Source organism: Castanea sativa, chromosome 2, assembly GCF_040712315.1.
Source record: "Castanea sativa cultivar Marrone di Chiusa Pesio chromosome 2, ASM4071231v1".
NCBI lineage: Eukaryota > Viridiplantae > Streptophyta > Magnoliopsida > Fagales > Fagaceae > Castanea > Castanea sativa.
Window position 1 is genome coordinate 3,226,558 of NC_134014.1, and position 72,089 is coordinate 3,298,646.

General features: G+C 35.4%; 2 protein-coding genes and 2 pseudogenes across 2 annotated transcripts; all 4 read right to left on the minus strand.

The window, feature by feature from the left end:
- Positions 1 to 21,280: 21,280 nt before the first annotated feature.
- LOC142623504 (amine oxidase [copper-containing] alpha 2, peroxisomal-like) lies at positions 21,281 to 28,057 on the minus strand (annotated as a pseudogene).
- Positions 28,058 to 30,606: 2,549 nt separating this feature from the next.
- On the minus strand, positions 30,607 to 39,600 carry LOC142626347 (amine oxidase [copper-containing] alpha 2, peroxisomal-like). The gene is made up of 5 exons (XM_075800169.1): positions 38,837 to 39,600; positions 37,956 to 38,340; positions 34,312 to 34,425; positions 33,429 to 33,961; positions 30,607 to 30,819 (listed from the first exon to the last, which is right to left on the minus strand). Exons 1-5 carry the CDS (start codon positions 39,598 to 39,600, stop codon positions 30,612 to 30,614), a joined length of 2,004 nt encoding a protein of 667 aa, XP_075656284.1. The 3' UTR covers positions 30,607 to 30,611.
- A 1,604-nt stretch (positions 39,601 to 41,204) lies between these two features.
- Positions 41,205 to 46,590, minus strand: LOC142623824 (amine oxidase [copper-containing] alpha 2, peroxisomal-like). Its single transcript, XM_075797286.1, has 5 exons — positions 45,806 to 46,590; positions 42,752 to 43,136; positions 42,560 to 42,673; positions 41,666 to 42,204; positions 41,205 to 41,517 (listed from the first exon to the last, which is right to left on the minus strand). The coding sequence occupies exons 1-5, from the start codon at positions 46,576 to 46,578 to the stop codon at positions 41,313 to 41,315; spliced, it is 2,016 nt and encodes a 671-aa protein (XP_075653401.1). The 5' UTR covers positions 46,579 to 46,590; the 3' UTR covers positions 41,205 to 41,312.
- Positions 46,591 to 67,234: 20,644 nt separating this feature from the next.
- Positions 67,235 to 72,011, minus strand: LOC142624321 (amine oxidase [copper-containing] alpha 2, peroxisomal-like; annotated as a pseudogene).
- Positions 72,012 to 72,089: the final 78 nt, after the last annotated feature.

The window sequence follows — 72,089 nt, forward strand, 5'->3', positions numbered from 1 at the left end:
CTAAAAATAAGGATTTAATTAAAAGAGGTGTGTATGTGTTCAATTTTTATTGGTAGAATATTCAGTGCAACATGAATCATGAAACAGAAGATTTGGACTCTCAATGAATAGCTCCGAACCCTTCATTTTGAGTAGTCTTTTATGGACAAAATTTTGCTACAACTTCACTCAATATCTTTATATTAAATATGAAATTTGACAAATCCACAATTAGATTACATGTTTTTCGTATATTTTTCATTCTTGCAAAATTTTCATTCTAGCTACACACAACATCAAAGTTGACAATTATTTAGAATATCTAATCACGCAACTGACAATTAGCTAGTTATTCCGATTATTTTCCCCTCCTCTAAGGAGTGGTGCCATTGTATGTGGATGCGGGTAAGTCAACAGGCTTAGGAGGCCATGTATTCAAAATTGGATGGCTTTCGAAGAATTTTGAAGGACGGAGCTCAAACCCGCTATGGTGGAAGCCTATATTGTGTGCCATAACACTATGTCCTTGTTGTCGATGTCCCTATTCTTGAAAAAATGAGCCAAATCAACCAGTTTGATTTTCTTCGTTGCTAACTGTTTTATTACAGGAAAAGATGCATACGGACAAAAATTCCATTTAATTAGTCATTAGGTCTGACAATAATATCGGAAAACTTCCAAGAATACGTACAAATGCATCAATGACTCACTAATACTTGTTAAAATCAATCAGCCCTAATAAGTCACTGGATGGAATTGGCTGACTAGCCAACGTGATAGCTTTAGAACTGTGTTTCTTGAATTACAAAACAAAACACAATAGGCGTATATATCATGTGGAAAATAGTAACATGTAATAATCAATTACAGTTCAAGACAAACATGGATATCAATTAACACAATTGCAGGCATATATTCAATATGCATAGTAATACTGTGTAAACAAACATGGATATCAATTAAGAATGCAATCATTAAACCATGATTGATATATAAAATAAAAAAATAATTAAAAAAAACACGGTTACAAAACCGAAAGAAGATAAACAAATGAAAATAGCTATATCAATTAGTAAATAAGCCAATAAAACTCAAACCCTCAAATTAATTCTTCCTTTAAGTTAGATACATGAAAAAATTATGCTCTCCTCCCATAATAAAAAATTCCTGTGCTCCCTACACTCTCACTCCCCTTTTTGTCATTGAGCATCATAAAAAAATGGGAATAGGGAGCACAATTTAATTATGGTTTTATCATTTTAAGGATAATTTAATAATTACAAAAATGAAAGTTTGGGAATTCGAGCTCTAATTCTACCTATAAAAGAGAATTGGCAATGCCAATAAACTACAGGTCCCTCAGCTAGGTTGCAATACTTTGAAATAGAAGGTAAATATCATTAAAGAATAATCTTGATAACTCCTATTTAGACGAAAAAAAATACCAATCAAATAGTCTCACTTGAACACCCAAATCAAATCTATATATAAAAAGTGTGAATAAGTAAAGCAACAATGCATTTGGCTTATTCAAGTGGCATTGTTCCCCTAGCCATTTCTTTTTTTTCTTTTTTGTTGAACTCTATCAAAACAACTTATTTCAATATTTTCACAATTTTTAGAGGTGTTAAGTCCTTATAGGTCAAAATAAAATAATAAAAATATCATACTGGGACCAACCACAACTAGAAATAAAGGTATTCTAAAAAATGAAGTGTTATATTTACAACATCTTTCACAATATTTTCATAATAAATCATAGTGGTAAATTGTTATTGATTCTTGTAGGGACACGTTTTTTAGACCAAGCCCAAAAATGTAAGGGATCTTGGCCCAGTGAACCCAGCACAATAAATTTGTAGAGAGTGGGTCAAAGAGCTAGGATTTAGTGCATGGATAACAGTTAATATGGTTTTGGATGATGAGCCAACAAGAATTGAACCCGGTTTGTGCGAGAAAGTTTGTCCTCGGCACAGTCCAAGGAGGTCTGTTCTAATATATATTGGATGACAATGGTTACAGGAGTTGTTGAGATTGCTACAGTTCTTTCTCTTCCCCTTTTTCCATCCCCCTTTTTCCTTGAAGGACCTCTTCTATTATATAGTTCATTTTGGATGATCTTAATCCTACACTTGTTGACCTTTTGAGCCACCACTTGAGTGCTTGTCCCATCAGACACCCTTTCTGGCGTTCTGTGAGTTGTGGTTGCCAAGGTAGCACTGTTCAGGGGTCTTTTCCACATAAATGCAGTTAGAAAGTTAGCTACAGGGCCTTCAATGCGATGTAGCAACTTTCCCTTAGATATTTTTGAGTCATTATCCCTCTTGTACGTTTATGATGCTCATCCCTATCATTAGAATTTCCTAGAAGGCCACTTTAATCATTAGGATCTATACTTGATCTGCGTTTAGTTTATCCGAGGAGATATTCCTCCTCGGCCTCGAACCACTCACGATCTCGACCAAAGCCCCACGCTCTCAGCCGAAGCCCAAGAGCCCACAATAGCCCCTTAAAACTCCAATTTTTTCCTCTCATCCGAGGAAAAAAGTTGGGTTTTGAATTCTTAAGAGTTAATTCCTCTTTGATCCTTTGATTTACCCCTGGAAGAGTGCCTTTCACGCGCCCCATATTTGTACTGTAAATTGCTCCTTTCAGAGCTACCAATCTGAGGATTTGGTTATAATCTTGGGCCTGTCTTGACACTTAGCGAGAAACAAATAGATATCATGGAATGTTTATTCCCCAAAGTATGTGATCCGATGAGCCATGCATAACTAAAGTTTCGTTTGAACACTTTGAAAGTTGTCACGGAGTGTTAACTTTCTCACATTATCTGGTCTAAGGACCGAGGCATGATCAAGTTATAGTTTAAACACTTTGAAAGTTGTCAAAGAGTGTTAACTTTCCCACATCATCTGGTCCGAGGACCAAGGCATGATCGAGTTATATTGTAATTATTTGAAGAGAGATGTCATGGAGTGTTAACTTTCCTATATCATCTGGTCCGAGGACCGAGGCATGATTGAGTTATAGCTTAAACACTTGAAGAAAGATGTCATGGAGTGTTAACTTTCCCACATCATCTGGTCCGAGGACCGAGGCATGATCGAGTTATAGTTTAAACACTTTGAAAGCTGTCAAGGAGTGTTAACCTTCCCACATCATCTGGTTCGAGGACCGAGGCATGATTGAGTTATAGTTTAAACACTTTGAAAGTTGTCAAGGAGTGTTAACTTTCCCACATCATCTGGTCCGAGGACCGAGGCATGATCGAGTTATAGTTTAAACACTTGAAGAGAGATGTCATGGAGTGTTAACTTTCCCACATTATCTGGTCCGAGGATCGAGGCATGATTGAGTTATAGTTTAAACACTTTGAAAGTTGCTAATGTGTGTTAATTTCCCCAAAGTAGGAGGTCTGAGGACCCGACATAGTTAAGGTTCTGTTTAACCACTTTTAAAGATGCCAGTGTATGTTAATTTTTCCAAAGTAGGAGGTCTGAGGACCCGGCATAGCTAAGGTTCTGTTTAACCACTTCAATAGATGCCAGTGTGTGTTAATTTCTCCAAAGCAGGAGGTCTAAGGACCCGACATAGCTAAGGTTCTGTTTAACCACTTTTAAAGATGTTAGTGTGTGTTAATTTCCCCAAAGTAGGAGGTCTGAGGACCCGACATAGCTAAGGTTCTGTTTAACCATTTCAATAGATGCGAGTGTGTGTTAATTTCCCCAAAGCAGGAGGTTTAAGGACCCGACATAACTAAGGTTTTGTTTAACCACTTTTAAAGATGCCAGTGTGTGTTAATTTCCCCAAAGCAGGAGGTTTGAGGACCCGACATAGCTAAGGTTCTGTTTAACCACTTTAATAGATTAGAAGCTATCAATATATACCTTCAAGAACTAGCCCCACCACAGAGCCCCTTTGAATTGCTCATATGTTGCTGCCACTTCCTCTAATGGAGGTTCAGCGGACTCGGCCACCAAATTCGCGAGGACCTGGCCCTTGACAGAGGCACGAGGCATGTACTTGATGTCGGAAGCCCCTAGAACTGTGCCCCATTTAGAAACCCTCCCCATATAATCCGTACTTCGTAGTATAGACCAAAGCAGAAGCTAAGTTAGGACAACAACTGTGTGTGCCTCATGTAGTGACTTGCTCACATAGTAAAATGGCAACCATAATGGCTTTCCCCAGGGATTCTTGCTGATGGGGGCCTGATCCTACCATATTTAACCGTTGCACTCACTATCACACAAGCTCTCCCCACAAACAGCGCCAATTGTAGGGACACGATTTTCAGACCAAGCCCAAAAATGTAACGGATCTTGGCCCAGTGAACCCAGCACAATAAATTTGTAGAAAGTGGGTCAAAGAGCTAGGCTTTAGTGCATGGATAACAGTTAATATGGTTTTGGATGATGAGCCAACAAGAATTGAACCCGGTTTGTTCGAGAAATTTTGTCCTCGGCATAGTCCGAGGAGCTCTGTTCTAGTATATATTGGATGATAATGGTTACAGGAGTTGTTGAGATTGCTACAGTGCTTTCTCTTCCCCTTTTTCCATCCCCCTTTTTCCATGAATGGCCTCTTCCATTATATAGTTCCTTTTGGATGATCTTAATCCGACACTTTTTGACCTTTTGAGCGACCACTTGAGTGCTTGTCCCATCAAACACCCTTTTTGGCCTTCTGTGAGTTGTGGTTGCCGAGGTAGCACTGTTCAGGGGTCTTTTCCACATAAATGCGGTCAGAAAGTTAGCTGCAGAGCCTTCAATGTGGCGTAGCAGCTTCCCTTAGATATTTTTGAGTCCTTATCCCTTTTGTACGTTTATGATGCTCGTTCCTATCATTAGAACTTCCTGGAAGGTCACTTTGATCATTAGAATCTATACCCGATCTGCGTTTAGCTTATCCGAGGAGATATTCCTCCTCGGCCTCGGACCACTCACGATCTCGCCCAAAGCCCCACGCTCTTGGCCGAAGCCCAACACCCCACAGTTCTAATTCAAACTTCTATATAAAAAAAGTGTAAAAAGTGTAAGTGAGGAAAGCAACAGTGCCACTTTGAACAAACGCTGACCTTTCTTTTTTTTTCTTTTTCTTTTTTTGTTAATATTTTCTGTTGAACTCTATTAAAACAAAAAAATGGTCATAATAGAGGTGTTTAAGTCCTTATAGGTCAAAATAAAATAATAAAAATATCATACTAGAACTAACTACAACTAAAAATAAAGGTATTGTGGAAAAAAAAGTATTACATCAACAACATTTTCATAATAAATCATAGGTGGTAAATTGTTGTTGGTTTTAATTTAAACTTCTATATATAAAAAGGGTCAATGCTCAAAGCTACAGTAGCTAGTTTGTTATATTCAATCTAAACTGTTTCATTGGTTTTCTTTTTATCTTTCTTTCTTTTTTTTTGGGTGAAAATATCGCCTATTCAACATGCTTTTTATTTTTTTATATACATATGAGCCGTTACCCAAATAGAATAAAATATTATCACAACAAATTGTCACAATATTTTCACAATTGTTGAGGTATTAATTCATTATAGGCTAAAATAAAATAAATAAAAATATTATACTGAAACCAACCACAACTAAAAATAAAGGTATTGTGAAAAAAAGTGCGACATTCACAATATTTTTCATAACACTTTTATAACAAATCATAGATGGTAAATTGTTATTATTTCTAATTTAAACGTACCAATGAAAATACTTTTTTGCCTACCAATAATAACCTATAACAACCTATTACTTTATGATTTGTACATTGTAAAAATATTATGAACATAGCATTTCTCTTGTGAAAACTAGCTTTCTTTTTTTTTTTCCTTTTTTTTTTGGGAAATATCGCCTATTGAACACGCTTTTTATTTTTTATTTTATCTACATATGATTTGTTTCCCTAAAAGAATAAAATAGTTTCACAACAAATTACTACAATATTTTCATAATTGTTGAGGTGTTATTCTTTATAGGCTAAAATAAAAAATATATATATCATACTAGAACCAACTAAAATTAAAAATAAAGGTTTTGTGAAAAAAAAGTGTAACATCCATAACATTTTTACAACGTTTTCATAACAAATTATAAGTGATAAATTGTTATTGGTTCTAATTTAAACTTACCAATAAAATTACGTTTTTGCCTACCAACAATAACTCGTAACAACCTACTACTCTATGATTTGTTATGAAAATATTGTGAAAATAACTGTAGACAGGGAAAATTCCCGACCTATCACAAGCTAACACATCATATTACCAAGTTCACAAAATATGATTTTATAACATAATTTTTTATAACATAGTTAATGTTTTTACTTTACGATTTTAATGTAGTATTGTTTTTATATTTGTGCAGATTTCTTATTGGTGGCTTTTAGAAAATTTACTTTTGGCATTACTTGAAGACATATGAGGACATCTTCCGTTAGTTCTAATTATATTATGCTACACTTTTTGTATTGTTATAAAACAACTTGAGTTATTGTATATGTTGCAAACAATTATTGTATGGAAGGAGTTTGAATTGGATACTTGTTTTATTTTTTACTTGTGAAATGTATGAATCCTTTTTTATAGATGTGTTGTTGAAATAAATGTATTATTCAAATGTGAGGTTTTAATATTGTATTTGTGGGGGATAAAAGCTCTTGAATGAACGTTTGGGCTTTGGGCCTGGTTGGTTGGTACCAATTTGTTTTGATCAGGGCCTCTAGGCCCACAAGTCAGTCTACACTGTAGAGGTCTGAGGAGTTTTCTGAGGAGGAATTTCTCCTCGGACAGGCTCGGCAATGACCTTGGGACTTACTAAAGGGGTTAGAGGCAAGCTTTTGAAAAAACTGATGGGTAAGAGGGTGATCCAAGCACCCTTTAGAAGCAAGAATGTGTGAGAAATATTTGAGGAAAAAGCTGCTACCACCACATTAAAGACCCTGCATCTACCTCTCTGGCCACATTAATGGGGAAATGACCTCTGAACAGTAGAATTTAGCATTTCTGCTATTACTTAAAGACTTCAAGGAGGTGGTAAATGGGACAAGTATCCAAGGGAAAGATTTGTGTGACACGTGGATGAACCGGCAGAGAAGAAATATATAAGGAAACGAAAGAGGAAAGAGAAGGGGATCAGCACTTTCTGCTAAAGAAAATAGGAACTAAGAATTGTAAATTTTGATATAGAAAGAGAATATACATACAATTCATCCTCGGCTTACATCTGAGGAGGTCTCTTTGTCATATTCGTTTATCATTCGCATCGATTGTGGCTCTCTGGCCTGCTAATCGAACTTCCAACATCCCGAACCTAGACTTCCAAATCCATACTCTACAAATTTTATTGTATTAGGCTCATTGGGCCTGAGCCTAACACTGGTTTTTTGGGTCCAAGTACAATTGTGCGCTTACAATTGGCGCCTACAATTGGCGTCATCTATGGGAAGTCTAGTGTTGAAGGAATTGGAACATCATGGCAGGCGTAGGTTCGTATCATGCAGAATCTCAAGGATCACAGCTCGAAGATCTTTTTGAGCGTCTTAAGCGCTGGAGGGATCGAGAGGGAAGTGTACATACCGTGTATCCTGACGCGAGTCATACGCGTGGTGGAGGCAGTGCCACCCATAAGGATGATGCTAGGGCCATGCAGAGGGAGATTGGCCACCTCAAGAAAAAGCTACGCCGTGTCAGAAAAAGGCGGGCTTCACCCTCATCCAGTCCTTCTTCAGGGGAATCCCGAGGAAGCAGTTATAGTTCAAGATCAGGCACTCCCCCTAGTGAAACCTTCTCTTGCAAAGGGGATGACCTACCAGGTCGTAAGCATAGGAAGCTTCCTTCTAGGGGCTTGGGGAACGATGCTATGAGCCGAGCGTTTCACCAACTCTCCAAATCGCCCTTCTCACGCAGGATTGAGAATGGAAGGCTCCCTAGACGGTTCACTTAGCCCACCTTTACCATTTACAATGGCAGGACAGATCTAGTGGAACATGTGAGCCATTTTAATTAGAGGATGGCGGTACATTCTCACAATGAAACCATGATGTGCAAAGTCTTTCCTTCTAGCCTGGGACCTGTTGCTATGAGGTGGTTCAATGGACTAAAGTCAGGGTCTGTCGGTTCGTTCAGGGAACTTACTAGGGCGTTCGCGTCTCGGTTCATCACATGCAGCAGGGTTCCTCGACCGTTGGACTCACTATTATCTATGGCCATGAGGGAAGGTGAGACATTGAAAGCATACTCCGACAAGTATTGGGAGATGTTCAACGAGATAGATGGAGATTTTGACGATGTAGCAATTAATACTTTTAAGGTGGGCCTTCCCACCGATCATGATTTGAGAAAATCCTTGACCAAAAAGCCTGTACGGAGTGTACATCGCCTTATGGACCGTATCGACGAGTACAAAAGGATTGAGGAAGATCAACAGCAGGGCAAGGGTAAGGTGAAGGTTATCCCACAAGAGAGAAGGGATTTTAGGTCGGACATGTACCATAATAATAAGCCAAGGAGAGATTACATTGGACAGACTGGCTCGGCCATTCCTCAAGCAGTTAATACTGTATTCCGAGAACTAGTGCACCAAACACTGGAGAAAGTCCGTAAGGAACCCTACTTCAAATGGCCCAGTAAGATAGCAGGGGACCCTACGAAACGGAATCAAAATCTTTTTTGCCAATATCATCAGGATGTGGGTCATACTACTGAGAATTGTCAGACCCTCTAGAACCATCTAGAACAGCTTGTTAGTGAGGGGAAGTTGAAGCAACACTTGTACCAACCTAACGGGCAAGGCAGTCGGTCAGGTTCAAATAATCAAAAGAATAACTCGTCTCGGCCACCCTTGGGAACGATTAGTGTCATCTTCGCTGCATCTGGCAGGACCGGTCCCTATCCTACCAGGGTGATGGCGGTATCACACTCCCACACTGAGGAGTCGGGCTCGAAGCCGAAGAGAATTAGGGGGAATGTGCCTATCTTGGGATTCTCGGACGAGGATAAGGTCGGGACCATCCAACCCCATGATGACACCCTGGTGGTCACTTTGAGGATAGGGAATTACGACGTCAAAAGGGTGATGATCGATCAAGGCAGCGGCGTGGATATTATGTACCCTGACTTATTCAAGGGGCTAAGGTTAAGACTGGAGAATCTCACTCCTTATGACTCCCCACTGATAAGCTTTGAAGGGAAGGCTGTCATACCAAAGGGACAGATTCGATTGCCTATACAGTCTGGCTCGGAAACGGTCAAAGTGGATTTTATTGTGGTTGACGCATAGTCCCCATACACGGCCATCTTTGCCAGGCCTTAGCTGCACGCTTTGGGTGCTCTTTCCTCGACTTTGCATGTTAAAGTAAAATTCCCTTCGGAATGGCTCATTGAAGAAATTCTAGGCAGCCAATCAGTGACAAGGCAATGCATATCGGCTGCAATACTGCATCAAGCCAAATCAGAATCCTCGGCCCCGGTCGTGAAGGACTTATAGCAATTAACAACTCTGGATGCGCCCGATGCGATGACAGCAGAGGAAGCCATGTGTGAAGATTTGGAGAGGTTTCTAATAGCCGATGATCCCGAGAGGTTCTTTCAAGTGGGAATACGGTTACCACACTAAGAGAAAATGGAATTAGTCAAGTTTTTGAAAGACAATATAGATGTCTTTGCCTGGGATCCTTATGAGACCCCGGGGGTTGACCCAAGCTTCATTTGTCATCATTTGAACATCAACCCTGCCACTGTTCCTAGGAGGCAACCATCTCGGTGATCCTCCAAAGAGCATTCCGAAGCTGTCAAGGAAGAGGTGCTTAAGCTCAAGAGGGCTGGTACTATTAAAGAAGTTTTCTACCCAGAGTGGTTGGCGCATACAGTCGTGGTAAAAAAGAAGAATGGGAAATGGAGAGTATGTGTGGACTTTACAGACCTAAACAAAGCCTACCCGAAGGACTCGTTCCCGATGCCACGCATTGATCAGCTTGTGGATGCTACAGTTGGGCATCCTCGGATGAGCTTTTTAGATGCCTTCTAGGGTTATCACCAAATACCATTGGCAACGGGTGATCAGGAGAAGACTGCTTTCATTACTCCAACAAGGAACTATCACTATAAAGTGATGCCGTTCGGGTTGAAAAACGCCGGGGCTACTTATCAAAGGATGATGACCAGAATGTTTAAGTCACAACTGGGAAAGACCATTGAGATATATGTGGATGATATGGTAGTAAAGAGTAAGGCAGTGCCTATGCATGTAAAAGATCTCGATGACACCTTTCAAATACTTAGGAAGTACAAGCTGTGCCTTAACGCCTCAAAATGTTCTTTTGGGGTCGGTTCTGGAAAGTTTCTGGGCTACATGATGACTCATAGAGGGATAGAGGTGAATCCGGCGTAGGTTAGAGCCATCCAAGGCTTACAACCACCTCGGAATCCAAAGGAAGTTCAGAAGTTGACTGGGATGACCGCTGCTCTTAGCAGGTTTATCTCTTGCTCAGCTGACAAGTGCCGACCTTGTTTCCAACTGTTGAATAAATGGAAAGGATTCCAGTGGACCGAGGAGTGTGCTTTAGCTTTCAAGCAACTCAAGGAATATCTTTCCCGGCCACCCATTATGTCTCGGCCGAAGGTTGATGAAATCCTGTTTGCATACCTAGTTGTGGCCGTCCATGTAGTTAGCCTGGTCCTTATAAGGGATGATGGTGGGGTACAGAGACCGGTCTATTATGTCAGCAAATCCTTGAATGAAGCTGAAGTGCGCTATTTGCCTTTAGAGAAAGCAATTCTGGCTGTAGTCCATGCCACGCAAAAGCTTCCTCACTATTTTCAGTCTCACACCGTAGTGGTTTTGACCCAACTGCCTCTCAAGTCAATATTGCGGAGTGCTAACTATTCGGGGAGGGTAGCCAAGTGGGAAACTATTCTGGGAGCCTTCAATATCAAATACATGGCACGCACCTCGGTGAAGGGCCAAGTCCTCACGGATCTGGTGGCAGAGTTCACCGAACCATCATTAGAAGAAATTACGAAGGAATCACACATGGATGAAAAATCAGTTGGCATGATCACAAGCAAAGGACCACCAATTTGGAATGTGTATGTTAATGGGGCAGCCAACCAAAGGGGGTCTGGAGTTGGACTTGTTTTGGTGTCTCCTGAAGGAATCGTCTTTGAAAAATCATTGAGATTGGCGTTCTCGGCCACTAATAACAAGGCCGAGTACGAAGCGGTCTTGGTTGGTATGAATATGGTACGAAAAATGGGGGGAAAATAGGTTCATATGTTCTCGGACTCTCAGTTAGTCGTGGGCCAAGTGGCAGGGATCATGGAGGCCAGGGATCCAAGAATGCAAGAGTACCTGACCCAGGTCAAGTGTTCACAATCCGAGTTCGATTCTTTTATCCTTTCTTACGTTTCTAGAAGTGGAAACACATATGCACACTCGTTGGCCACCTTGGCGACATCCTCGGCTTAGTGTTTGCCTAGGCTTATCCTCGTTGAAGACTTGCTAGAACCAACTCTGACCGCTGCAAGTGCCGTCCGTATCCATCTGATAAGGCCTGGGCCCAGCTGGATCGACCCTGTGGTGTCTTTTCTGAAAAGCGATATTCTTCCCGAGGACAAGTCTGAAATGGATAAGACTCGTCGAAAGGCGCCTCATTTCTGGCTGTCCGAGGATCAGAAATTGTATAAACGCTCCTTCTCCGGACCATACTTGCTATGTGTACATCCTGAAGCAACGGAGGCACTTTTGGAAGAATTGCATAAGGGAATTTGCGGAAGTCACACTGCGGGGAGGTCCTTAGCCCATAGGGCTCTGACTCAGGGATACTGGTGGCCCAATATGTAGAGGGAAGCTCAGGACTATGTGAGAAAGTGTGACCAGTGCCAAAGGTTTGCTCCCAACATTCATCAGCCTGGAGGTGTCCTTAATCCTCTGTCCAGTCCGTGGCCATTCGCTCAATGGGGATTGGATATAGTTGGGCCTTTTCTGAGGGCTGTGGGAAACAAAAGATGGTTACTCGTGGGAACCGATTACTTCACTAAATGGGTCGAAGCTGAGCCCATAGCAAATATTAGGGATGTCGACTCTAAGAAGTTTATATGGAAGAATATTATCACTAGATTTGGGGTACCTCGCACACTTATTTCAGACAATGGTGTTCAATTTGATAGTGGAGCTTTCAAGAAGTATTATAGTGACATGGGCATCACAAATAGGTACTCTACCCCAGCTTACCCTCAGGGAAATGGGCAGGCCGAGGCCGTAAACAAAGTCATAGTCAGTGGACTCAAGAAGAGGCTGGATGATGCAAAGGGCAGATGGGTAGATGGGTAGAGGAGCTACCACACGTTTTATGGACGTATCGGACTATGCCGCGTAGATCCACTAGAGAAACACCATTCTCTATGACCTATGGGGCCGAGGCAGTGATACCTTTGGAATTTGGTTTCCCCACGTTGAGGACAAGTTCTTTTAGTCCAGAAAATAACGATAGTCTCCTGGAGAAAAGCCTGGACCTGGTCGAGGAGCGGCGAGAGGCCACGATGGTCCAAATGACTTATTATCAGCAGAAGCTTAAACGAGGGTATGATGCTCATGTGAAACTAAGGCCATTAGCGCCTGGAGATCTAGTGTTGAGAAGAGTTGTGGGTACTGCCAAAAACTCAACATGGGGAAAGTTAGCGCCAAACTGGGAAGGACCTTATCGGATCATCTCTGTCGTTGGCATAGGATCATATCGATTAGCCGACCTAGATGAAAAAATTGTACAACGCCCTTGGAATGTAAACAACCTAAGAAGGTATTATTATTAATAAAAAGTACTTTTATCGTTGCTCAAATTATCAGTATGTACTTGTGTTTATCTCTTACAATTTCTAAGTATCAAACAGAAACTTGGTCATGTATGGTCCTCGGACCACATACCTTGTGGAAATTGATACTTTATCATTGTTAAACAGAACCTTAGTTATGTCGGGTCCTTAGGCCTTCTACTTTGGGAAAATTAACATTTCAAGTTACAATTTCTAAGTATCAAATAGAAACTTGGTCATGTATGGTTCTCGGACCACATACCTTGTGGAAATTGATATCTTATCATTTGTTAAACAGAACCTTAGTTATGTCGGGTCTGTAGGCCTTCTACTTTGGGGAAATTAACATTTCAAGTTACAATTTCTAAGTATCAAACAGAAACTTGGTCATGTATGGTCATCGGACCACATACCTTGTGAAAATTGATATCTTATCATTTGTTAAACAGAACCTTAGTTATGTCGGGTTCACAAATCCTGTACTTTGGGGAACTTAACATTTTTAGGTTACAATTTCTAAGTATTAGGTAAAAAATTTGGACATGCATGATCCTCGGACCACATGTTTTGAAAAAATTGACATCCTATTGGTTCTAGAAAGGAAGTCTGTTTATGTCGGGCCTTTGAACCCTTTACTTTGAGAACATTAGCAAAAACCATATCACATTGGGGGTCTTTGAACCCCAAGTTAAATTCTAAGTTAAGTTTTTGGTTGAACACTACTGTGTCACATATATTATGTTCTTGAGGCATGACTTGCAAAGTATAAGTTAAGTATATGTGCTTCAATTTAAAGTCGTGACAAGTTGAAATGTTCCAAGTATTGTTAATTGTTCCATTCATTCATTTTTATGCTAATGAGCATTGTTATATTAAGAAATTGGAAGGCAAATGAAAACTAAACTGAACAGTTTGTCATTAATTTTTGTCAATATACATTCAAAGAAAAAATTCAAAAATTTATTACATGACAAAAAAGAGAAGTCCTAACTAGCCTAGACCTTAAGCTTTTGAAGGGGGGTTCTGCTCCGAGGTGCTAGCAGCCTCTGTGCGTTTTAGCTCTACTTCAAATGAGGACTGTGTTTATTTTCCCTTGTCTATTGCCACAGGTGGAGGGACATTAGGCTCGTCGCTTTGGCTCGTAGCCTTCTCGGCACCTTCACCATGTTCCTTCTCTTTATTGAAACTTGTAGGTTCTGTGGGAGTAGGAATAGGCTCTGGGATCATGGGAGGGAGCATGGAAGGTGTTGTCTCAGGGGCAGGGGTGACAGGAGGAAGTTCGTCTATCTCCTGGATGTCTAGGGAAGCCAAATGTTTTCGGGCTTCCTCAGCTCGGAAGTTGAGGGAACCCCAGCCACATTTAAGGCTTCCTCCCAAACTTGCTGGCAAGCATAACCTGTCGAGCTCCTCAATTAGTTGGTTTTCTGTCGCCGCCACCCCTTCCTTGTAAGTGGCCTTCTTTGCGGCCTCCATGGACTCCTTGAAGGTACGAGCCTCGTCCTTCATCCTAGCAAGCTCCTTCTTCAAGTCGGAGTGTTCCTGTTGAGCTTCGGATAACTCTTCATCCTTTTGACGAAGAAGCTTGCGTTGCCCTTCCACCTAGGTCCTCATTGTCTTCAGGCTGGTCTCGGCACCGTCCCTTTCCCTCTTCAGCTCTACCAACTGAGTGGTTAGCTTCTCGTTTTGTGCAAGAGCTTGGCCTAAGGACTTCTCGGTCTCCTGCCTAAGCTCCAGTTCAAGTCCAGCTTTCTTCCGAGAATCCTCCACCCATTTCTCGACAGCAAAGACTTCCTAGATGGCCTGTGGTGAAATATCAAAATGAATGCACTATTAATGACACAAGTCTCAAGTACATAAAAACATTTCTTACGATAAGGTATAATAAAAAAAAAATAAGGTAAGGGTAAGACTCAAATACTTACCAGGGCCAAGTCCCTTTTTAGCAAAAGGAAAAGATGGGGCTAGTTCATCTTGTCCAGGGCTTCCATGTCCTTGGGCAGAAGAAGGGGACGTTCCAAGGCATCGGCCAGGTGGAGAGTATGGCCTTGTTGGAACGCCCTAATGTTGGACTGGCAGGAGATTGGTGCCCTGTCCAGCTTAAGCTCGGGAGACCAGTTAGCCGGTGCACGGCGCACCTCGGCAAGGTCCCTATTCTCCCCGCTTTCCACTGAGGAGGCACGGCCCTTTCCCTTGCCAGGTTTTGGTTGTTGTTGTTTAAACTTCTTCTGCCCCTCCGCATCTGTATCCTCAGCTTTGCTCTTCCTCTTCTTTTTAGGCTCCGCCACAAGAGGCTTAGGGTCGGAGGGAGGAGGGAGGAGGGGGTGGGGATAGTGACGAAGGGACTTGTGACCCACCTGCTCCCTTTTGGGAGACTCTCGTGCCCCTTTTATGCATCAATTGCTTTAAGGCGTCCATCTCTTCTTCTTCGGAGCCGGTATCAGGCTGGGCAATCACCAGACCTTGTATCCCCGAAGTCTCGGCGGGTGCGTGCTCATCGTCCGAGAGGATAACAAATGGATCTCCTCGAGGCCTTTCGACGTCCTTGAGTTGAAATTGGTCTATCTCTCCATCTAACTAGTGTTGTGAGGACGCTTGCTCTTCTCGAACGGCAGTTGTCAGGGAGTGCGCCGAGAGGGGAATCGCTGCGATAGGGCGTGTGTATAGAATGGTGATGGGATCGTCCGGAAGTTCACGATTGGAAAGGAAGCCTGGTCTCACCACGTCTATCCTCCTGCATCGCCTATCCCCCGCGATGATTGCGTTTTCAATATCTTGGAAATCCACTAATATGGGGTCGTATCCCAGTATCAGGTGGGCAGCCCTCACTTGCAGGTCCTCGCTGACAAATACTTCGGAGCGGAGGACACGGTTCAGGTCAGCAACGTTGCAAAGGCTAAGGTGTGGGCGTACGTGTTGTTTATTTGTGAGAAAAAAAGGCATTCGAGAAAACAAACATGGTCAAAATAGTGATAAACATTGAGACAAGAAGTAATAGTATGCAATATGAATTAAAACGGTAAAGGTAACGAGATTGAATCACGGGTTAAGAAATTTAACTCCTAAGGAATCACACCTGGTTCTCTCCATTCGACTGGACAACGAGGACCATCATACCAGTTTCTTGAGGCGATGAGGTAGTCGTCCTTCAAGACTTTGTTGGATTTAGGAAGACAGGAAATCGGTCTAACTATGCTAGACCGGGACTTAATGTAATATCCTACATTTTTGAGTTTGTGGCACTCGTACATATAGGCAACGTCATGCCATGTAAGGTTTAGGCCCATTTGCTCGTTCAGAGCGACGACACTACCTAAGACCCTAAACACGTTTGGCGTGCATTGGTCTGGGCATAACCTATGGTTGCGAAGGTATTCACTGGTCACATTTCTCATAGGGAGAGTCATCCCACCTTCTATGAAGGCAATCATGGGAATGATGACCTCTCCGTCTCTCCTAGCGCTACCTACGGCTTCTACTAGGCAGTATCTCAAGCCTACGTCATTGGGGATGTGGTACATGGCCCTAAAACCCTCCATACCGGCGTCAGAATCCACCAAACACTTAAATTTACCCATTTGGCGAGAGCAAAAATGAAAGTTAAAGGAAGGAAAGGAGTTTAAATGGTGGCCGAGGATAGAAGCCGAGAAGGAATGAATAAAGAGAAGCGAAAACTTATGGGAGTTGGTTATGCAATTCTTCACGAGCTTCTGGAGAGAAAAGGTGATGATTGACACTTAGATGCGATGGATTTCTGAAAGAATAAATGAAGGTACAGTTCCCAGGTGTTTTGACGTGCGGGAGGCGGCCTCGAAATTAGAGTTCTCCCGCTCAAAATTTTCAGAGTCAACTTGGACCGTTGGATGTGCATCTCACCGTTGAACGTGGGGAACAGGATGTAACTTGCAGTCATAAATGCGCGTGTTTCGGGTTTCGAAGTGTCAGGAGCGTTTTCAGGGAACGAAAGGACCCATACACGCGTGGCGGTTTACAAAGCGTGTGGAAGGTATTCTGCTCGGATCAAAACTCTATTTCTCTCCTTGGATGGGAGGGGCGAAATAAAGTTTTGAGGGGCTATTGTGGGGGATAAAAGCTCTTGAATGAACGTTTGGGCTTTGGGCCTGATTGGTTGGTACCAGTTTGTTTTGATCAGGGCCTCTAGGCCCACAAGTCAGTCCGCATTGCAGAGGTCCGAGGAGTTGTCCGAGGAGGAATGTCTCCTTGGACAGGCTCGGCAATGACCTTGGGACTTACTAAAGGGGTTAGAGGCAAGCTTCTGAAAAAACTGATGGGTAAGAGGGTGATCCAAGCACCCTTTAGAAGCAAGGATGTGTGAGAAATATCTGAGGAAAAAGCTGCTACCACCACATTAAAGACCTTGCATCTACCTCCCTGACCGCATTAATGGGGAAATGACCTCTGAACAGTAGAATTCAGCCTTTCTGCTATTACCTAAAGACTTCAAGGAGATGGCGAATGGGACAAGTATCCAAGGGAAAGATTTGTGTGACACGTGGATGAACCGACAGAGAAGAAGTATATAAGGAAACGAGAGAGGAAAGAGAAGGGGATCGGCACTTTCTGCTAAAGAAAATAGGAACTAAGAATTGTAAATTTTGATATAGAAAGAGAATATATATACAATTCGTCCTCGGTTTACGTCCGAGGAGGTCTCTTTGTCATATTCGTTTATCATTTGTATCGATTGTGGCTCTCTAGCTTGCTTATCGAACTTCCAACATCCCGAACCTAGACTTCCAAATCCATACTCTACAAATTTTATTGTATTAGGCTCATTGGACCTGAGCCTAACACTGGTTTTTTGGGTCTAGGTACAATTGTGCGCTTACAGTACTAACAGGTTACAGGTTAATATCAAAGTCATGAAAAAAATAAAAAACAGAAAATAAGTTTTAGCGACAAAATTTTTCGTCACAAATATAGCAACAAAAAATTGCTTTAGTGACGAAATATTTCATCACTAAATGTAGCAAAATTTTGTAAGAAATGGTTTTAGTGACGAAAATTTTCGTTGCTATATATGCCTGAATTTTCTTTAAAATAATTTTAGTGGCAAACTTTTTCGTCACTATATGTACCCGAAAATAGTTTTAGTGACGAAATTATTCGTCACTAAATATGATTTAATAAACTAAAGTGTTTTTAGTGACGAAATATTTTCGTCACTGAATGATGTTTTTAGCGAGGGAAACGTTTCGTCGCTAAAAGTTAAAAAAAAAAAAATTCAAATTAGACTTTTAGTGACGAAATTTTTCATCACCAGAACTTTTAGTGAGGGGGTTTCAATGACAAAATGAGTTTTGTCGCTAAAAGTCTGATTTCATCACTAAAGGTCCTTAGCAAAGAAAAACTGGACTTTTAGTGAAGAATTTTTTTGTCACTAAAAATACATTTTGTTATAGTGACAAAGCACCATGTACTACAACTAGTTTCTACCAACACCATTCAGGAACCAACAAAAATTTGTCAAGTGTCCTGAAATAAAAACATAAAAAAGCATGCAAAATGCCAATCATACATTAGTGCATGTAAGCAATGAGACACACCACACATCAGCACGTGTAAGTAATGACATCTAGCGCGTGTAAGCGACGACATAAGCGATCCAATCAATTACTAACATGTGTCACCTTGAAAATCAAGACATTTCAGCCAATCAAACGATGTCATGTGTCTCGGAGAAAAAGTCTTAAAAATCCTCCAATCAGATTGTGACACATATCACCGATCAGACTTCGCCACTTGTCACTCACCCACCCCCATACTCCTATAAATAAAAGCCTTTCTAAGGCATTTCAAGACACCAAGGCATCTTAGGACACACCAAGACATCTTCGGAGAGATCTTGGAACACACCAACACATCTTGGGACACACATACCAAGACATCTTGGAACATACCAAGGCATCCATGCCACAAGCAGCATCAAGGAAGATTCAGAATTATAGAAGCTCTGCTGGAATCAAGCCTTGCAACGTCCAAGAATTTCAAGAACTTCAAGCTCAAATACAAAGAACATTCAAAGCAGAATCATCCAAACTGCCTGCTTAGATCTTAAAGTTTGCTAAAATCAAGCCCAAAAGCCTTTTGAAACTTCAAAAAATCACAAATCACTGAAACTCTATAGATTCAACCCCCAAAAGCTCCAGAGAACTTTTGCCACAAACCTTCAAATATGAAGAACATTCAAAGACAAATCATCCAAAACATCTTCCTAGATCTCTAAATTCATTGGAATCAAGCTCAAAAGCCTCTAGAAATTCCAAGAAACCACAAATTGGTGAACCTTTACAGATTCAAGCCTCCAAAGCCCCGAAAAATTTCCACCACAAACCTTCGAAAATGAAGAATGCATGAAAAACACAAAGAACACAAAGAATGTGAAAAACAAAAGATTTCTAACAAGCTCATAGCCAGAGATTCATTGTAATTTTGTTTCAAAGATCTTCGATCCATTCCTTAGATAAATTGAAGGATATTTGGTGTTTGAATCAAAATCAAATTACCACAATTCTAATCAACAAAATTTTCAAGGAGAACGAATTAGAGGATCACTTTTTTGTAATTTCAAAGAATGATACCACACATTCATCAATACAAATTCATATTTGTGAAACTATTTTACTTGTTTAACTTTATTTCAAACTTGAAATTTAGTCACTCCACAATAACATGTCTCTTGTGAAAATATTAAGACATTTTGTTGTCATCATAATATTTTCACCATTACTAAAGTGTCAATTCTTTATAACTCAAAATAAAATATAACAAAATTATAAAGGTATTACGAAAATGTTATACCATTATATTGTGTTTCTATAAAAAAAAAAAAAAATTGGTTTAGTCAACTTTGTTGAGACAAAATTAACTATTTCATATACAGTTTTCTTGGGTTAACTTTTTGTTTTTTTGTTTGTATTTTTATCTTTACACATCATTTTAAGTAAAAACACATAGTTTTACACACACAAAATAATAAAAATAAAAAATCTAGGATAAAAACACTTTTCATCCTTTATGTTTAGGGTAGTTTACAATTCCTCCTTAAACTTTAAAATCAAGAAATTTTCCCCTTCATATCTTGGAAAAGTGCAAATATGTCATATTGTTATTCTCTCAGTTAAACCCTAATCAAAGTTTACGATTCTTAAAATATTACATTGTGTAATGTCTAAAATACTCCCATTAAATTTTAACATTCCAAAAATTTCTTCACGTATTTTGAGTTTTAGATGGTAATAATACTTAGAAAGTTGGAATGGTGATAAAAGGTGTTTTATTCATTACCTAAAGATCATTGATTTTCTAGATTTAAATCTTCGAAACTATTAATTTATCTAATGGGAAATTTAATGACACATGCCTTTTTTTCTTTTTTTTCCTTTTCTTGCCTAAAATGGGTGTTCATTAAAAAATAAGTAAGGTAAATATTGCACCTAAACTCATGTAGAATGACCGAGAAGAAAGTATTATTGAAAATTTTTTCATTGTGTATGGTTAAAGGTATCTGATGAAAAACTTCAATTGTAACATATGACATCATTTATTATGAAATTTAAATATTGTGATAATGTCTTAGCAAAACTCAGTTGCTTATTGTTGGAAGATGATATTTAGTGTCATTCTTAGAAGTTTTTAGTGAGTGGATATTGTCTTTAGCAAATAAGTGCTAAGGAACTATTATAGTAAAATAGATATTCATATGTTAAATAGCTACCAGAATAATTAATTATCAAAATTATTATACGAATAGGATTAACTTTGTATGACATATTTTTTATGTGTATAGTTTCATACTTCTTCAAATAAAAATTTTATTTTAATTTCTCACTTAAGAGGTAGCACATGCCACCCTACCTAGTAGTCTCAAAAGAAGAAAATGAGAGAGAGAGAGAGAGAGAGAGAGAGAGAGAGAGAGAGAGAGAGAGAGAGAGAGAGAGAGAGAGAGAGTCAACTCAATTAACACAAGGTAGCTTATCACCACCACCACCACAACCAACATAATACAATAATACTAACAACAGCATTGCTACGACCATTACCATTGTCACTGTCTCCACCACCAATGACCAACTATTATCGCTGATTAGGCTATCATTTTCATCACCACCAATTCCATGATATATACCATATTATCATGGTCACCAATTCATTATCATCCTCATTACCATCCTTGTTGTGACTAATTTAATACTTTAAATTCTTAAGTTTTGGATATACCCAGACAAATAATAAAAGCTTAATTGATAAGATTGAAATTCCCTCAAATTTAAATTCCACCATTTTAAAAAGTTCTAATAGTTTTTCAAATTATTATTCTAAAAACAACATAAAAGTCGACAATTATTTAGAATAACACAAACAACAATTAACTAGAACTTTTATCCTTCTCAAAAAAAAAAAAAAAAAACTAGAACTTTTACCGAAGATACTAGCTAGTTATTCTGATTTTTTTTTCCTCCTCTAAGGAGTGGTGGCATTGCATGTGGGTAGGTCCACAGGGTTAGTAGGCCTTATATTCAAGATTGGGTTGCTTTCGAAGAAGTTTGAAGGACGGAGCTCAAACCCGCCATTCAAAGTAGGCATCACTGGAAATTCATCTTGGGAAGGGCTATGGTGGAAGCCCATTGTGTGCCATAACACTATGTCCTTGTCGTCAATATCCCTATTCCTGCAAAAAGGAGCCAAACCAGCCAGTTTGATTTTCATCATTGCTACCTGATTTATTACCGGGAAAAAATGCATGCCAAAACATCCATGTTAGTTATTAGGGCTGACAATAATATGAAAATTACTAAGTGTTCCTAGAACACGGTGACGTGATATTCTTTCTTTTCACATTCATAATAAACTACACTAAGTGGGATCTAATATAAATGTGAAAGGAGGAAAAATCAATATAAATGATATGAGAACACCTAACTCCAATAATACCTCCCAATTAACCCAAGTCAATATGTATGTTTTAAATAACTAATTAGCTTATTGAACTTTCATCACACCCAAATTTCAAGTGTTTATTTATGATTTTTTTTTTGTTGAATAAGTATTTATAGATTTTGAATATTAATTTAAACTTAGGTAGGGCATTTTACATGTCATGCCAACTCAACCCCATTCCCATCCTCACTATCTCAGACTTTCTCTCTTTCTTCTTTTAATTTTCTTTTAAATATCTTCCGGTCCACCAGCATAATTTCTTGGACTCGAAGTGAATTTGTGGTTTTAGCTAACGAATATATGGATACAGTACCTAATAAAAAAGAGAGTTAAATATGCTATTATCCTTAAAAAAAGCATGATTATTTTAAACTTTAGTGATTAATTTAAATCCCTCTTGCGCTAAAGTTTAAGGACCAAATAGTGGCAAATAGCAGGATTTAACTTTAGAGTGGCAAATTTATAACCAATATACATGTGTTTTGATACACTCACAGAAATACATAAATAATCATATTGTGAACACACATTATTATATAATACTTAAGATCAATCTAGACAATAGCATGTTACTCTCTTTTTTTTATGGGACATATTACCCATTTTGCTAAGTTGTATGTTAATGTTCGAAAACTTGTAAAAAGATTACATACCCATTATATTTTCTTTACTTGTTAGGGTTTTTTAATATATGAATAAGTCGTATTGTACTTATATTTCTCATGCAATAATATTTATTAATTACATAACTTTCAAGTACAACCTATTTTTGTTTCTATTTAACTCATAAAATGATTATAGTATATATAACATTTTAAAATCATAAGGTAAACAACTGTACATGAAAAGTTTTATAGTATTACTCAAAGACAAATTATGGAGTTTATTTATAATTGATACATAAAGAATTTGAAAAATACACTTTTGCTAATTACATTAATCATTTAAGCTCCTTACATATACATATATATATATATATATATATATATATATATTTTTTTTTTCTCTTCGATTAAAATTTTTTGCTTTTTTAAAAATATTTTATTTTATCATTTTTTTTATAACTTTTAAACATTAAAAAATTGATAGAAATAAAAATACATTCTTTTGAATGAAGTTTCACCTATAAAAAAAATTATTAACCCAAAAGACAAGGATAAAAGGGAAAAAATTTATCGAGTGTTTTGGTGTGCACCTAAGACCAACGCTATAATTTGACTTTAAAAAAATGGATATAATTTTCTCCCAAAACTTATTTAACATCTTCCGTACACATCCACTTTCCACATTTTAATCATGAACATCACCCTTTTCTCATTTAAATTTTTTTTATATCAAGCACATAAAGTTGTGAAAATTGTGCATACGAATGTGTAAAAAATGAGTGTGAGAGAATTTTTATTGTTAAAAAAACCATGCATTACCTGTTTGTTCAAGTAAATAAGGTATCATCCCCATGGCTTCGATCAACATATAATCCACCAACCCATCTTTCTGACTCGTTATATGGCGTAACCCATACATTGTAATTCGAAAATGCGCCACGGATTTGCGGGTAATCATCCTCTAGTAGAAGTGGAATAGCAGCCGGACCTGGAACCAATCGATAGCCAACTTGGTTTCCTATTTTAGTAAACTTATTAGGGTTCACTATCAATAATTCAGTTGGTTTGTCAGTCCAAATTCTTGCATCCAGATTTTATTGGCTCTCGAATCATGGTCCAGTAACTCTTTCTAGGTGTGCTACCATCTGCTCTCATTGTTTTCATCTTGCCTTTGACAAATGAATTCTTTTCACCATCAATGTCAAGATCAAGATAACAGGTGATGTAGTGGTCGTGGTTTATTGCAATAGTATTTTCCGTTACCAATGTACCATAGATGTTTTCCTTAACTTGTTTTTTGTGGGTGTATGTTGAAGCTTTTGCTTCCAAAATACCTGATAAGCCCACCTAATTAAATAGAGTGCGTATAACATATATAGTTGTTAGTAATAATGATTAACAGCCTCATAAAGACTTTTTAGGTACCATTTTACTGAAAATGATCTCTTCATTTGAAACAGAGTATTTTGGAAGGTATATTTAGTGACATATATATTATTTATAATTTTTATTTTTTTAAATGACTTTTAATTAAATGACATAGCACTCTACACAGTTATATTTCGAAAATAAAATTATAATTGTTAAATGGATAATCACAATTTCGAATGAAACCAACCGAAATAACTAACAATGATAATTTTTTTATTAAAAACAATAAGGATAATTATATAAATAGATGGTTTGGTTATTTAATTTCCATACCCCAAATTTAATACTGCCACTTTTCTTGAACTCCCAGTCCAAGATATAGTCATAGTTGCCAATGGTTGAAACAGTCCTAACAAGTAGGCTCACGCCAGGTCTAACCTCTGTTATCTGTGACGCCACCAAAAAAAAAAAAAAAAAAAATCAGACAATAAATATCAGATGTATATGCAACTAGTGAAAATAGATAATCCCAGCTAACTAAAATGTCATAAATAAATTATTACTGAGCCTGATTGGTTGCATTTGGTAAAACTTTGTTTTTTTTCAAGAACAGATAATGTAAAACAATCTATTACAATTACTTACAAATTTTATTGTTGATTATTTCATAGAAAAAATTATTTGATTATAATCTCTTTTTATGTTTCGAACACTTTTGAGGAAATATACTTTTAATAAAAAAAAAAAATTTACTTTTATTGCTTTAACATTCAAAACAAAGGCAAGTCTGGGGTAAAATGAAACTGAAGGATAAGTAGTACTTTCAATGAGAGAGAGAGAGAGAGAGAGATAACCAAAAGGCATTGCTACTCCCTTAAAAAAAAAAAAATTAATGCAATTATATTTTTGTGAAAATTTGTTTATAAACAATTAAATTTAATTTCCTAATTTATACATTTATTGTTGAATTTATTGTGTTATGTTGCATGTATATGTGCACGCATACCATATGCTCTCACACACAAGACACATCCATACTTTTATTTTTGTGGCATCGTGTGTTACAAAAAATTAACCAATTTTTAAATAATAAAAAAATAAATTTTATAAGGAATTAAATCCTAGGTTTGACACTGTTCATAACCCTATTTCTCTTCTTTGTCCTGTACTTCTCGATTTCTAGTACCCCTTTCCACACCCATGTGTGTATACTTTTGTTTGTTGTATACTTTAGCCCATATTTAAATAATAATAATAATAATAATTGTCTTTATTGGCTCTAATCGGGGCTCTGCATTAATTGCTATGACTCTATTTCTTTTCTTTTCTTCTTCTTCATTTATAATTGGTTTCACTCTTTGCCTTTCTCTTCTCCCTAAACCTAGTGATAGCTCAACTATATAGGCAAGGTGAAACAATTACCATAAGTCCCTAAATGTGTGAAAGAGCCCAATAATTCTAGTTATAATATCATAATTATATATATTTATATTTTTTTATTTGAAATTTTTTATAATTTTTTTTATTTGAAGAAGTGGTCTTAAAAACAACTAGAAATTAAAACCCCATACTATCCTTTTTGCTCTTTCTCTCTGAAAGTAACTCTTGACAAACTCACTCTTTGTCCCTTTACCACTAAGCTTATCATCAATCAAAAGTTATATTTAAGGTAACCAGTTTTCTTTATTATTTATATTTTATGTTTTATATACAATTGAAATGAAACTTTTTTTGTATTAATTTTATTTTTAGTTCAATAAAAAAATTGATTTTTAGTTAACCCATCTTTACTTGTTAAGGTTGAAATTGTTGTAGATTCTGATAAAGGTTAAGTGAAGCTATAAAAACATTTGAATAAATTAGGTCTATTGTTCTAACAATATATGCATGTCACAATTGCGTCTGTAAAAATTAGTTTTTCACACACACACACACACACACACATATATATATATATATATTTGATAAGATCCTATTTGAGATCGACTATATTACCAAAAAAAAAAATTACATAGATTAGCCAAATTATCAATTAAAATATATATATATATATATATTAGTAGAGTTTGAATATAAAAAATTAATTAGTAAATTCATATCTCAAAAAGAAAATTATATTTTAAATATAAAAATGATATTAAAAGTTAAATAAGTGTTATTTAGATATAAAAGACTCTTCTTAAAATTGTCGCCTAATGCTCCAAAATATATTGAGCGAGTCCTGTCTAAATTGGTCCTCAATTTTCTCTCACCTCATCCACTCCAACTCCATGCTCTCTCTCTCTCTCATGCAATGGAAGAGCAAGTCATTTAAGAGAGTATGACTTGTTTGTAATCATAGAGGTAGGATGGATTGGGTGTTTTTGGTAGATTCAAATCACAATATTTAGTTCAAGTCACTAAGTTAGTCAATTTCTTAACAATGTACTTTGCCTTGAGCTTGAAGATTTGGGTTTTTTGCTGTGGAAACTTATGTGATGTTGAGAATGATGGGTTGGTTGTGAAACTAATTGGTGTTGTATGATTGAGTGCTTAAGGCCAATTTGATCATTGTTTTACTATTCACAACCCATTCTTTCTAGTATTCACAACGTTTTCACATTAAAGAGAGGGGGAGGGGGAGGGGGGTGGGGGAGGAAGGAAGGGTTTAGACTTTGGTGGTTTGAAAATCACATACCACTTCCCCTGAAATCGCACTTTCTGTGTGATGCCAAGCTATATCGCCTGAATATCGCTCAAATACACAAATTGCATTTGAAACTCTTACAGGCTCTCCATCTTGATTGGCATAGTACCCATCCATGAAGATTGCATTGGCTGGGCAATCTGTATGGTGTTGAAGAGATACAACACTCAAGCCAAGCCCAAATTCTCCAGCATCCAAAAATGTTCGATAGTACCATTCCTCTGTGGGATCCATATAGGGCACAAATAGCTCAGAAACATGGCCTTTATATAGGACTTGGCGATGTTTATCTTCGATGGAATCAAAAATTGTGGCTAGAGATATAACAAGACCAGCTTGGACATCAAAGGCAAGGTGCAAATTCCAGTTTGCCCAACTGATTTTATCACAAAAAAACTGTATTAAGATCATTTCCATTTAAAAGGATGAGTTTTATGATATAGACTATATATTGCAAAATTAAAGATGTATCCAGTGCCACATAATTTAAAATTTTGAATAACTTGACACATTGTACAATATCAGATCTAGAACGTAATTAAATTCTTAGATTAACTATGTAGATGATATTCTTTATTTCACTTGAAATAAAAAAGATCTTGTTTTATAAAAATTGAAACCCAACATTCAAAAAATATATTTTGAAACCCTCAGTTTTAATTAATATATAACCATTAACTTATTTTATTCTTCATTTGGCTAATAACATTATACACATAACAAGTTTTATAACTTATTAAGATAATAAATTGTGATAAGTATAATGACACTTTCATATGAGATAAGTACTGACATCATTTTTATTATAGCTCAATCAAAACTTGACAATTCAGCTATGGACAAAAGTTATACAATTTGTGTGGCCTGTTGTGTACCTTATGGTGTGACCGTTGATCTTGAAGCTGGGACCATGAGGCTGGATAACAGTGATAGGCTTTGTTTCAGCTGCAAATGGTGGCCTCATTTTTGAACCTCGATATTCAGTACCCTCAGCTTTTGGTATTGGTACCACTTCACTATCAGAGTATTTCACAATCACCATCTTATCAAGGTCCACAAGTACAGCAATACCCTCAATAGGTCTAACCCAAACATTAGGCGAGCCGCCTTTGTAGAAAAAGAGTACCTTAACAACCCTCCCACTCATGCTTTTCTCCCCGTACCATCCCACCGTGAAAACTGCAGGAACCACATCCTTTATATCTAGCCCTCTCTTTTTGATGGACTTGATAAATGGTGGGTATTTAAATGCTAAGGCATTTACGCAGACTATTCTTCAAGGTTCAGTAAAGGGAAGCCAGTGCCATTATAAATGTACTGCGAAATGATTGAACCATGGGATAAACTTACGACAAATTCGTAAGATTTTTCATAAGCTCGTGCAATAACAAAAGCTTGACGAGGTGGGGGTTCTTTGGTGGGGTTTGAAAGCCAAGAAAGAACGGTTGATTTGCTTGGCTCATCTAAGCCTACATATTGAAAGGTAAGGTTTGCCAACGAGCCCGCCCTAGCTCCTTTGATAATTTTGGTTACTTGTTTTATTTCTAAGGGGGTGAGGGGGTCCAAGGGGTGAGAGAGAATGCTTGGGATGGAGAGGAGGAAGAGAAGTGAAAACAATACAATGAAGGTTGAAGCCATGAGTGTTACTGAAACAGAGCTTTGTTTTTGTTGTGTGAGATATAGTTTGGACTTTGGAGTGTAGTTTATAATAGGAGTGCATCAGTGCATGTTCTGTCCGGATAACAATAATGGATCAACAACATTAACATTTTATTATAAAGTGAATATAATATCTCACCTAATCCCAAATTTTAATACACCTCTGTTACACGTGAGCTGCTGACACTCTCTCCGCCTTTTCTTTTTCTTAGAAATTTAGATTGTTTGGTAGAGTAGTTTGAGATGAGATTTTTATAATTTTTTAAAATTTATGTGAATAAAAAAATATGTGAAAAAGTTTGTAAAGGTGTTTAAAATATAAAAATATGAATTTAAAATATAGTAACAAACAGCCCCTAATCTCAGGTTAACAGAAGTATAACAAATTTTGGGATTAAATGAGATATTATATTCACTTTTTAATAAAATGCAGACGTGGAGATCCATTATTGGCGGGCGTAAAACACATGTTTTACGTCCTATGACCTATCTGGACTGAGCTGAACATGCACTATAAGAAACACACCATTAATATAAAGGCCTCAAAAAAAAAAAAATAATATAAAATGGGGATCTGTCACTTTGATTGAAGTCGTTAAGGAAGTCAACTACCATTATATTTTACGTATATATTTTGAAACGAGGATTATGTTTTTTTTCTTTTCTTGGTGGGATATTAAAAATAGTTCGGATTTGTATTATATATTTAATATTAAATAAATAATAATGATTTATTACTAAAGAAAACAACAACGATATTAAATTTTTTAGGAAAATAGAAATTAATTTTCAATTCAAAATCTTGGTTTCAAAAAAATAAACACAAATAATGCTAGAGACATATCGAAATTCATTAATGTCATTATTGAAGAAGTGTTTTGTACAACGGCTTAATCTTGTCAAATGAAAATGTGAACATTTAGTAGTAAAAAGTAGGGTAAATTATTAAATTAGTCTCTATCTTTTACGTCATATTTCAATTTGGTCATTAACCTTTTAATTATGTCAATTTGGTCCCTAACATTTTCAATGCCGTGTTAATTTAGTCTTCGTCATTATCCTTTGGATGGAAAAAGCTAATGTGTCAAATGAAATAATACAAAATTATTTTCATGCCATATCAGCTACCAATTAACCACCACATTAACTTATTAAAAAAAAACCCAAATTAAATTTACACACTTGAAAATGTGGGATCATTATCATCTCACTCAAACCTCTAAAATCTGTACACATTTGAGATCAATATCATCTCAACAAATCTCAATGAGTTTTTTATATGCTCTAGTGGGGCTGCTTAGTGCTTATGATATCTCAAGATGTAGGACAGGCTTTTTTTTTTTGCTTCAGGAAAAGAGCGATGGTGGCGCCGGGTGCCTAAAAGGTTTTGTTTTGGATTTGGAGTCAAGGCGAGATCCACTTTTTGTGGCAAAACTTTTGATATATAGTGAATTAGTGACCTTAGGAAAATTATTCATGATAATAGAGTTTTGTTTTGGATTTAGAGTCTCTTTTATATTCCAATTCAGATTCACGCACAACTTTGATATATATGGTGAATTAATTTCACTAACTGGAATGACAAGCATATTTAAGAAATGAAAGCCAAGCATATCTGCAGATTTTAAAGCATTGATCTCACTTGTGTGAAGCAAATCTTGATTTGGTTTTTTTTTTTTAATAAATAATTTGATGTGACAGTACAGTTGACGGCTGATATGGCATGAAAAATAATTTTGTATTATTTCATTTGACACATCAACTTTTTCCATCTAAGGGATAACGGTGAGGACTAAATTGACACGGCATTGAAAATGTTAAGGACCAAATTGACACAATTGAAAGGTTAGAGATCAAATTGAAATATGGTATAAAGGCTAGGGACTAACATTGTAATTTACCCTAAAAATTAACACTACATTCTCATCTAGTAGTCAAAATACTTCTTAGAACTCTCATCTAGTAGTCAAAACACTTCTTAGAACAAATTCCATTGATGGTATAATATTGCAACATGTATTAAAAATAAAATATAACATCATATTTTAACACAAGTGGCTATCACCACCGCCGCCGCCGCTTGTCACCCATTGCTGCCATCAACTCCACCAACACCACCAAACATAATAGCATAATACTAACAACATTATTGCTAAGACTATTAAGTATTACCATTATCACTACCTCCACCACTAACAACAAACTATTATCTCTGATTACACTATTATTATCTCTTATTTTCAATGTCACCAATGCATTATCATCCCTGTTACCATACTTATTGTAACTAATTTAATACCTCAAATTCTTAACTCTCATATATACCCGGAAAATTAATAAAAGCTTAATTGATAAGATTGAAATTCCCACAAATTTAAATTCCACCATTTTAAAAGTTCTAGTAGTATTTCAAATTCTTATTCTAAAAGCAACATAAAAGTTGACAATTATTTAGAATATCTAATAGCACAAGTAACATTTGTCTAGAACTTCTACCGAAGATGCTAGTTATTCCGATTACTTTTTTCCAACACTAAGGAGTGGTGGCATTGCATGTGGGTAAGTCCACAGGCTTAGGAGGCCTTAAATTCAAGATTGGGTTGCTTTCGAAGAAGTTTGAAGGACGGAGCTCAAACCCACCATTCAAAGTCGGCATCACTGGAAATTCATCTTGGGAAGGGCTATGGTGGAAGCCTATTGTGTGCCATAACACTATGTCCTTGTCATTAATATCCCTATTCCTGCAAAATGAACCAAATCAACCAGTTTGATTTTCTTCATTGTTACCTGCTTTATTACAGGATAAAATAGCATGAGACAAAACTTCCATGCTAGTTATTAGCGGTTAACAATAATATCGAAAAATTACCAGTTGCTCCCAGAATAGGATAACATAGTACTCTTTCCTTCTAAATTCATAATAGGCCACACCATGAATTAATTAGTGGAATCCACCATGAATATGAAATGAGTAAACACCAAATCGTCATACTATGGGAACTCCTAATAATTACTTCTATATTACCTCCCAATTAATTCGAGTCAATATGTATGTTTTACATACCTAATTAGCTTCCCCCTCAAAAAAAAAAAAAAAAAAAAAAAAAAAAAAAAAAACCTAATTAGCTTAATGAAGTTTCACCCACACCCAAATTTCAAGTATTTAATTATAATTTTTTTTTTTGCTAAATAAGTATAATTTTTTTTTTTGAATATTAATATAAACTTAGGCATGGCTTTTACATGTCATGCCAACTCTACCCCATTCCCATCCTCACTATCTAAGACTTTCTCTTTTCCTTCTTTTAATTTTCTTTTATATATCTTCCACCAACATAATTTCTTTGAGTCGAAGCGAATTTGTGGTTTTAGCTAACGAATAGAAGGATATAGTAACTAATAAAAAAAGAGAGTTAAATATGTTATTATCCTTAAAATTTAGCACAATTTTAGTCTTAGAAGTTTGAAGTGATTTTTTTTGTCACTTAGATCATTAGATGACATGGTCAAATTGATCTAGAAACCATCCCGTCATTGCTCAATAAATAATAAAAGTGATCTTTTGAAGTTTGTTAGGAACTTTTTTGTACTTTAAGTTTTTTAGCAACCAAATAATCACTTAAGTTTAGAGTAATCTCCTCTTGTTCCTAACAAACTAAAAGTGACAGAGTCAAGATTTAACTTATGTGAATACTTTAAACTTAAGTGAATAATTTACATCCCTCTTACGCTAAAGTTTGAGGATCTACTAGTGGAAGAGTCAAGATTTAACTTTAGAGTAACAAATTTATAACCAATATACATGTGTTTTAATCATTGTTATTGATTCCGTTCCGTTCCGGCCAGAATTTTTCGTTCCGGTATGCAAACCGGTACCGGGATACCCAACGTTCCACCTCGGGCTAGATTTCGGGCCATTCCGGTCCATTCCGGCCAATTCCGGCCGAGATGTGAATTCCGGCCGGTACATGATTTGGCCTATGGAAAAAAAAAAAAAAAAAAAAATTTTTGATGGCTAATATTATGTTATAAATTTTGTTGGCTTATTAGTTATTAATTATTATGTGCTTATGTAATGAGTAATGACTTGTTATAATTCTTCTTATTGTTTGATGTTGTATTGAGGTTTAAGACATAAAAGTTAAGACTAAATGTTTTGTATTATTTGATGTTTAGTTATTGTCTTGTAAATCTTCTTATTGTGTGATGTTAAATAGATGTTATATTGATGTTTAAGAGTTAAGACTAAATGATTTGTATTATTTGAAATTTAGTTATTTATTTATTAGAATTGACAATTTTATGTTTTACAAGAATATATATAATTTAATTTTTAGGAACCCGAAACACCTTAAAACGGTACGCCGAAATCGGCCGGTACCGAAATATTCCATTCCACTGGACAAACCGAAACGGGGTCCGAAACGGTATTAATAACAATGGTTTTAATACACTTGCAAAAATACTTAGATAAACATATTTTGAACACGCATTAAATATATAATACTTAAAATCAAACTAGACAATAGCATATTACTCTCTTTTTTATGGGAAATATTACTCCTTTTAATACTAAGTGGTATCTTAATATTCAAAAACTTGTAAGAAGATAGCATGTCTATTATATATTCTTTACTTATTAAGGCCTTTTAATATAGGAATAAGTCGTATGGCACTTATATTTCTCATGTAATAATTTACAGTAATTACATAAATTTCAAGTACAACTTATTTCTGTTTTTAGTTAACTCATAAAATGATTATATTATAACATTTTAAAATCATATGATAATAATTGTACGGGAAAAATTTTATAGTATTCAAATTGTGGAGTTTATTATTAATTGATACATAACGAATTTGAAATACACACTCTTGCTAATTATATTAAACATTAAAGCTCCTTACATTTTTTAAACTATTTTTCTCTTCGTTTAAAATTTTTGTTCGTCTTTTTTAATTTAATTTTATCATTTTTTCTTTATAACTTTTAAACATTAAAAAATTGATAAAATAAAAATACATTCTTTTTAATGAATTTTTACCTATAAAATATATTTATTAACAAAAAGGACAAAAGAAAAGAAGGATAAAGCAGTATTAGGTATTTTGGTGTGCCCCTAAGACCAATGCCATATTTTGACTTTAAAAAAAGGGCAATAATTTTCTCTCAAAACTTATTTAACATCTTCTGTACACATCCATTTTCCATGTTCCAATGATGAATATCACCCTTTTCTCATTTCAAAAATTTTTATATCAAGCACACAGTTGTGAAAATTGTGCGTACAAATTTGTAAAAAAAGAGTATGAGAGAATTTTTATCGTTATAAAAATCATGCAATATTACCTGTTTGTCCAAGTAAATAAGGTATCATCACCATGGCTTCGATCAGCATATAACCCACCAGCCCATCTTTCGGACTTGTTATACGGCGTAATCCATACATTGTAATTCGAAAATGCGCCGCGGATCCGCGGGTAATCATCCTCTAGTAGAAGTGGAATAGCAACTGGACTAGGAATCAATCGATAGCCAACTTGATTTCCTATTTTAGTAAACTTACTAGGGTTCACTATCAATAATTCAATTGGTTTGTCAGTCCAAATTCTTGCATCTAATTCAGTTTTTACTGCCTCTCGAATCATGGTCCAGTAACTCTTTCTGTGTGTGTTACCATCTGTTCTCATTGTTTTCATCTTGCCTTTGACAAATGAATTCTTTTCACCATCAATGTCAAGATCAAGATAACAGGTGATGTAGTGGTCATGGTTTATTGCAATAGTGTTTTCCGTTACCAATGTACCATAGATGTCTTCCTTGACTTGTTTTTTGTGAGTGTATGTTGAAGCTTTTGCTTCCAAAATACCTGATAAACCCACCTAATTAAATAGTGCATACAACATATATAGTTGTTAGTAATAATGATTAACAGCCTCAAAAAGACATTTTAGATACCACTTGATCGAAAATGATCTCTCCATTTAAAATAGAGCATTTTGAAAGGAATATTTAGAGACACGTATATTATTAATAATTTTAATTTTAAAAAATTAAATTTAAACGACATAGTACTCTATACACAGTTAGATTTCAAAAATAATATTTTAAATATGAAATGGATCAACACAATTTCGAATGAAACCAACCGAAACAATAATGATAATTAAAAAAAAAAAAAAAAGTAAGGAAAATATTATAAATAGATGGTTTGGTTATTTAATTTCCATACCCCAAATTTAATACTGCCACTTTTCTTGAACTCCCAGTCCATGATATAGTCGTAGTTGCCAATGGTTGAAACCGTCCTAACAATTAGGCTCACCCCAGGTCTAACCTCTGATATCTGTGAAGCCAAAAAAAAATAAAAATAAAAATCAAACAACAAAAATCAGATGTATATGCAACTAGTGAAAACAGATAATTATATTCCAACTAACTAAAACATCATTTATAAATGATTAATGAGCCTGATTGGTTGCATTTGATAAAACTTTTGTTTTTCAAAAACAGAATATATATAAACAGTCTGTTACAATTACTTACAAATATTGTTTGGTTGGGTGTTTTCTATTTTAAAATTTAAATTATGACTAAAAAAATCCTTGGGCAAATGCAAAAAAGGTAGGGAAAAAATGGTGCTTTTAGTTGTTTTCAATCAAAAAATGCAAACAATGTGGCAAATTTGTAATAAAAAAAAAAGAGGGGGTTCAAATCCTTGTGAGTTGTGACCAAAGATGAAGTTAAAAAATTTTGCTTGGAAGGCCAAATTTGAGATTGATGAACTGGTCAGTTAAACTTAAAACATATACACACAAAATTATGCGTTTGAGAGAGAGAGAGAGAGAGAGAGAGAGAGAGAGGTTATTAATTTTTTAATATTAGAGTCATCTATAAGTCTAATATATTATGTATATCAAATCATCAAAATAAATTGGCTTAAAAATAATCATCGAAATAGAGGTTATTAGTTTGTCTAATATTAGAGTTACCTATAAGTCTGATATATTATGTATATAAAATCATCAAAATAAATTGGCTTAAAAATAATCATCAAAATAGAGGTTATTAGTTTTCTAATATTAGAGTTACCAATAAGTCTGATATATTATGTATATAAAATCATCAAAATAAATTGGCTTAAAAATAATCATCGATATTAATATATATATTGATTTTTTTAAATATTTATTTTGTTAATAAATAAAAACATTTATGATCCTTTTATACATAAAAGAAAATGACTGACAAAATGAACAGTTGATTATAAATTAAAGGATAGATTTCTTTTGTTTAAAAATAATTCTTCTTTTTTGGACAACATTAGCTAATTGTATTTTTGAGGGATACTAATTCAGTTAGCCAATATTTGTTCATTTTTCTTTGGAAGGTCATTTTGGGAGACCAAATCAATTTTTTGAATACATAAATGTGTGCGCGTATGCGCGCACACACACATATATATATACACAACTCTAAATTTTGAAAAAACATTTGAACAAAAAACTTGTTATCATAAATGTTTTTATTTCTTCTTCTTCTTTATTTTATTTCTATTTCATGGATATAGTGGATTCTCTTATACGTATTTTTTGTTGATATATTTCACAGAAAAAATTATTTGATTATAATCTCTTCTATGTTTCAAACACTTTTCTGGAAATATACTTAGTAAAAATGTTTTACTTTTCTTACTTTAACATTCAAAACAAAGGCAAGTAAGGGTAAAATGAAACTGAAAGATAAGGAGTAGTACTTTCAACACCATATATATATATATATATATATATATATATATATATATATAACCAAAAAGCATTGCTACACCCTTAAAAATTGGTTTTTTAATGCAATTATTTTTTGTGAAAATTTGTTTGTAAACAGTTTAATTTCATTTCCTAACAATTTATATATTTATTGTGTAATATTGCATGTATATATATGTTCTCGCATACCATATGCTCTCACACATCTACACTTTTATTTTTGTGTCATTGTGGGTTACAAATTTAACAAATTTTAAATAACAATAATAAAACTGAAATCTTAGCTTTGACATTCATAACCCTATTTCTCTTCTTTGCTCTATTCTTCTTGATTTCTAGCCCCCCTGGCTACACCTGTGTGTATATACTTTTGTTTGTTGTATATTTTAGCACATAATAATAATAATAATAATAATAATAATAATAATAATAATTGACCTAGTGATAGCTCAACTATATAAGCAAATGAGACAATTGCCTTAAGTCCCCAAATGTGAAAGCGCCCCATAATTCTAGTTATATTATATATCATAATTTTTTATATTATGGCAACTTATATAAATAAAATATGTTTCATACACACACACACACACACACACACACACACACACACACATATATATATATATATATATAGAGAGAGAGAGAGAGAGAGAGAGAGAGAGAGAGAGATTATATAATTTTTTTGAAAAATGTTCTTAAAAAACCTGGAAAACCCCCATATTATCATTTTAGCTCTTTTTCACTGAAAGTATCTCTTGACAAACCCACTCTTTGTCCCTTTACCCCTAAACTTATCATTGATCAAAAGTTATATTTAAGGTAAATCAGTTTTCTTTATTCTTTATATTTTATGTTTTATATACAATTGAAGTGAAACTTTTTTGTATTAATTTGATTTTTAGTTAACCCATATAAACTTGTTACGGCTGAAATTGTTGCAGATTCTAATAAAGGTTAAGTGAAGCTATGTTTTAATAAATTAGATTTATTGTTCTAACAATATATGCATGTCACAATTGCCTCTGTAAAGATAAGTTTTTCATATAAATATATATATATATATATATATATATATATATTTTTTGATAAGATCCTATTTAAGATTGAATATATTAAAATATATATGTATATTATGTGGATTAGCCAAATTATCAATTAATTTAAAAATATATATCAGTAGAGTTTGAATATAAAAACTTAATTAGTAAATTTGTAACTCAAAAAGAAAATTATATTTCAAATTAAAAATTGATATTAAAATTTAAATAAGTATTATTTCATTAATATTTAGATATAAAAAGACTCATCTTAAAATTGTCGTCTTATACTCCAAAATATATTGGGTCAACCCTATCTAAACAAATCCTCCATTTTTTTCTCGGGGAAATTACACTTTACCACCCTAAACTATGCATCAGATTACACTTTGCACCTTAAACTATCCAAATGCACACTTTGCACCCTAAACTATTACACTTATCACACTTTGCACCCGGTGTTACTTTTGCTGTTATATTTAACAGAATCTTTGGATAGTTTAGGGTACAAAGTATAATCTGGTGCATAGTTTAGGGTGATAAAGTGTAATTTGCCATTTTTTTCTCATCTCATCCACTCCAACTCCAAGTACTCTCTCTCTCTCTCTCTCTCTCTCTCTCTCTCTCTCTCTCTCTCTCTCTCTCTCTCTCTCTCTCTCTCTCTCTCTCTCTCTCTCTCTCTCTCCCTTCAAATCTTTTCCCCTTCTATATTATACAATGGAAGAGCAAGTAATTTAAGAAAATATGACTTTTTTGCAATCAAAGAGGTAGGATGGATTGGGAGTCTTGGTAGTTTCAAATCACAATATTTTCGTTCGAGTCACTAAATTAGTCAATTTCTTAGCAATTTACTCTGCAGTGGAAACTTAATGTGATGATGAGAAAGATGGGTTGGTTGTGAAACTAATGAGGGTGTTGTATGATTGAATGCTTAAGGTAAATTTGATAATTGTTTCATTGTTCACAACCCATTATTTTTAGTATTCACAATATTGTCACATAAAAGAGAGGGGGAGGAGGGTGGGGGAGGAAGGAAGGGTTTAGACTTTGGTGGTTTGAAAATCACATACCATTTCCCCTGAAATCGCACTCTCTGTGTGACGCCAAGCTATATCACCTGCATATCGCTCAAATACACAAAATGCATTTGAAACTTTTACAGGCTCTCCATCCTGATTGGCATGGTACCCATCCATGAAGATTGCATTGGCTGGGCAATCTGTATGTTGTTGAAGAGATACAGTACTCAAGCCAAGCCCAAATTCTCCAGCATCCAAAAATGTTCTGTAGTACCATTCCTCCGTGGGATCCATGTAGGGCACAAATAGCTCAGAAACATGGCCTTTATATAGGACTTGGCGATATTTATCTTCAATGGAATCAAAAATTGTGGCTAGAGATATAACAAGACCAGCTCGGACATCAAAGGCAAGGTGTAAATTCCAGTCTGCCCAACTGTGTATACCACATAAAAACTATATTAAAATCATTTCTATTTAAAAGGATGAAATTTATGATTTAGACTAAATATAGCAACATCAAATATGTATCTAGTTCCACATTATTTAAATTTTGAATAACTTGACACACCGTACACTATTAGATTTAGAACATGATTAAATTCTTAAACTATGTAATTGATATTTTTCATTGCAGTTGAAATAAAGTAGGATCTTGTTTTATAAAAACTGAAACCCAACATTCAAAAAAATATATTTTGAAACCCTTAGTTTTAATTAATAAACAACAATTAAAATGTTTTATTCTTTATCTGGCTAACAACATTATACACAACAATTTTCATAATTTATTAAGATGACAAATTGTGATTAATGTAATGACATTTTTACATGAGATAAGCATTGACATTGTTTTTATTATAACTCAATCAAAACTTGACAATTCAGTTGATTGAAAAAAGTTATACAATTTGTGTGGCCTTACTGTTTACCTTATTGTGTGACCATTGATCTTGAAGCTGGGACCATGGGGCTGGACAACAGTGATAGGCTTTGTTTCAGCTGCAAATGGTGGCCTCATTTTTGAACCTCGATATTCAGTACCCTCAGCTTTTGGTATTGGTACCACTTCACTATCAGAGTATTTCACAATCACCATCTTATCAAGGTCCACAAGCACAGCAATACCCTCAATAGGTCTAACCCAAACATTGGGCGAGCCACCTTTGTAGAAAAAGAGTACCTTAACAACCCTCCCACTCATGCTTTTCTCTCCATACCATCCCACCGTGAAAACTGAAGGAACCACATCCTTTATGTCCAGCCCTCTCTTTTTGATGGACTTGATAAATGGTGGGTATTTAAATGCTAAGTCATTTGCAGCAGACTGTTCTTCAAGGTTCAGTAAAGGGAAGCCAGTGCCATTATAAATGTACTGCGAAATGATTGAACCATGGGATAAACTTACGACAAATTCATAGGATTTTTCATAAGCTCGTGCAATAACAAAAACTTGACGAGGTGGGGGTTCCTTGGTGGGGTTTGAAAGCCACGAAAGAACGGTGGATTTGCTTGGCTCATCTAAGCCTACATATTGAAAGGTAAGGTTTGCCAATGAGCCCGCCCTAGCTCCTTTGATAATTTTGGTTACTTGTCTTATTTCTAAGGGGGTGAGGGGGTCCAAGGGGTGAGAGAGAATGCTTGGGATGGAGAGGAGGAAGAGAAGTGAAAACAATACAGTGAAGGTTGAAGCCATGAGTGTTACTGAAACAGAGCTTTGTTTTTGTTGTGTAGGATATAGTTTGGACTTTGGAGTGGAGTTTATAATAGGAGTGCATGTTCTATCCGGATACCACTAATGGATCAACAATATCGACATTTTATTAGAAAGTGAATATAATATCTCTTCTAATCCCAAATTTTAATACACCTCTGTTACACGTGAGCTGCTGACACTCTCTCTCTTTTCTTTTTCTTTTTCCTAGGAATCTAATCTCACGTCTAAATCTCTCTCTTTCTTTCAGTAATTTTTTTATCCTTTTACAATGGCAATTGGGTTGACTGGACTTTGTGTGGCTGCAATGGACATTTGGAGTTTGATGCGGTGGTTGATGGCAATTTTGTGTTAGAGGTTAAGGCCTTGGCCAATGTGTTTGACTAAAGGTCATTGAGTATTTTTTGGGTTTCTTTGTGAAGAACATGAGGATTTTCCCTTCGGTTTTCTTGGCTAGCAAACACTGAATGGAGATGAAACTTTGTTTAGCTTTTCCTTTTAATTTTCTAGGCTACCAAACACAGTGTGGAGAAAGATTTATGCAGCTTTTTCCTAATGATTTAATTTACTTAGCTATCAATCACTATCATTAATAATTTTTATTTTAAGAAAAAAAAAAATCAAAGAAAATCATTGTAGTGTGGACTGTAGAAGCTAATAAATTTTTAGCTTTTTACCCATAAAAAAAATAAATGGCACACTACCACTCCCTCTCAAACTCCAAATTTAATAAAAAATTAAACCCAAAATCTTCAAAAAATCAAAACCCAATCAAAACGCAGAAGTTTAGTAAAATTGGGTTTTCATTGTCTGCAAATTTTGGGTTTATTTTTTATTATTAAATTTGGTATTTGAGACAGTTTTCAGCAATTCACGTCTGACAGAGGTATAATAAATTTTGGGATTGAATGAGATATTATATTCACTTTCTAATAAAATGCAGATGTGAAGATCCATTATTGGTGGGCGTAAAACACATCTGAAGATTGGGTTTTCATTGTCTGCAAATTCACTGTCATCACCATCTATCACTGACAGACTAGCACAAAAGTAGATGATCTCCATGTCGTTGCTTTAATGGAAGAGTAATGGAATGGAGTAACCACTTAAAATCACCAACCACTTAGAAACCATGCCCATCAACGATCTTTCTAGGCTTGAGGCCTGACAAGTTCTCAAATATGCATATGGTGTTGTCCTCTCAAAAGAAAATTAATGGTAGCAGGGGGCAGAAAAAGGAAAACAAAAAAGATAAAAGAAAAGAAGATCCATTATTGGTGGGCGTAAAACACATCTGAAGATTGGGTTTTCATTATCTGCAAATTCACTGTCATCACCATCTATCACTGACAGACTAGCACAAAAGTAGATGATCTCCATGTTGTTGCTTTAATGGAAGAGTAATGGAATGGAGTAGCCACTTAGTTCACAAAAGAAACAAAAAGTAGGGAAAAAAAGAAAAACAAGGTACTCGAGGATTTTTATTCATCATATACTACCTGAGGCTCCAAATTTCTAAGGTATCGTCTCCATGACCCGCCGTTTTCAATACTCCCTCATACTAACTTGTACGCAAAAAAAACAAATGGTATCTAAAGCTTCATCTTTTTTTTGGATTTATTATCCATTTTATGATAATCAATGACAAAGGATATCATTATTGAATCTGATTTACTACACTATGATGTAAAATCTCATGGTTTGTTGGTGCAGTTAGGCCAGTGTACAGGATTTGGAGGTCTTGTTTTAAGGACTGGATTACTATCAAAGAAATTGGTTGGCCGGAGTTCAAACCCACCACTCAAGGTTGGCATCACTGGAAAGTCTTCCTGGCAAGGCACATGATGAAATCCAGTGGTGTACCATAATACTATGTCCTTGTTTTCAATTTTCCTATTCCTGCATTTATATTAAAAAACATACAAAAAAAAAAAGTGCATTAGAAAACATTAGTCACAAGTACCATAATCAACAATTATTTTCTTGTAAATTTCTAGCAAGCAAAGTTTAAAAGTTGAACAAAGGATTTGTATTCATTATCTACTACCTGAGGCTCCAAACTGCCAAGGTGTCGTCTCCTTGACTTTGATCAACATATAGTCCTCCTGCCCATTTTTCAGACTTGTTATACGGAGTAACCCACACATCATTATTAGTAAAGGCTCCTCGAATTTGTGGATAATCATTGTACGACAAGAGAGGGCGTGTCGCTGATCCTGGAATTAGACGATAACCAACATTGTTCCCAACTTTGGTTTTCTTATTAGGATTGACAACTACTAGCTCAGCTGGTTTCAAGCCAAACTGAATTCGGGCATCAGATTCAGTTTTAGCAGTTTCACTCACTACTGTCCAATAACTTTTCCTTGGTGAGCTATGGTTTGTTACTTTGATTGTTTCCAAATTGTTTTTGACAAAGGAATTGTCTTCACCATCCACGTCGAGGTCAAGATAGTATGTTAAGAAGTGATCATGGTACACACCAATAGTGTTTTCTGCTAACAATGTGCCATGCACATTCTCTTTTATTTGATCTGTGTGAGTATATATCACACCCTTCATCTCTAGAATTCCTGTTAGTCCAATCTGTTAAGATAGTTTGAGAAAGACTCACAGTAAGAGACATAACTAAATAGGAAGACATACTATTAATTCATAGGAACTTGCTATGTATACTGACACCTCATTTAGTACAAAAATTTTAGGTTTGATGAAAAATTGACAATAAGTCTGAAGTCACAATAATCTTCACAATTGTTGACTTTGTTGTAGTAACATATTGTGATTGATGTACAATATAACTTATGTCAATGATAGTCCTAAGTAAAAGTAATATACTAATCAAAATTTGCTTGTTCAATATATAATTGTAAAATTTGTTATGAGATTTATTGGTGTTTGTAGTGTTGATGGAAAAATATTTCTCAAGTTGATAAGATACCCCCAATTTGATGGAGCCACTTGGCTTGAATTCCCAATCAATAATGTAATCATAGTTGCCCACAGTTGCGACCATCCTCACCACTAAGCTCACATCTGGCCTAACTTCCCTAATCTGCAATACCATAAAATTGTCAACTAAAACTACCACTTGTTCAAACAATACAACAATAATCACAATGATATTACTTACAACTTTCTCGGGAATACTCAATTCAGTGTGACGCCACATTATATTTCCAGCATGATTTTCAAATATGCAGAAGGCATTAGATATCTTCACTGGTGTACCATCGCTTGAAGCATAGTATGAATCTAAAAATACTGCATTGGCAGGGCAATCGGCTAAGGGCTTAAGTGACACTGCAGATTGACCAAACCCAAATTCACCACTATCAAAAAAGGTTTTGTAGTACCATTCCTCTGTTGGATCCATGTATGGCACAAACAACTCAGATATGAATCCTCTATACAAAACCTGGCGATATTTTTGCTTCTCAAGGTCATAAATTGATGCTAGAGAAATTATTGGACCAGCTCGTACATCGAATCCTAGGTGGAATTTCCAGTTGGCCCAACTAAATACAAAGAAAAATTGAGGCTTGTTAAAATTTTCAGGTTCACGAACATGTAGTCCTAGCCCAACCCTTTAAATTAGGCCAGGATTGCAATAAGTTTTGTAAAAACTAGTACATAAAGTTTGTAATATTTCTAATTTCACTCTAAGGCATAGATATAAAAGACTAAGAACAGTCATTTATGTAGCTATGTAGCAAATGAATGACATGTTTCCAACTAGCCCAAATGAGGTCGGCTGTGACCAGGTCAACTTCACGAGGTTTGGGCAAACATCCTCAGCATGTGGAGCCAAATATTTTGCTTTTTAACATAGACGTGCTGCTTGATCGAGTCTAAGTCTAAACGTTTAATATCAAACCGAAAAGGACAGCTACAATTTTGGTCCATTGAATCTAAAAATCGTGTAATACTTTTACAAGGCAACTTAATTGTTTAGTACTGACACAATTTCGACGTACCATGAAACTCCAATGATACATTATGTAACCTAGGATTGGGTGAGCTATATAACCAAAACAACAACCAAAAAAAAAAAAAAAAAAGCAAAAATACTATGACCATGTAAAAACACTACCATTTGTTTCGCAACTAATTCATGTGGTTTATTACGGATGATGAAAAAAATTGTGATTTTATGTAAAAATGATAAGTAATCAATCACAATCTGACACGCATGTAAGATAATTATAACATTTTATGTAGTATTAGAATTACTCAAAAAATAGTTATACTATCACGTAAAAATTCACAATTTTAATCACAATTATCTTATTATTATGATCCGCCACCTATCACTAATTTGCAGGGAGCTATAGTTCACATTCTGAAAGTAGTATATGCTGTTTTTTCTGTTGCATGTGTTCTCCTTCTCACATGGAGATGGACCCACAGAAGGACACATGCAGCAAAAACAAAATGTATCACTTGTGGTCCACCCAATGTGAGGGGAGAACACATACAACAGAAATAATTTATATTTTTTGAGAAAATATACCTGCTATGAATATATGCTTTTTTTTCTCTTATAATTTAGTACGACCCATTGCTAGCAGGTCTCATCGGATATGAAAGAAGAAAAAATATACACCCGAGTGTATTTTGACTATTTTATTCTCCTATTTTCTATCATTCTGCTCCTCATAAAGTCGTGGCATTTTTACGTGGTTTTAAAAAATTTTGAAGAAAAAAGAAATACAAAAGGCGTCCCATCTTTTCAGCATTGATATAAATGTTGGTCAATGTCAGTAGTCATTTTATAACCAGAGAAACCGAGAGAGAGAGAGAGAGAGAGACGCGTAAACCAATCAATAAGAGCAGTGTCAAACCTTGCCAAAGTGAATATTATACTAAACAGATAGACACATGGCATTAATTTGTTTTGTCATGACTATTTTAGAGATGTCATGCTCCATGCCTTTTGGACTTTGGAGCCTTGGTTTTTGGCTTGAAAATTCCATCTGTTTCTTTATTGGCCGATGTATCTTCTCTTATTTGTTTTGCCAATTTTTTTTAAATACTAAATATTTTTAACGGTAAAAAAAAGAGCAGAAGATTTTAAAAAAATTTACACTGGTATATATCCAAAAAAACCTATTTGTTTTACCACTTAATTAGCTGTCATTGAATAAAAATCTTAACTCTCACTTTTTTGTATTTTACTTCACTTCACTAATTGTTAGTATGGAATGGTTAATTTTTCTTTTAAATATTTATTTTAACTTTAGTTATTTTAAAAGGAAAAAGTAGAATAAATATATTATAAGTTGTGATTAATGGAATGTAAAATAGAACATAAAAAGTGGCACTAATAATTTGTATTAAGCTCATATATTGGGTGTTGTATCATCACTTTAGATTCATTAATAGTATTTTTGAATTATAAATAAAAAAAGGTAAATTATAATTTACCCACTTGTGATTTAGCAGAAATTTAAATTGCCTACCTATGGTTTTAAATTTGATATTTTACTTACCTAAGGTTTGACCGAAATTTAAGTTGTCTACCTGTCATTTGAAGTCCTATGATGCAAGTTTTCTGTTGGACTTTTTTTTTTAATCTTATTTGATCTTGTATTTATTTATTTTTTTGTAGTTTTGGAGGAGAGAAATATAAAAGTGAAGCAAAATTACATATTTAGTCATGTTTTTAATAGATGTCGGTCAAGAAAATCTAACTGAACTAGCCTCTAATGAGTAAAATGTCAAATTTAAAACCACAGCAACTTAAATTTTGACCAAACCACAAGCGGATAAGTTATAATTTCACCATTAAAAAAAAAAAATCTCAAACGTATTATGATGTATATGTAAAATGTATAAATTAATTATAGAAATAACTTAAGAGTTGTCTAATTTATAAACCCTAGGTCGAGTTGATTGTAATACAATATATCATATAATTAACAATGAGGTCTCTCCCAAAAAAAAAAAAAAAAATAGGTGTCTATCAAAGACTTTGAATAACGAAAAAAAAAATTAACGAACTTAATTTTCTAGATCATGTAGGAGGTGTTTGGTAGAATAGTTTGAGATGAGATTTTTATAAATTTTTAAAATTAATGTGAATAAAAAAGTGTCTAAAATTATTTAAAATATAAAAATGTGAGTTTGATAAACTGAAATATCTCTAACAAACAAGTTTAAACAAAACAAAAAGAAGACTGCTGACCTGACAGTGTGCCCGTCAATCTTAAACCCTGGCCCATCAGGTTGCACCAAGGCTGCACCATTTAAACGAGGACCAAAGGGTGGCTTTTGCTTTGATTCCCTGTACTCCGTTCCCTCAGCTTTTGGCACAGGCACAATAAGCCTATCATTGTATTCAACTATCTTCATCTCATCAAGATCAACCACCAACGTTATTCCCTCCACTGGTCTCGCATACAAATTCACCGTTCCATCTATATAAAAACACAAAAGCTTCAACACCCTTTTGCTCTTCAACTCTCCAAACCACCCAACTGTAAAAGTTGAGCAAACAACTTCAGACAAGTTTAAGCCTCTCTTCTTTATAGACTCGATAAAGGGTTCATATGTTTGTGGCAATTCGGCTGCAGCAAATTGTTCATCAAGGGTAAGCAAAGGGTAGCCGTGTCCATGGTAAACTTTATCAGAGACTATCACACGGGTCGATAAGTCGACTATAATCTCGTGGGATTGTTTATCGAGACGTGCAATCACAAAGGCGCGGCGAGGTGGGGGTTTGGACTTGGAGTTTGATAGCCATGAGAGGATGATGGGTTTGTCTGGCTCGTCCAAACCTATGTACTGGAAAGTTATGTTGAGCTTTGAGCTGGGGTAGGTTTTATTGACTATGGTTCGGACCAGGGTGAACTCGGAAGGGGTTAGAGAGTCTAGAGGGTGGTGCTGGTGGCTTGAGACAAGTGAGAAGATGTGGAAGGATAGGAGTAAGAAAAGTATTAGTTTCAAAGTTGAAGCCATGGTTTTGTGTGGATAGTTGTTAAAGACTTAAGCCTCTTGCTCTTAAATAAGCATTTCGGAATGCCCACTGGCAATTTGTAACTTATTTAAGACCATTCAACGGTCATATTTTCTCTTCTAACAATTTAAGTAAATGCAAGATTTGTGTAAACTTCCCTTATTATTTGCTTTCTTATGTCTATGAATAAGTCTAAATCTTCCCTCCCATTATTCTTACTTCATTTTATACTCCACCAATAAAAATTGAAATCATGTCTATCTATTTTAATTATATTATTATTTTTAGTTTTTCTCTTATTTTAATTTCTTAAAATAAATAAATGAAATGAAATTTCAAAATAGCCCCATAACCAGTCCTCTACCACCTGACATGCTTCATTGGCACCGCTAGAAAGATTTGACCGGCTGTCATCAATGGCCATCACCACCATCGGCACTAACCAAAAATAAATAGATATAAAAATAAATAAATAAATAAACCAACATACCTCACTAGCCATCACCTAATGGGTACCACGGCTGATTCATCTTCTTCAAAATCGATTGCAACGTTGCGGCATTGATGAATTCGTGAAACCACAAAATGCATTTCCTTTTAATAATTGCATCATTAGTGGGTGAGGCAACATAAGTCTATAAATGTAAGATTTGAGTATAGCTAGTAAACTTCGCTTTTGATTCTTTGCAAAACCAAAACAAAAGAAAGCAAGAACCTTTGTTTGTTTCCAGATCCAGATTTGTGGTTCCCGCGAGGTGGTGGCCAGTGGGGGGTTTGTTGGGTTTTTATTTTTTGATGAAGCCGAAAAAGTCACCAGTAAGTTGCAAGCACTCTCTAACTCGAATCAACACCTGCAAAGAGAAAACAAAGAGACCTAAAAGAGAGCACCGGTGTGGTGCCAGCCAAAAACCTTCCGAAGGTCAAGTTAGAATTTTCTTTCAACCCTAGAGTGCCAGAGTTGAGTTAAATGTGCGTACCTTGATACCTAGGGTTTCTGGGGTATTTATATTAGCGTAGAATTACCTTTCCTTTTAGGATACAACTTCCTTCCAGAATTCTTTTCCATATAGGGGTCTTCTCAAACGTGTGATGCAAGTAGTTTAAGTGTGCACGCTTGCGTGAAGATAAAGCATAAGTCGACTTAAACATATCACGTGACATCCAACCTAGAATCTGTAACTAATCCATATATGATGGATACTCAGTAAATTCAACCGTCATATTCGCGTCACCTATGGTTTCGATCCGTCTCCTTACTCACCGTCCCTTCAAGTTCAATGGAGATGTCCGTCTCCTAATTTTATCCCCTTCATTTTTATTTTTTTATTATCATGTTTTTGTTACTGCCGGCAAGGGTGTATGGCCGCTAATTAATGACGATCGACGAGATCTTTCTAGCAGTGCACTTTGGTGGTGATCGGGAGTTGTGGGGCTGGTTTGAATTATTTATTTATTTATATTTATTTTAGGAGACTGAAATAAAGAAAAAGCTAAAAATAAGGATTTAATTAAAAGAGGTGTGTATGTGATCAATTTTTATTGGTTGAGTATTCAGTGGAGCGAGAATCATGAAACAGAAGATTTTGACTCTCAATGAATAGCTCCGAACTCTTCATTTTGAGTAGTCTTTTATGGACAAAATTTTGCTACAACTTCACTCAATATCTTTGTATTAAATATAAAATTTGACAAATTCATTATTAGATTACATGTTTTTCGTATATTTTCCATTCTTGCAAAATTTCCATAAAATGAAATATTAGTAGCTATATCATCAATCAAATGTTTAAATTTTAAATTTTTGTAGTCTAAAATTATGAATAAAAAATAAGTTTATGGATTTAATATTAAGGATCCGTTTGAATAAAATTTGTTTTGCTGAAACTAAAAACTGAAAACTGAAAAAACTGTAGCAAAATAATTTTTAAATGTGTGAATAGTACCGTAAGACCCATTTTTAATGAAAAAGTTGTTGAAAAGTGAAATTTGTGGGACTGTGAACAGTACATAAGTACACTGTTCACGGTTGAATTGGTCAACAACTACGGTTGAACCAAAAAAAAAAAAAAAAAACGCAAGAATGAAAATGTAAACGTGAAAACGTGGTATCCAAACGGGCAATAAATAACATCTAATTAACACAAAATTTAACATGCCTGTTAAGAATGTAAAGAACATATAATCTAACGATTAGATTTTTAAAATATATATTCATGTTAGTATTTTTAGTGGGAGTTGTAGTTATTGGTTGTAACCAAATTTTGTCCATCTTTTATTTATTAAGAATTTTATTTGCTTTCTTAAAAAATTGGGTTAATCGTCTGAATTCTCAACATAAAAAACATAAATAAATAAACTCATATAGTCATACTATCCTTTATTGGTAAATATAGTGAGCTACTATATTTACTGTAGTTACATATTTATAATTTGGTTAGGTTTAGTGTTGGCAAGTATAATTCATGACGATGTAAACTATAAGTCTAAGAGCACAAAGTCTTTCACAACAAATATCACTTCTACAGAGACGGCAGTCTGTGATTGGTCCAATTCATTATCATCGTGATTTACCATAGATTGTTGTAAGTAAATTAATACTATAAATTCTTATTTTTTTAGAAATACCTAGCCAAATAATAAAAGCTTGATTGATCAAGACTGAAATGTATGCCACCATTTTCAAATTTCTAATAGTTTTTCAAATTTTTAGTCTACACACAACATCAAAGTTGACAATTATTTAGAATATCCAATCACGCAACTGACAATTAGCTAGTTATTCCGATTAATTTCCCCTCCTCTAAGGAGTGGTGCCATTGTATGTGGATGTGGGTAAGTCAACCGGCTTAGGAGGCCATGTATTCAAAATTGGATGGCTTTCGAAGAAGTTTGAAGGACGGAGATCAAACCCGCTATGGTTGAAGCCTATATTGTGTGCCATAACACTATGTCCTTGTTGTCGATGTCCATATTCTTGAAAAAATGAGCCAAATCATCCAGTTTGATTTTCTTCGTTGCTAACTGTTTTATTACAGGAAAAGATGCATACGGACAAAAATTCCATTTAATTAGTCATTAGGTCTGACAATAATATCAGAAAACTTCCAAGAATACAAATGCATCAATGACTCACTAACACTAGTTAAAATCAATCAGCCCTAATAAGTCACTGGATGGAATTGGCTGACTAGCCAACGTGATAAGCCCAAGGAAGTCAATACCGTACCGGAGGCTGTACCGGTTTGGCCACCAGTATGATATATTTCAGATACCGGTGTACCGTTTCGAATTTATCGCTAAGTATTAAATATATATATATATATATATATATATATTAGTTGTATATTCATTAGTCAAGACCCATATAATTTGTTTATAATATTTAAAATTATCAACTCATATCTTATTTAATAATTTAAACTTTAGCTAAAATGTTAATTCATTATACTAGTAATATATAATATATAGTATTCTTGGCAACAAAATATATATATATATATATATATATAAAATATTTATATTACAATTGATATTGATACTAATAAATAAATAGAAAAAATTGATATTGATGTATTAAAATACTAAAATAGGCCTCAAATAAGTAGTCTTAGTCACTATACTTTTTAGTGGTAGTGTTCTGATGTGTGGACAGAACACGTATAAATGGTTAAAATGTTATATTAAAAAAAAATGTAGAGTTTGAATTTTTTATTGATGTTCACGTGGGTTCGGTGACTTGTCACTTGTCAAGCACACAAAACAACAAAAACTTAAAGATTAAAATAAAAAGAAACATTAAAGGCAAAAAGGAGAAGAAACTGCATCCAAAAATAAAGAAAAGAAATGAGAAGAAATGTATGTACTCTGAGCAGACAAAGAAGAAGCAGCAGCAGCAGTAGGAGCTGAAGAGAAGATCGACAAATGAGATGCTACAGGCAACGTGGCTTGGTGTTGGCGGTGGGGACAAGAGTGAAACTGGGTTGTTGTTGCTGGTGTGAGAACGCGTGGGTGTTGCTGTACAAGGTTTTGGCTGAGAGGGTGGCTGTGTTTGAGAGTGCCATTGTGCTGTTTCGTAAAAACCAAAAAAAAAAAAAAGTGTTTTTGTGTTTTCAAAAAACTTGTTTTTGTTTTTGTTTTTTTGGGTTTCTTCTTCCTCACCCTTTTTTTTTTGTTATTTCGGTCCGGTATGAAGTTTCCGGCCGAAATCCGATTTGTTTCCCGGTATGACCGGAACGACCTGGTATTGCCGGTATTTAAACCAGTACGAAACAAACACATTTCTGTACCGTCTCAAGCACTGGTACGAAATATTCCGGTCATACCGACCGGTACGGTACGAGATTGACTCCACTGGATAAGCCTTATAACTGTGTTTCTTGAATTACAAAACAAAACACAATAGGCGTATATATCATGTGGAAAATAGTAACATGTAATAATCAATTACAATTCAAGACAAACATGGATATCAATTAAGAATGCAATCATTAAACCATGATTGATATATATATATATATAAACACGGTTACAAAACCGAAAGAAGATAAACAAATGTAAATAGCTACATCAATTAGTAAATAACTCAATAAAACCCTCAAAATAATTCTTCCTTTAAATTAGATACATGAAATAATTATGCTCTCCTCCCATAATAAAAAATTCCAATGCTCCCTACACTCTCACTCCCCCTTTTTGTCATTGAGCATCATAAATAAAAAAAAGGGAATAGGGAGCACAATTTAATTATGGTTGTATCTTTTTAAGGATAATTTCATAATTACAAAAACGAAAGTTTGGGAATTCGAGCTCTAATTCTACCTGTAGGGACAAAAGGCCCAAGATACGTTTTTTGGGCCATGGGCTTAGCCGAGACTGTTTGATTGTCCAAGGATGGTTTAATGGTAATAGCAATGTCAAATTTACAGCCCCTAAAGCAAATGTAACAGGTGAGGTGGATGTGGATAATCCAAGGAAGACTACTTCCTCGGCTAAGTATAGTAAGGATCAAGTGGTATGTCATGGTAACTAGAATGATATTCCAAAAGGTCTTGGAGATAAAGATGTGTGGAAAGAAGGGGCACAGAGAGCAAGGGGGTAGAGACAAAGATCTTAGAGAAAGTTGTTACTACCGCACCCGCATTGAATGCTCTGTGCCAAAGTCTTTGGCCGCATTTATGAGGAAGTGATACCTGAACAATGATTTAGAGCCTTACAGCTATGATATAGGGAATTCCAAAAGTGGCAGATATGACAAGGAGGAAGGCAAGGCAATCTGGATGAGGAAAAGAGGGACTATAAGAGAGGAAGAGGCCTGATGAGTAGAGGGGGAGAGATTTTTGTGAAGAATCTTTAAAGTGAGAAGAAAGATAAACATTCGGTTCTCGGCTTGAGTCCGAGAATAGATTTCATCTTATAAACTTGTTCATTTATATGGTTTTGTGGGGTTGGGTCATTCCCATAACTATTCAAACTTACTAAAATCAAGATTTATAGCCCACACTCTACAAATTTCATTGTATCAGGCTCTTTGGGCCTATGTCCTCCTTTTTGTTGGACCATGCCTGGGCAATAAAATGTGACCTTACAATTGGCGCCGTCTGTGAAAAATTTTGGATTTTCAGGGAGTCTAAAGTCTGTTCATGGCAAATTCAGGCCCACACCAAGTATAGAGTAAGGGGTCTCAACGTCAGGATGATGTTCACACTATTGAACAAGGTGGAGATCGGGAGGGGAGTGTACATACTACCCATACAAGCAGGAGTCAGTCATGAACGACGGAGGCGGATTCCATCCATCTTTAACTCTTCTTTAGGTGAGAATGAGAATAAGGGGGATAGCTACAGGTGAAGGTCGAGAACTCCCATTAGTGAGTCTTACTCATATGAAGATAACAGCCACCGTAATCGCAAAAACAAGAGTTCATCCACCAGGGGTTTAGGAGCTGATGCTATTGGTAGGGCGCTAAATCAAATTTCTAAGTCTCCCTTCACACGTAAAGTTGAAAAAGGAAAGCTTCCTCGGCGTTTCACTTAGCCAACGTTCACCATGTATAATGCTCGAACTGACCCTGTAGAACACGTAAGCCATTTCAATCAAAAGATGGTTGTGCACTCCAAAAATGAAACATTGATGTGGAAGGTTTTCCCATCCAACTTGGGCCCTGTTACGATGAGGTGGTTTGATGGATTGGGATCGGCGTCCATTAATTCTTTTAAGGAACTCATTCGGGCATTTGGGTCTCACTTCATTACGTATAGTAGAGTCCCTCGGCCTTTGGATTCTTTGTTGTCTATGGCAATGCGAGAGGATGAAACTTTAAAAACGTACACGGATAGATATTGGGAGATGTTAAATGAGATAGATGGGGACTTTGATGATATGGCCATTAAAACTTTCAAGGTCGGCTTATCCGCCGAGCATAATTTGAGGAAGTCATTAACTGGGAAACCAGTCAAAAGTGTGCGCTAGCTTATGGATCGGATTAATAAATATAAGCGAGTTGAGAAGGACCAGCAGTTAGGTAAAGGAAAGGCGAAGATGGTCTCTCAGGACAGGAGGAACTTCAGGTTGGACAAATACAATGACAATTTTCCTCGACGAGACTTCAGCAGGCAGATAGGGGCTGGCATTGTGCCACAGGTTGTAAACATGGTATTCTAAGCGCCAGTCAATCAGATTTTGGAGAAAATCAAGCACGAACCATACTTCAAATGGTCCAACAAGATGAATGGAGACCCCACAAGACACAATCAGTACCTTCATTGTCAGTACCACCAGGAGCGCGAACATACCATCGAGAACTGCAAAAATCTATGGTATCATTTAGAGCAATTAATTAAGGAAGGAAAGTACAACAGTTCCTATATAGGCCCAATGGGTATGCAGGTCACGCAGGTGCAGGTACTCAAGGGAACAACTCTTCGAGGCCTCCATTGAGCACCATTAATGTCATTTTTGCAACCCCTTGAAAGATGGATTTGTGCCCCTCCTGGGTAATGATTGTGGCTCGGCCACTATCCGAGAACTCTAATCATGGGCTGAAGAGAGCAAAAGTTGCACTACATTTGGAACTGAGTTTCTCGGAGAAAGATAAGATTGGAACTATACAACCATATGATGATGCTCTAGTGGTCACAATTAGGATTGGGGGGTATGATGTGAGATGTGTTACGGTGGATCAAAGTAGTGGGGCAGAAATTATATATCCTTACTTGTATAGAGGTTTAGGATTAAAACCAAGAAACTTGACTAGTTATGACTCACCTCTAGTAGGTTTTGATGGAAAGATGGTTATACCAATGGGACAAGTCAAGTTGCCGGTGCAGACAGGGTTAAAAGTTGTGGAGATCAACTTCATAGTAGTGGACGTATATTCTCCATACATGGCCATTATGGCGGGACTTTGGCTTCATGCCATGGGGGTGAAATATACATCCAAAGACCGGGTGGAAGAGTTTATCGGAAGCCAATCTACGGCGAGGCAGTGTATGGTGGTTGCGGTTAGACATCAGTCTGGCGTTGGGTCATCGGCATTAGATGATTATGATTTGTAGCAATTAAGGGAGCCGAGGTTATCAAAGGACCTATCGGTGGAAACAGGGTGTGAGGCCTTAGAGCAAGTTGCTATAGGTAATGATAAAGAAAAGTATTTTCAGATAGGCATCCAGCTGCCTCCTTAGGAGAAGGAGGAATTGGTAAGGTTCCATAAGGGAAACCTTGATGTCTTTGCTTGGGATGCTTACGAAGCCCCGAGGGTCGACCCAAGCTTTATCTGTCATCATTTAAATGTCAACCTCGCTGTCAAAGAAGAGGTAATTAAGCTCAAGAAAGCAGGTGCTATCAAAGATTTTATCCTGATTGGTTGGCCAATACTGTGGTAGTTAAGAAGAAGAATGGCAAATGGTGGGTCTGCGTAGACTTTACTGACTTGAATAAAGCGTGTCCTAAGGATCCTTTTTCCATGTCTCGCATTGATCAATTGGTGGATGCCATAATTAGTCATCCTCGGATGAGTTTCTTAGATATTTTTCAAGGCTATCCCCAAATACCTTTAGCTTTGGATGATCAAGAAAAAACAGCCTTTGTCACTCCTACTGGAAATTATTACTATAAAGTAATGTCTTTTGGTTTGAAAAATACAGGGGCCACCTACCAAAGGATGATGACTAGAATGTTTGAGTCGCAGCTAGGGAAGAGTATTGAAATTTATGTGGATGATATGGTGGTGAAGAGTAAAAAGATGTCCAAGCATGTTGAGAATCTTGAAAACGTCTTCGAAACGCTAAGGAAATATAAGTTGCACTTGAAAACATCTTCGAAATGCTAAGGATCTGGTAAATTTCTGGGCTTTATGGTCACACATCGTGGAATCGAAGTTAATCCTGATCAGGTTAAGGCTATTAACAATTTGTAGCCACCTCGTAATCCTAAAGAGGTTTAGAGGTTGACAAGAGTGATGACTACTTTAAATCGATTCATTTCTCGGTCCGCGGATAGGTGTAGACCTTTCTTCTAGTTGCTAAACAAATGGAAAGGATTTGAATGGGCTCAGGAATGTGCTTTGGCTTTTCAACAGCTTAAGGAGTATCTTTCTCGGCCATCTATTATGTCTATGCCAGAAGTTGATGAGGTACCGTTTGCTTATGTTGCTGTAGTTTCCCATGCTGTTAGCCTGGTGCTAATAAGGGTCCACAACGGTGTTCAAAGACTGGTTTATTATGTAAGTAAATCATGACACGAAGCTGAGATTCGTTACTTACCGCTGGAAAAAGCCATTCTGGCGGTGGTGCACGCCACGCGGAAGATTTCCCATTACTTCCAGTCTCACACAGTTGTGGTTTTAACCCAACTCCCGCTCAGGTCTCTGCTTAGGAGCACTGATTATACGAAAACTTTTGATATAAAGTACATGCCACGCACCTCTGTGAAGGGTTAGGTTCTTGCTGATTTGGTGGCCGAGTTTGCTAAACCCTTATTAGAAGAACATATGAAGAGGTTAGACATGAATGAAAAATAAGTTGGTATGATCTCCCTGAAGGAGTCTTAATTGTGGAAGGTGTATGTGGATGGTGCAACAAATCAACGAGGATCTGGAGTGGGGCTGGTCATAATATCTCTAGATAAGATCGTCATCGAAAAGTCTTTGAGAATGGGCTTTTCAACCACGAATAATAAAGCCGAGCATGAAGCTTTGCTAATAGGGATGAGTATGGTTCGAAAAATGGGAAGCAAGAATGTCGAGATGTTCTCGGACTCTAGGTTAATTGTAGGCCAGGTGGAAGGGGAGCTAGAGGCTTGAGACTCAAGAATGCAAGAGAATTTAAGTCAAGTTAGAGAATTGCAATCAAATTTTGAATCTTTCACTTTGGTGCAAATTTTCAGAAACAGGAACACACATGCCGACTCTCTAGCCACCTTGGCAACGTCCTCGGCATAAATTTTACCTCGCGTTATTCTAGTGGAAGACTTGTACACGCCTACTAAGATAAATGTAAATGTAGTCCGAGTTCATCACATCAAATTGGGACCCAACTAGATGGACCTCGTGGTGCTTTATCTTAAAGAGGATGTCTTACCTGAAGAGAAATCTGAGGCTAACAAGGTACGAAGAAAGGCTCCCTGGTTTTGGTTGTTCAAGAATTAAAAGTTGTACAAGCGCTCTTTTTCTGGACCATATTTGCTGTGCATGCATCTTGCAGCAACAGAATTGCTACTAGAAGAATTGCATGAGGAGATTTGTGGAAGTCATACAGGAGGAAGATCCTTGTCTCATAGAGCCTTTACTCAAGGATATTGGTGGCCTAATATGCAGAGGGAAGCGCTGGAGTACGTGAACAAGTATGATCAGTGTCAGAGGTTTGCTCTGAACATTCATCAACCAGGGGGAGTCCTCAATCTTCTATCTAGTCCTTGGTCTTTCGCTCATTGAGGCCTGGATATTATGGGACTCTTCCCAAAGGCAGCAGGAAATAAGAGATTTTAGTTGGTCAGCATGGACTATTTCATTAAATGGGTTAAAGCAAAGTCATTATCAAACATCAGGGATCTGGATGTAAGGAGGTTTGTTTGGAAAACATTGTTACCCGATTCGGAATTTCTCATACGCTTATCTCAGATAATGGTGTTTAATTTGATAGTAAAAACTTCAGAAGATATTGTTGCGATCTGGGCATTACAAACAGATATTCCACTCCGGCTTATTCATAAGGGAATGGACAGGCCGAGGCTATTAATAAACTAATAGTCAATGGGCTTAAGAAGAGGTTGGATGATGCCAAGGGAAGATGGGCAAAAGAACTACCACATGTTCTATGAACCTACAGGACTACACCTCGTAAGTCCACAAGAGAAACTCCTTTTTCAATGACCTATGGGGCCGAAGCGATAATTCCTCTCGAGGCAGGTTTTCCAACGCTGAAGACGAGCTCTTTTAATCCAAGCAGCAATGATGGATTGTTAGAAAAAAGCTTGGACCTAGCGAAGGAGCGAAGGGAAAATGCGATGGTTCAGCTAGCATACTATCAGCACAAGCTTAAACAAGGCTATGATTTGAATGTCAAGCTAAGGCCACTGGTGCTAGGAGATTTGGTGTTAAGGAGGGTTTTAGATACTACAAAAAATCCAGCCTGGGGAAAATTGGAACCAAACTGGGAAGGCCCATACCGTATCATTTCAATAGCTAGAATAAGGGCTTATTATCTGGAAGATTTGGATGAAAAGGTTGTACCTTGTCCTTGGAATTAAATTACCTATGAAGGTATTTTTATTAATGAGGTATTTTTTAGTTCTAAATATAATCTACTACTTTATGAGTTACATTTGTTGTCTCTATTAAAGGATCAAACAGAACCTTGGTTATGCCTAACTCTTCGGACCACATACCTTGGGAAAATTAATATCTTTCAATATCTCTAAGAGTCAAACAGAACATCGGCTATGCTTGGCTCCTTGGACCACATACCTTGGGAAAATTGATATCTTTCATTGAATCTCTAAAGAGTCAAACAGAACCTCGGCTATGCCTGGCTCCTCGGACCACATACCTTGGAAAAATTGATATCTTTTATTGAATCTCTAAAGAGTCAAATAAAGCATCGGCTATGCTTGGCTCCTCGGACCACATACCTTGGGGAAATTGGTATCTTTCATTGAATCTCTAAAGAATCAAAGAGAACCTCGACTATGCCTAGCTCTTCGGACCACGTACTTTGGTTGTATCTGTCAACTTTTTATTTAAGTTGTTGGATGGATTTTTAATTACGTTTGGTTCCTTGAGTTGCCTACGTCAGGTAATTTACCATCTTAAGCCATTTTTTCTAAGTTTTAGTATTCATATCGATTATGTTCTATCTCTCTGACCACATATCTTGGGGACTCCTAGAAAAGTGATTTAGATAATTAGAAGTCCACGAGCATCACTTAAAGCATTAGTGAACACAAGATATATATTGTTTTGATCTGTTCAATATCTGGAGACCTAGTTAAGTGCTGAAAAGGATAAGAATCACACAACGGAAGCACACAAGAATAAATGTCCCAAATAAGGAAATTATATTTTCTTTCATTGATTTGCTTCTCAGAAGAGGTCAATGTGCTTACAAAAATCTACTTGTATAATTACAAGAGAAAGGATATAACAAAAAGGTTATAAAGAAAATTAAACTAATTGCTAAGAAAATGAAATCCTAGGGTCTAAGCCTTGGATGTGGAGACAGGATCTTCTTTGACTGGAGGAGGAGGGTCATTTTTCTTGCTTGCTTGGGAGGTGTTAGTGACATCCTTCGTGGGCTCGACATCTCTGGCTCTAGCCTCTGCCTCTTTTGCTTTGGCTGCCTCTTTGGCCTTAGCAGCTTCCTTGGTCTCTGGGGGAGGGTTGACTTCCTTACCTTTCCCTTTGTCCATCTCCACCCCATTCTTTTTGCTTTGATCACCAGCCTTGCTTGGTTCTTTGGAAACCTTAGGGAGTTGAAAAGGGAGGTTCTGAGTAGTCAAGAGCTGCTCAAAAGACTCTAGGACGAGGGTAGAGGGAAGAGTAGGGGCAAGTGGGATATCGCAAATATCGAGATGGTAGTAAATTTTCCCGGGCTACCTCAACTCTAAGGAAGCAAGGATCCTTGCAAGGTCGAGGGCTTTTGCCCAAGTCTCCTTGCAGTAATCTCTGCATACCTTAGCCAACTCTTCCGCTAGTCAAATCTTAGTCTCTTTGACCCCTTGGTTATATGAAGCTAGACGTGAGGTCTCTGTAGCTTCCTCGGCTACCCGAGCAGCGGCTTTGGCTTTTTCTAGCTCGACTTAAGGTCTTGCACCATTTTTTGCTGAATGATGAAGCTGCTTGTGTTAATCTTCAGTCTGGTTTTAAGCACTTGCTATGTCAAATTCAGCACTCTTCCGCACTCTTTCCTCGGTGACCAATTTGTCAGCCAGCTCTTGTTTCTCCTGTTTAACTTCCTCCAAAGTTTTTATGGTTTGGGTGTGGAATTGAACCTCAACTTGGGTTTTCCTTCAAGCATCATTAACCCATTCATCGGCCATATAATCTTCCTGCATAATCTATATAGGAAAGACAGAAGAGTCCATAAAAAAAGAAAAAGAAAAAAAGAAAGATAATAATAATAAAAAAAAATAAAATAGAAAGTAAGAAAATAGAGTCTTAAAATTTACCAATCCAAGATCTCTCTTTAAAGACATGACAAGGTCCTGCGGCCTTACATTACTCAGAGCATCCATGTCCTTCGGGAAGAGAAGGGGTTGCTCTAAAACCTCAGCAAGGTAAGCTAAGTGCCCTTTTTGGAACTCTTTAATAGAAGAGTCCCGAGGGATGGCTTCACCATTCATTTCCAGTCGAGGAGCCTAAGCTTGTTGCTGGAATGCCTCGGCTACAGTCAGATCATCCCTATGATCTGCGGGGATGACCTGTTTGTTTTTCGCCATCTTTTGTTGTTTAGCCCCCTTTTTAGGCACCACCTCTCCTTCCTCTTTCTCATACTCTTTCCTTTTTTTTCTTTTGGTTATCTACGAGTGGCAAATTGGTTTCAGTTGTGGTTGAGGGAAGGGGGAGGTCGGACGGTAAAGTTGGAAGAGGTTGAGTTTTTGGGGCCTCTTTGGAAGATAACCCTCTTGTCCTACTGGCCATTATATCCCTCAAGTCTTTCCTCGGATTTAAAGCCATCGACTCTTCCTCGGCTTCGCTATCTACTTCGGCAATTACTAGAGGGGGAAAACTGGCTGTTGTCTTGTCAGGCTCACTCTCAGTGTCTAAGAGGTCAATGGGATTGATCCGCTCCTCTTCTTCCTGTTCTAGTTGGAATTTATCTATTTCTTCTTCAAGTGACAATGGCGAGGAGGAAGGCTCTTCCTTGGGAGCTGCTACTTTAGAGTGTCTAAGAGGAATTGCGGCTATTAGGTGTATGAAAATGATGATAGAGAGATCGTCAAGCAGGTCCCGTGAAGCGAGGAATCCTAATTTGGAGATGTCTATCCTTCTACGTCTACGGTCACCCGCAATAATCGCGTTACCAATGTCTTATAAGGTACTCGATAGGGGCTCAAAGCCCAGGATGAGATGGGTTGCCCTCAACTGCCCGTCTTCACTCACAAACACCTCAGATCTTAAAACTCTGTTAAGCTTCTGGATGCTAAAGAGACTCAAACGGGGCACTATGTGTTGCTTATCTTCAAAAACATCTAGAAAACCAAACATGGTTAGGCCGATAACGACGACCACCCAAAAAGAAGCTAAAGTATAACGAAAATGTGAATGATAAAGTTAGAAGAACTAAACCCCATACTTAGGGACCTAATCCTATGGAGTCACACCTGGTGTTCCCTCCTCAACTGGATAGTGAGGACCATTGTACCACTTCTCGGAGGCGATTAGGTACTCATCCTTCATGCCTTTGTTAGATTTGGAAAGACACGATATGAGTCTAACTATGTTAGACCTAGACTTGAGATAATACCCCACACCCTTAAGTTTGCGACACTCATACATATGGACAACATCGTGTCATGCGAGTCTCAAGACCATCTGCTCATTGAAAGCATCAACACAACCTAAAATTCTAAATACATTAGGTGCACATTGCTGCGAGCATAATCTATGGTTATACAAGTAATCTCGGGTTACATTCCCTATGGAAAGTGTCATTCCACCTTCTAAAAATGCAATTATGGGGATGACAACTTCCCCTTCTTCCCTATTGTTATATATTTGGTCTGGGGCACAGTACCTCAAACCCACTCCCTGTGGAACGTGGTATTTAGCTTGGAAACCATCCGTTCCAACGGGAGTGTCTACTAAACATTTTAGTTTGCCCATTTGGATGAAATAAAAATGAATATTTAGGAAAAAGGAGGCAAAATTAATAGGCCAAGGAGGATGGCCGAGGAGAAAAAGAATTTCGGGGCGTGAAAAATTACGAAGAAAAGAACGGATGATGCTTCAGGGACTTCTTGGAAACTAAGAGAGAAAAGAATTCTTAAGGGTTGATTGATTTGCAAAATGAGGAAAAATAAACCCTTCCAAACGTTTTATATGAAAAATGTAAATATAGCGAGAATTATCCCATTGAAAATTTTGGGGAAATATCCTGGCCATTAGATCTACATCCTATCGTTAAACATGGAGGATAGAGTGCTGTTTGGAGCATTTAATGGGGGCATCATGGGCTTTAAAGCGACGAGAGCAGTTTCCAAGGAGGGAAACGACATTCTCACGTGTGGAAATGTGGAGAGTGTGCAAATGCCGTTACGTTTGGTCAAAACTCCAATTTTATCCTTGAATGGGGAAGAAAAATGAAGTTTTGAGGGGCTATTATAGGGACAAAAGGCCCAAGATATATTTTTTGGGCCATGGGCTTAGCCGAGAACGTTTGATTGTCTGAGGACGGTTTAATGGTAATAGTGATGCCAAATTTACAACCCCTAAAGCAAATGTAACAGGTGAGGTGGATGTGAATAATTCAAGGAAGACTACCTCCTTGGCTGAGTACAGTAAGGATCAAGTGGTATGTCACGGTAACTAGAATGATATTCCAGAAGGTCTTGGAGATAAAGATATGTAGAAAGAAGGGGCACAAAGAGCAAGGGGTGTAGAGAAAAGATCTTAGAGAAAGATGCTACCACCACACTTGCATTGAATGCTTTGTGCCAAAGTCCCTAGCCGCATTTATGAGAAAGTGATACCTAAAAAGGGATTTAGAGCCTTACATCAATGATCTAGGGACTTCCAAAAGTGGTAGATGGGACAAGGAGGAAGGCGGGACAATCTAGATGAGGAAAAGAGGGACTATAGGAGAGGAAGCGGCCTAGTGAGTAGAGGGGGAGAGATTTTTGTAAAGAATCTTTAAAGTGAGAAGAAAGATAAACATTCAGTTCTCGGCTTAAGTTCGAGAATAGATTTCATCTTATAAACTTGTTCATTTATACAGTTTTGTGGGGTTGGGTCATTGCCATACCCGTTCAAACTTACTAAAATCAAGATTTCTAGCCCACATTTTATAAATTTCATTGTATTGGGCTCTTTAGGCCTACGTCCTCCTTTTTGTTGGGCCTGGGACAAAACGTAACCTTACACTACCCATAAAAGAGAACTGGCAATGCCAATAAACTATAGGTCCCTCAGCTAGGTTGCAATACTTTGAAATAGAAGGTAAATATCATTAAAGAATAATCTTGATAACTCTTATTTAGAAGAAAAAAAATACCAATCAAATAGTCTCACTTGAACAGCCAAATCAAATCTATATATAAAAAGTGTGAATAAGTAAAGCAACAGTGCATTTGGTTTATTCAAGTGGCACAGTTCTACTGGCCATTTCTTTTTTTCTTTTTCTTTTTCTTTTTCTTTTTCTTTTTCTTTTTCTAGAAAACGAAGTGTTACATCTACAACATCTTTCACAATATTTTCATAATAAATCATAGTGGTAAATTGTTATTGGTTCTAATTCGAACTTCTATATATAAAAAGTGTAAGTGAGGAAAGCAATAGTGCCACTTTGAACAAATGCTAGCCTTTCTTCTTTTTTTGTTTTTTTTTTGTTTTTTTTTATTAATATTGTTTGTTGAACTCTATTAAAAAAAAATTTCATAATGTTTTCACAATTGTTAGAGGTGTTTAAGTCCTTATAGGTCAAAATAAAATAATAAAAATATCATACTAGAACTAACTACAACTAAAAATAAAGATATTATGGAAAAAGAAGTACTACATCTACAATACTTTCATAACAAATCATAGGTAATAAATTATTGTTGGTTTTAATTTAAACTTCTATATATAAAAAGGGTCAATGCTCAAAGCTACAGTAGTTTTGTTATATTTAATCTAAATTGTTTCATTGGTTTTCTTTCTTTCTTTCTTTCTTTTTTTGTGAAAATATCACCTATTGAACATGCTTTTTATTTTTTTTTATATACATATGAGCCGTTACCCTAAAAGAATAAAATATTATCACAACAAATTGTCACAACATTTTCACAATTGTTGAGGTATTAATTCTTTATAGGCTAAAATAAAATAAATGAAAATATTATACCGAAACCAACCACAACTAAAAATAAAGGTATTGTGAAAAAAAAGTGCGACATTCACAATATTTTTCACAACACTTTTATAAAAAATCATAGATGGTAAATTGTTATTATTTCTAATTTAAACTTACCAATGAAAATACTTTTTTGCCTACCAATAACAACTTGTAACAACCTATTACTTTATGATTTGTTGTAAAACTATTATGAACATAGCATTTCTCTTATGAAAACTAGCTTCTTCTTTTCTTTTTTTTCCTTTTTTCTTTTTTTTTTTGAAATATCGCCTATTGAACACGCTTTTTTTTTTTTTTTTAAATCTACATATGAGCTATTACCCTAAAAAAATAAACTATTATCACAACAAATTACTACAATATTTTCACAATTGTTGCAGTGTTATTCTTTATAGGCTAAAATATAAATATATATATATATATATATATATATATCATACTAGAACCAACCACAATTAAAAATAAAGGTATTGTGAAAAAAAGTGCGACATCCACAACATTTTCACAACGTTTTCATAACAAATTATAGGTGATAAATTGTTATTGGTTCTAATTTAAACTTACCAATGAAATTACATTTTTGCCTACCAACAATAACTCGTAACAACCTACTACTCTATGATTTGTTATGAAAATATTGTGAAAATAACTATAAAGAGGGAAAATTCCCGACCTATCACAAACTGACACATCATATTACCAAGTCCACAAAGTACGACCAATGACAAAGCGCCACGTACTACAACTAGTTTCTACCATCACCATTCAGGAACCAACAGAAATTTGTCAAGTGTCCCAAGATAAAAACATAAAAAAAAACATGCAAAATGCCAATTACACATCAACGCGCGTAAGCAATGAGACACGCCACACATCAGCACATGTAAGTAATGACATCTAGTGTGTGTAAGCGATGACATAAGCAATCCAATCAATTACTAACATGTGTCACCTTGAAAATGAAGACATTTCAGCCAATCAAACAATGTCATGTGTCTTAGAGAAAAAGTCTTAAAAATCCTCCAATCTGACTGTGACACATGTCACCAATCAGACTTTGTCACATGTCACTCACCCACCCCAAACTCCTATAAATATAAGTCTTTCTAAGGCATTTCAAGACACCAAGGCATCTTAGGACACAACAAGACATCTTGGGAGAGATCTTGGAATACACCAACACATCTTGGGACACACACACCAAGACAACTTGGAAGACATCTTGGAACATACTAAGGCATCCATGCCACAAGCAGCATTAAGGAAGATTCAGAATTATAGAAGCTCTACTGGAATCAAGCCTTGAAGCCTCCAGGAATTTCAAGAACTTCAAGCTCAAATACGAAGAACATTCAAAGTAGAATCATCCAAACTACTAGCTTAGATCTTAAACTTCGTTGAAATCAAGCCCAGAAGCCTTTAAAAACTTCAAGAAATCACAAATCACTAAAACTCTATAGATTCAAGCCCCAAAAGCTCCGAAGAACTTTTGCCACAAATCTTCGAATATGAAGGACATTCGAAGAGAAATCTTCCAAAACATCTTTCTAGATCTCTAAATTCATTGGAATCAAGCTCAAAAGCCTCTAGAAACTCCAAGAAACCACAAATTGGTGAAGCTTTACAGATTCAAGCCTCCAAAGCCTCGAAAAATTTCCACCACAAACCTTCGAAGACAAAGAACGTATGAAAAACATGAAGAACAAAAAGAACGTGAAATTCATAAAGGATTTCTAATAAGCTCATAGCCAAAAATTCATTGTAATTATGTTTCAAAGATTTTCGATCCATTCCTCAAACAAATTGAAGGATATTTGGTGTTCGAATCAAAATCACATTACTACAATTTTAATTAACAAATCTTTCAAGGAAATCGAATTAGAGGATCACTCTTTTGTAATTTCAAAGAATGGTACCACACATTTATCAATACAAATTTATATTTCTGAAATTATTTTACTTCTTTAACTTTATTTCAAACTTGAAATTTAGTCATTCCACAATAGCATGTCTCTTGTGAAAATATTAAGACATTTTGTTGCCATCATAATATTTTCACAATTACTAAAGTGTCAATTCTTTATGACTCAAAATAAAATACAACAAACTTATAAAGGTATTACGAAAATGTTATACCATCATATTGTGTTTCTGTAAAAAAAAATTTGGTTTAGTCAACTTTGTTGAGCCAAAATTAACTATTTCATATACAGTTTTCTTGGGTTAACTTTTAGTATTTTTTTTATTATATTTTTATCTTTACACACCATTTTAAGTAAAAACACATAGTTTTACACACATAACATAATAAAAATAAAAAACCTAGGATAAAAACACTTTTCCTCCTTTATGTTTAGGGTAATTTACAATTCTTCCTTAAACTTTAAAATCAAGAAATTTTCCCCTTAATATTTTTGAAAAGTGCAAATATGTCATATTGTTATTCTCTTAGTTAAACCCTAATCAATATTTATGATTCTTAAAATATTACATTGTATAATGTCTAAAATACTCTCATTAAATTTTAACATTCCAAAAATATCTTCACATATTTTGAGTTTTATATGGTAATAATGCTTAAAAAGTTGGAATGGTGATATAAGGTGTTTTATTTATTACCTAAAGAATATTGATTTTCTAGATTTCAAATTTTGAAACTATTAATTTATCTAATGGGAAATTCAATGACACTTGCCTTTTGTTTTTTTTTTTTTTTGTTTTTTTTTTTCCTTTTCTTGCCTAAAATGGGTGTTCATTAAAAAATAAGTAAGGTAAATATCGGCCCTAAACTAATGTAGAATGATGAAGATGAAAGTATGAATGAAAATTTTTTCATTATGTATGGTTAAAGGTATTTGATGAAAAACTTCAATTGTAACATATGACATCATTCATTACGAAATTTATATATTATGGCAATGGCTTAGCAAAAATCAGTTGCTTATTGTTGGAAAATAATATTCGGTATCATTCTTAGATGTTTTTAGTGAGTGGATATTGTCTTTAGCAAATAAGTACTAAGGATTAACTTTGTGTGTAATAACTTTGTGTATACCAATGATATTGTGTGTACTAAGGATTAACTTTGCGTTTATAGTAAAATAGATATTCATATGTTAAATAGCTACCAGAACTTTGTGTGTAATAACTATCAAAATTATTATACGAATAGGATTAACTTTGTGTGACATATATTTTTTATGTATATAGTTTCATACTTCTTCAAATAAAAATTTTATTTTAATTTTCTCACTTAAGAGGTAGCACATGCCACCCTACCTAGTAGTCTCAAAAGAACAAAATGAGAGAGAGAGAGAGAGAGAGAGAGAGTCAACTCAATTAGCACAAATTGGCTTATCACCACCACCACCACAACCAACATAATACAATATATTCATATGTTAAATAGCTACCAGAACTTTGTGTGTAATAACTATTGAAATTATTATATGAATATGATTAACTTTGTATGACATATGTTTTTTATGTATATAGTTTCATACATCTTCAAATAAAATTTTATTTTAATTTTCTCACTTAAGAGGTAGCACATGCCACCCTACCTAGTAGTCTCAAAAGAACAAAATGAGAGAGAGAGAGAGAGAGAGAGAGAGAGAGAGAGAGAGAGAGTCAACTCAATTAGCACAAAGTGGCTTATCACCACCACCACCACAACCAACATAATACAATAATACTAACAACAGTATTGCTACAACCATTACCATTGTCACTGTCTCCACCACCAATGACCAACTATTATTGCTAATTAGGGTATCATGTTCACCACCACCGATACCATGATATATACCATATTATCATGGTCACCAATTCATTATCATCCTCATTACAATCCTTGTTGTGACTAATTTAATACTTTAAATTCTTAACTTTTGGATATACCCAGACAAATAATAAAAAGCATAATTGATAAGATTGAAATTCCCTCAAATTTAAATTTCACCATTTTAAAAAGTTCTAATAGTTTTTCAAATTATTATTCTAAAAACAACATAAAATTAAGTTGACAATTATTTAGAATAACACAAAAAACAATTAACTAGAACTTTTACCGAAGATACTACCTAGGTATTCCGATTTTTTTTCTCCTCCCCTAAGGAGTGGTGGCATTGCATGTGGGTAGGTCCACAGGCTTAGGAGGCCTTATATTCAAGATTGGGTTGCTTTCGAAGAAATTTGAAGGAAAGAACTCAAACCCGCCATTCAAAGTCGACATCACTAGAAATTCATCTTGAGATGGGCTATGGTGGAAGCCTATTGTGTGCCATAACACTATGTCCTTGTCGTCAATGTCCTTATTCTTGCAAAAATGAACCAAACCAACCAGTTTGATTTTCATCAGTGCTACCTAATTTATTACTGGAAAAAATGCATGCCAAAATGTACATGTTAATTATTAGGCTGACAATAATATGAAAATTACTGAGTGCTCCTGGAACACGGTGACGTGATATTCTTTTTTTTTTTTTTTTTCACATTCATAATAAACCACACTAAGTGAGATCTAATATAAATGTAAGAGGAGGAAAAATCAAAATAAATGATATGAGAACACCTAATAATGACTCCAATAATACCTCCCAATTAACCCAAGTCAATCGGTATGTTTTAAATAACTAATTAGCTTATTGAACTTTCAGCACACCCAAATTTCAAGTATTCATTTATGAATTTTTTTATTTTTGCTGAATAAGTATTTATAGATTTTAAATATTAATTTAAACTTAGGTAGGGAATTTTATATGTCATGCCAACTCAACCCCATTCCCATCCTCACTATCTCAGACTCTCTCTTTCTTCTTTTAATTTTCTTTTAAATATCTTCCGGTCCACTAGCATAATTTCTTGGACTCGAAGTGAATTTATGGTTTTAGCTAAAGAATATAAGGATACAGTCCCTCATAAAAAAGAGAGTTAAATATGCTTTTATCCTTAAAAAAAGGCAATTACTTTAAACTGTAGTGATTAATTTAAATCCCTCTTGCGCTAAAGTTTAAGGACCAAATAGTGGCAAATAGTCAGGATTTTACTTTAGAGTGGCAAATTTATAACCAATATACATGTGTTTTGATACACTCATAGAAATACATAAATAATCATATTGTGAACACACATTATTATATAATACTTAAGATCAATCTAGACAATAGCATATTACTCTCTCTCTTTCTTTTCTTTTTTCTTTTTTCTTTTTTTATGGGACATATTACTCATTTTGCTAAGTTGTATGTTAATGTTCGAAAACTTGTAAAAAGATTACATATCCATTATATTTTCTTTACTTGTTAGGGCTTTTTAATATATGAATAAGTCGTATTGCACTTATATTTCTCATGCAATAATATTTAGTAATTACATAAATTTCAAGTACAACCTATTTTTGTTTCTATTTAACTCATAAAATGATTATAGTATATATAACATTTTAAAATTATAAGGTAAACAAACTGTACATGAAAAATTTTATAGTATTACTCAAAGTCAAATTATGGAGTTTATTTATAATTGATACATAAAGAATTTGAAAAATACACTCTTGCTAATTACATTAATCATTTAAGCTCCTTACATATTTTAATTTTTTTTTTCTCTTCGATTAAAATTTTTGCTTTTTTAAAAATATTTTATTTTTTCATTTTTTATAACTTTTAAACATTAAAAAATTGATAGAAATAAAAATAAATTCTTTTGAATGAAGTTTCACCTATAAAAAAAAATTATTAACCAAAAAGACAAGGAAAAAATGAAAAAAATTTATCAGAGTGTTTTGGTGTGCACTTGAGACCAACGCTATATTTTGACTTTAAAAAAAAATGGAAATAATTTTCTCCCAAAACTTATTTAACATCTTTAGTACGCATCCACTTTCCATGTTTTAATCATGAATATCACTCTTTTCTCATTTCAAAAATTTTTATATCAAGCACATACAGTTGTGAAAATTGTGCATACGAATGTGTAAAAAATGAGCGTGAGAGAATTTTTATCATTAAAAAAACCATGAATTACCTGTTTGTCCAAGTAAATAAGGTATCATCCCCTTGGCTTCGATCAACATATAACCCACCAGCCCATCTTTCTGACCTGTTATATGGTATAACCCATACATTGTAATTCGAAAATGCGCCGCGGATCTGCGGGTAATCATCCTCTAGCAGAAGTGGAATAGCAGCCGGACCTGGAACCAATCGATAGCCAACTTGGTTTCCTATTTTAGTAAACTTATTAGGGTTCACTATCAATAATTCAGTTGGTTTGTCAGTCCAAATTCTTGCATCTGATTCAGATTTTACTGGCTCTCAAATCACGGTCCAGTAACTCTTTCTAGGTGTGCTACCATCTGCTCTCATTGTTTTCATCTTGCCTTTGACAAATGAATTCTTTTCACCATCAATGTCAAGATCAAGATAACAGGTGATGTAGTGGTCATGGTTTATTGCAATAGTATTTTCCGTTACCAATGTACCATAGATGTTTTCCCTGACTTGTTTTTTGTGGGTGTATGTTGAAGCTTTTGCTTCCCAAATACCTGATAAGCCCACCTAATTAAATAGAGTGCATACGACATATATAATTGTTAGTAATAATGATTAACAGCCTCATAAAGACTTTTTAGGTATTTATTGAAAATGATCTCTTAATTTGAAACAGAGTACTTTGGAAGGTATATTTTATATATTATTTATAATTTTAATTTTTTAAAATGACTTTGATAATTTTGGTTACTTGTTTTGTTTCTAAGGGGGTGAGGGGGTCCAAGGGGTGAGAGAGAATGCTTGGGATGGAGAGGAGGAAGAGAAGTGAAAACAATACAATGAAAGTTGAAGCCATGAGTGTACTGAAACAAAGCTTTGATTTTGTTGTGTGAGATATAGTTTGGACTTTGGAGTGGAGTTTATAATAGGAGTGCATGTTCTGTCCAGATACCAATAAAATAATGGATCAACAACATCAATGTTTTATTATAAAGTGAATATAATATCTGATCTAATCCCAAATTTTAATACACCTCTGTTACACGTGAGCTGCTGACACCCTCTCTCTCTCTCTCTCTCTCTCTTTTCTTTTTCTTTTTCCTAAGAATCTAATCTCACGTCTGACCGAGGTATAATAAATTTTGGAATTAAATGAGATATTATATTCACTTTCTAATAAAATGCAGATGTGGAGATCCATTACTGGTGGGCGTAAAACACATGTTTTACGTCCTATCTGGACAGAGCTGAACATGCGCTCTAGGAAACACACAATTAATATAAAGGCCTTAAAAATATATATATATATATATATATATATATTTACGTATATTTTTTGAAACGAGGATTATGTTACTTTTTTTTTTCTTGGGGGGATATTAAAAATAGTTCGGATTTTTATTATATATTTAATATCAAATAAATAATAATGATTTATTACTAAAGAAAACAAGAACAATATTAAATTTTTTAGTAAAATAAAAATTAATTTTCAGTTCAAAATCTTGGTTTCAAAAAAATAAACACAAATAATGCTAGAGACATATCGAAATTCATTAATGTCATTTGTAAGGTCACAATTTAAGCCTAACCCAACAGTGAGAAGGGAATAGGCCCAAAAGCCCAATACAATAAAGAGCCCATTGACCCTACATCATTATTGAAGAAGTGTTTTGTACAACGGCCTAATGTTGTCAAATGAAAATGTGAACATTTAGTAGTAAAAATTAGGATAAATTACTAAATTAGTCTCTATCCTTTACGTTATATTTCAATTTGGTCTTTAACCTTTTAATTATGTCAATTTGGTCCCTAACATTTTCAATGCCGTGTCAATTTAGTCTTCGTCATTATCCTTTGGATGGAAAAAGTTGATGTGTCAAATGAAATGATACAAAATTATTTTTTATGCCACATCAATTACCAATTAACCACCACATTAAATTGTTAAAAAAAAAAAACCCAAATTAAATTTACACGCGTGAAAATGTGAGATCATTATCATCTCACTCAAGTCCCTAAAATCTGGACACATTTGAGATCAATATCATCTCACCAAATCTCAATGAGTTTTTTAAATGCTCTAGTGGGGCTGCTTAGTGCTTATGATATCTCAAGATGTAGGACAGGCTCTTTTTTAGCTTCAGGAAAAGAGTGATGGTGACGCTGGGTGCCTAAAAGGTTTTGTTTTGAATTTGGAGTTAAGGCGAGATCCACTTTCGGTGGCAAAACTTTTGATATTTAGTGAATTAGTGACCTTAGGAAAATTATTGATGATAATAGAGTTTTTGTTTTGGATTCAGAGTCTCTTTTGTATTCCAATCCAAATTCACGCACAACTTTGATATATATGGTGAATTAATTTCACTAACTGGAATGACAAGCATATTTAAGAAATGAAAGCCAAGCATATCTGCAGATTTTAAAGCATTGATCTCACTTGTGTGAAGCAGATCTTGATTTGGTTTTTTTTTTAATAAATTATTTGATGTGGCAGTACAGTTGACGGCTGATATGGCATGAAAAATAATTTTGTATTATTTCATTTGACACATCAACTTTTTCCATCCAAGAGATAATAACGAGGACTAAATTGACACAACATTGAAAAGGTTAAGGACCAAATTGACACAATTGAAAGGTTATGGATCAAATTGAAATATGGTATAAAGGATAGGGACTAACATTGTAATTTACCCTAAAATTTAACACTACATTCTCATCTAATAGTCAAAACACTTCTTAGAACAAACTCCATTGATGGTATAATATTGCAACATGTATTAAAAATAAAAAATAACATCATATTTTAACACAAGTGGCTATCACCACCGCCGCCGCTGCCGCCGCTTGCCACCCATTGCTACCATCAACTCCACCAACACCACCAAACATAATAGCATAATACTAACAACATTATTGGTAAGACTATTAAGTATTACCATTATCACTACCTCCACCACTAACAACAAA

Excerpts from the sequence above, each read along its gene's own strand:
- LOC142626347 (XM_075800169.1), bottom strand. The coding sequence starts at position 39,600 with ATGGCTTCAACCTTCACTGTATTGTTTTCACTTCTCTTCCTCCTCTCC. Across the intron at positions 33,962-34,311 it reads GTGGCAGTATTAAATTTGGG|GTGGGTTTATCAGGTATTTT; the intron begins GTATGGAAATTA and ends CTATTTAATTAG. Across the intron at positions 30,820-33,428 it reads TTATTTACTTGGACAAACAG|GAATAGGGATATTAATGACA; the intron begins GTAATATTGCAT and ends TTCATTTTGCAG.
- LOC142623824 (XM_075797286.1), bottom strand. The coding sequence starts at position 46,578 with ATGGCTTCAACTTTGAAACTAATACTTTTCTTACTCCTATCCTTCCAC. Across the intron at positions 43,137-45,805 it reads ATTGACGGGCACACTGTCAG|TTGGGCCAACTGGAAATTCC; the intron begins GTCAGCAGTCTT and ends CTTTGTATTTAG. Across the intron at positions 42,205-42,559 it reads GTGGCTCCATCAAATTGGGG|ATTGGACTAACAGGAATTCT; the intron begins GTATCTTATCAA and ends CTATCTTAACAG.